This window comes from Mustela putorius, unplaced genomic scaffold (genome assembly GCF_011764305.1).
Source record: "Mustela putorius furo isolate JIRA1106 unplaced genomic scaffold, ASM1176430v1.1 tig00000281_pilon_pilon_pilon, whole genome shotgun sequence".
Lineage (NCBI taxonomy): Eukaryota > Metazoa > Chordata > Mammalia > Carnivora > Mustelidae > Mustela > Mustela putorius.
The window spans coordinates 5253989-5326077 of NW_025421343.1; the positions used below are offsets into that span (position 1 = coordinate 5253989).

The 72089-nt window shown below is 36.8% G+C and overlaps 1 protein-coding gene across 12 annotated transcripts; it reads right to left on the minus strand.

Annotated features, from left to right (window-relative positions):
• Window positions 1-1031: 1031 nt before the first annotated feature.
• On the minus strand, window positions 1032-47196 carry GCFC2 (GC-rich sequence DNA-binding factor 2). 12 transcript variants are annotated; one of them, XM_004742284.3, is made up of 17 exons: window positions 46773-47195; window positions 43006-43134; window positions 38878-39102; window positions 37825-37922; window positions 32632-32747; window positions 25813-25999; window positions 23922-24045; window positions 22903-22984; window positions 22316-22428; window positions 21168-21367; window positions 19195-19345; window positions 13930-14051; window positions 9737-9813; window positions 7079-7145; window positions 5353-5499; window positions 3310-3434; window positions 1032-2501 (listed from the first exon to the last, which is right to left on the minus strand). In XM_004742284.3, exons 1-17 carry the CDS (start codon window positions 47041-47043, stop codon window positions 2399-2401), a joined length of 2337 nt encoding a protein of 778 aa, XP_004742341.1. In that variant the 5' UTR covers window positions 47044-47195; the 3' UTR covers window positions 1032-2398. The 12 variants fall into 12 exon arrangements, 7 of the variants coding, with proteins under 7 accessions (XP_004742341.1, XP_044935013.1, XP_012906652.1 ...); XR_001177833.2 differs by lacking the exons at window positions 1032-2501; window positions 3310-3434 and adding an exon at window positions 12077-12156 and having other exon boundaries at window positions 5426-5499; window positions 46773-47196; XR_001177835.2 differs by lacking the exons at window positions 1032-2501; window positions 3310-3434; window positions 5353-5499; window positions 7079-7145 and adding an exon at window positions 12791-12896.
• Window positions 47197-72089: the final 24893 nt, after the last annotated feature.

The following is a 72089-nucleotide window of genomic DNA, read 5'->3' on the forward strand; positions in this document are numbered from 1 at the left end:
TCTTATGTCTCAATCTTTATGCTTTTTTCTTGACTGATTGTATGGCTACTGAACAATGCTGAACAGAAATGGTGAGAGCAGACATCCTTGGTTTGCTTCATATTTCACCATGACATATATGATGTTAAGCATAGATGTTCTTTTGCAGATGTTCTTTATCAGACTGAGGAACTTATACTCCCAGGGTTTGTATTGTGAGGGCATGCTGAATTTTGTCCAATGCATTTCCTGCAATTGAGATGATCATATGGTTTCCTCTGTTACTCTCTTCATAGATGAACATACTGATTGGACTTTCTAATGTTAAACCTTGCCCTCCTAAAAGAACACCTGTTTAGTCAAGATGTATTATCATCCTTTTTACATGCTGCTAGGTTCAGTTTGCTAATGTCTGAAGGACTTTCATTCATATGTTCATGAAGAATATTGGTCTGTAATAATTTTTTTCAGGTTTTTTTTTTTAAATCACATATGGTATATTTGATACAGCTACATAAACATTTTGTCACAGGCCTAGGAAATGCAAAAATCAGTTGTTTTGAGGTGTTTTTTCAAGGCATTTTTGGGTTCCTAACAACAAAGAGCTTTAAAGTCATCTTTCTGATTCTGTAAAGATTGTGAAGTTTTTATGTGAAAAAGGTAAAAAACCCAGGGAGAGAATTGAGATATGAATTTCTAACTCAAGATTTTGTTCTTGCTAGTTGTGTTCCTCCCTTTCATTCCATCCATTCTACACTCAGGGGGGACAAAGAAAAAAAACCTGGCCTGGGGATTGAATTAAAATCAAGTTTCACATGTTTTTGAATATCCTCAATTAGAGTATATGAAAGATAAAAATATTGAGGTTCAAACACGAAGTATAATGAAATCCAGTATAATGATAGGTATTTAAGCTATTGGGAGTTTAAATCAATTTGTATTTCTGAAAGCAGTTCTAACATTTTCCATTCTACAAAAAGAGAAATCTCTCTGCTCAAATTAAAAACATAGGGAACATATCTATCTTTAATTAAAAATGCAGAAGTCTTAAGAACGTTTTCAAATACATTTTATTAATAAAAATTAGAAATTTCATATGCAATAACAATGTCACTTATGTTAACACACATATGTTTGTAAGCAGAGAAAAGGTCTGAAAGGATAACATTAAAATGAAAACATTCACCTCTGGGACAGTAACTGCAGGAATGCTAAATGCCTCTGAGTAATGGTTTGAATTTCTAGAAATTCCATTCTTATATAATTTGTGTAACTAAAAGAAAATTTAAACTATTCCTACTAGTGAATCATAAGTCTTCACTGCAGTAGAAATAACACATCAATCTGTTAAAATATACACCAACTTCAAAACTAGAGGTGATAATGGCAGAAGCCACATGCTCAAATCCTCTACAATCAAAGATTTCCTGATTATCTTTGGGGCAATAATTTATGAACTACATATTCAGGGTTTCTCTTGAGTTATTTAACAAATAGATTTAAGAAAAGATTTCTCAAAATGAGAATTTACTAGTAATTTTTTAAATTTCTTTTCAATTACACCAATATTTTATTAGGAAGTTTATAACCTGTTCTGAGTATTTAAAGTAACTGTTTCTTATCTAAGCCTATCACCAATGAAAAAACAGTAACAAAAGAGTAGTCAAGTAAGTAACAACTATGATGACCTTAGCACACTACAAACATCATACACAAAATTAAAAATGGCAATGAGGAAACTATAACATAGGACAGGGACAGTATCTTTAAAATATAAAAGGTTCTGACAAATCCCTAAGATGAATGGGTTATTAAAAAAAAAAATTACAAATAGCCAAAAAGAAAAAAATACTTATTCTCTAATAGCCAAAATGAATAATTAAAATATGATTTTTTATAGCTACTAAATCTGCATGGAGTAAGAAAAAAAAGGTAATACCTATCCTGTGGCTGGGGGGGGAGGGTGGTTTCACTGGCCTCTGTTACAGTAGTTATCAATAAACCTTAAAATGCCTTTACTCAGTTAATACTTAGCAAATAATTCATTCCAATTAAGTTTTACATTTTAACTTATTTGTAAACAGAGATCGTTAAAGTGAAGAAAACTAACATGTTTTTATGGTGCAGTTCGGAAGACTCACCAAAGCCCAGACAGCAAGGTTTCTTCAATTTCTCTCTTCAACTAGAAAAGTGAGAAGAATCAAAGGGACTATGTTAAATTCTTAATGCTCCTGTGTGCTTAATTCCTGCAACCACCACAGGGGGGCCAGCCTTTCATGATACCAAAAGGTAAGGGGAGGATTGGAAGGATGGAGTCCTGCTCCACCTGGCCCCCAAGCAAAGGAGGCAAGTATGATTATATTAAAATCTCATGTTAGTACTTTCCCATAGTTTGTTCAAACTTCTTTAATTACTGATTTCAGATCGTCAGATCGTCGAGGTGATACTCTTCTATGAAGGATTCTGCTTGATTCAAAGCTTTTATTTTCACTAGAATAGGAATTATTTCTTTGACTTCATCCCTGAAAAACAAAAAAAGGTTTGAAAGCATAGTGAATCATTAGTTGTTAATCTGAAACAAAAATTTTAACCCAGTATCTAAAATAGCATAAAATATTCAGATGTTACCTTCTCCATAGAGCATTCAGCTATAGTCATTAGGGGAGGTATGCTGGCAAATTTTAATGTGAATGATTAAAAAGCAGTTAAATCTACCATCAGAAAGCTGATGGTAGACTTAAAGTTACGGTGGGTGTGGGGCTATCAGCTTGTAAGGACTATGATGGGGGGAGCCTCGGTAGGAATATTTACCTATGGATGCTACAAATCTGTGCTTTTTATTTAAAAATTTTTTAAACTTTTGGAGTAGTGGTTTACCAGAACACCACTGTACATCTAGTGGTGTTAATGAAGCCCCTAAACACTTAGTGTTGTTAATGAAACATCCAAGAGATTCTAGCTATTGCTGGGTAAAAGGCAGGCTGCAGACCTGTACTTAAACAATAGTTGAGATTTTTAAATGGCCAGGAAAATGAAAAACATGATTAGTAAGAGGCTTCTGATTTATAGTTTCTTAAATTCTCCTGTGTGATAGTTTTCTGGAACTGCTTATTTTAGAAGAGATTTACATTTAAAAATATGAACTATTAGGCATGAGGTGGGAGTATAAAATAGTGATTCCAAAGGTTGTGCATGAAAGTACTAATTCTATAGTGGTAGTCTCCATAGACTTTTAAAAATAGAGTAATAAGTACAAATTTTTCTAAAAATTACGGAGTGTAAAATAGAATCCTTGAACTATGCTTATGGAGATACAAATATGCAAATTACCTGAATTCACTTCTAGATAATTTATGTGCAAACTGCAACAAAAACTGGATGAAGTTTTCTAGCTGGGGAATAGACGTTCTCGTGGCAGAACTTTGGAACCATTTTTCTGGTAAATACGCTGCTATCTGTTAATTAAAACACATGGTCAGTTTTTAGTAAGTTATCTAAGGCTTTTTGCTAACATCAGTCCATCTCATTTAGCCCTTTATGGTTATGGTAAAATAAATTTCGAGAATTTTTCATTGTCAAAGTTTATACATCTTAAAAGGATGAGAATGTCCTGCCACTTTTCTATTTCTGGTAGTAGACTCATGGTCAAAGAGGACTAAACTGAACCTGAAATTTATAGCATGGACGATGAATTCAATTTTGGGGAGATAATGCAGTTTAAAACTGTGTGATATAAAAATAGCCAAAAAAATCATGATGGGTTAGGAACTGCTATCTAATTTCTTATGTTGTTTTTAAATTTATAAACATTTTTCTATATTCTTAAAACTAACTTATCTGATGAATAGACAATGTTTTTGGGTAGAGAGTTGGCAACTCTATTATAAATAACGCTACAATATTCTTTGTACTTAAACTCTGATAAAGAAACAAGCCCCAAATAGGGTCACTTGCTCCTTACAACAGCAAACCCAAGATCTGAACTGCAGTTTCAACTCATCTCAGGAATGTCACTTTTAAACAGTCAATCCCCAGATTTGAGGTCTGTAAAATAAAAACCATGCCATTTTCCTTTCCCCAGTAAGACCCTGTCCCAGCCTGAAATAATCCTTTTCTTTTGCTGACAGTTCCTTGTCTCACCTTCTTTCTTATGAAACCCTTTCATTGTGTACAACTCCTCAGAGGATCTCTCTACTTGCTAGATGGAATGCTGCCCGAGTCACAGAACCTTAATAAAGCCACTTAGATCTCAAATGTACTCCATTGCATTTTCTCACAAATCTACATGTGCATCTCTGATCTCTAACTCAACAATTTTACTTCAAGGAATTTTATCCTAAGACAAGGGGTATGAACTTTAAAGGTTTGTACCCATCGTGCCAACTCTATCGAGTTCAAGCCCTCATTCCACCAGTGAAGACTGTTTCTCAGAACCCCGGCATCACCCATTCTAGGTGCCCCGGAAATAATGTGCAATTGTTTCCTCATGCTTATGACAAGAACTAGGAAATAACAGCAAAAAACAAACAAACAAACAAAACCCTGGCCAGCATAACTGGTAAAAATAATATCCTTACTATGTTATTTTGCATTTCTCTTATTAGTACTTTTGATCTTTTCCATGAGTTTAGAAACTTTTACATATTCTGTTTTTGGTGAATTTCCTGTTGCATGTCTTTTGTCTATTTTTAACTGGAATATCTGAATTGTTTACTAACTTTAAAGAGCTTTTTTAAACAGGTGGATGTTAATCCTTCTATGGATTATAACTTTTATTTCTCAGTTTTCCTTTTAATTATAGAAAAGAAGGAATAACTGGTCACCCCAATGAAACTATCCTTCAGTTTTAACAATGATCAAATCTTGATACCTTTTAAATGTTTTTAAATTCACTGAAGTTTTATACTTTCATTAAATCTTTCACCATTTCTTCTCTTGCTTTTAAGTTCAAAAAGATACATTTATCCTCTTAGTATAGTATTTTAGTTTCTTTTTTATACTTTATCTGAAATTTATACTGGTATTTAGTGAAAGTTGAGGATTTATCATTCTTTTTGTAAAGAGTTAAATGGTGCTGGGCCAGTTGGTTATTAAATTTTTCTTTTCCCTGCTGGAGGTAATTCAAACTAGTATACAAATCCTTAAATACTGAGAGGTTGGTTGCTTTTGGGTTTCTAGTCTATTAAATTATTATGAGTACCACAACAATTTTAATTATTCTGTTACAAAATAGGTTTTAAACTTTTTAAGTAATCTCTAGACCCCAATATCCTGACCTTGAGATCGAGTCACATGCTCTACCCCCTAAGATAGTCAGGTGCCCCACAATACAGACTGTATTAATTGAATTTTAAAAAGTAATATTACACTGACCTGGTTGCACTTTTTAACAACATCTGGCCCAGGTATGGCATTAAGAAGAGCTATAATAAGGTAACGATTTAGGAGCTTCCCTAGTCCTAGTTCTTGCAAGGTGTCATCTGGGAGGAGTCCATTCCAAAGAAGAATATTGCGGAACAGCTAAAATAAAATAAAGATTAAGTGACTGTGCAGCTGTTTCCCCTAAAGGAAAAAGGTAGTAGTTTCCAACAAACATAAAACATTGGTCTATCAATTTTACAATCACTAGAAAACATTTCTGAACAAATACCTAATTCTTTACAACCTCCATATATTTGCTCATCATATTTCTTAGGACTATCACCCAACATCATCTCAATCTTCACTGGACCCTCTCCAGATCAGTGATCTTCCTCCTCGATTCACACTCCCAGAGTCTGGGGTCATCAGGCGCAAGACCATAGGACCCAAATATTCATAAAGGACTACTGTTAAAGTCAGTGTCACTGTTACTAATGTGTTATTCTGAGAAACTGTCATTGCTCTAATACATAAGATTAAAAAACATGATATTCCAATAAAACTAACATTAGTTGCCTTTCCTTCCTCTAAATCCATATTTTTGTGAATTTTAGGATTTCCATTTTCTTCCCAGTACTGTATTACTCTAACATGCAATCTTTCTACACTTTGTCATTACTGACGTTGTTCCCTCTTTCTGGAAAGTGTTTTCCCTGATTCAACCACCTAACAAATATGGATTCACCCTATTAAAAACTAAGTTTGCTGTGGTCACCCAAGACCCTCTTAATTGTAAAATCCAGTAAACATTTTTAGTCTTTCTCCCAAGTCTCTTGGTGGTATTTAATACTTTGTCTTCACTCTTAAAAATTCTTTGCTTAGTTTTCATGATGCCACTCTCTTTTGACTACTCTAAGTTTCACAATAAATTCTAACGCTTATTTGAAGACTTCACTTTCTCTGCCTGCCTCATGTCCCTCTTTCCCAAGGTTGTGTTGTTAGCCTTCTCATGCTTCATGCCATTCCTAATACTGCCTCCATGTGGCTGACTTCTCAATCTCCAACTAAGATCTGCCTCCTGCAGTCCAGACGTCTATCTTTTCCTATATTTTCCCCCATAGATTTCAATTCACCATCTGAAACAGACCTTTATCTTCCCTTCAAGCCTGTTCTTCCTGTATCCCCTCCAAGTTACCAAGCTGCCAAAGTCAGAAACTTGGCTAGAACCCTGGTCTTCACATGTAATTATAATTTAATCATCAAGTCTTTTCAGTGCTCCATCCTAAGTATCTTCCAAACCCAACTTTTTACCATCTCTCCCTCTTACCACTGACTTAGTAATGACTTCACCATTTTAGACTAGGAGTTGGCCAACTATTGATTGTGGATTAAATCTAGCTTGCTGCCTGGTTTTGCAGAGCTGGTAAACTAAGAATGACCTATTATTTTGAAAAACAAAAAAACAAAACACCCCAAAAAATACATTTTGTAACATGTGAAACTTAAGACACTGACATTTTAGTGTTTGTAAGTAATGTTTTACTGAAGCAACCATGCTTATTTGTTTACATATTGTTTATAACTGCTTTTATACTACAAGGCAGAGAGTTGAATAGTTCAATGGACATTCAAAGCAGAAAATATTTACTACCTGGTCCTTTACAGAAGTTTGATAATCTCTACTCTACCACATACTAGTGAATGAGAAAAATTTTATTTTTGTAGTTTTTCTGCTTACCTTTAAACCTGACCAGAACTGCCTTTCTTGGAACTTTGAATGTGGTGATGTTTTGTTTTCTACAGTGCTAATTTGAAACCAAGAAAGAACAAAATGCAAACTGTTAATCTTACAGAACCAGGGTTTAAAAAACTCTTTTTTTTTAAGCAACTAAATTAAACTTTAACACATTAACAGAATGTAAGTAGAGTGCTCTGATATCAAAATTACAATTACATGTACACTTTGATCCAACAACCCTATTTCTGAGAATGCCTTCTGGAGGTATACTTGCACATGTACTGGTTGGCGGGTCTATAAAATTATTCACAGCACTGTTGGTAATGGTTTTTCACTCCCATGCCCACCAGTTACATTACATTATATGAAGGCAAATTAGGCAGCTTAAAACAGGAGTAAAGTACTCTTGTGATGATATGATCTCAAAGATCTACTAAGTCAAAATAAGGTACAAGACTATGGTTACAAATGTACCTTCTCTGCTATAGAATGATGGGGTGGGAATAAGATTACGGCATATGTAAGTATTTAATTCTAATTACATGACGAAATTATGGAAAGGTAAAAAAATTACTAACAGTGATTATTATGTATATGGAAGAGGAGGGGCAAAAACTGGATGGAGGGCAGGAGGGGAGGGAGTAAGACTCCGTTTTAAATATAAATTAAAATATACATACTCCTACTACTCATACTTCTGAACCATATGAATAGATTTCTTATTTAAACATTCTGCTACAAACTTTAACAGGGCATAATTTTTATACACAGGTATCTCTTCACAATTAAATTAGCCAGAAAGCTCAGAAGTTCCTTTCTTTTCTCTCCACAGAAGCTCTTCCATCCTGTGAACGCTCACTGGATCACTTTAGTTCATGATCCAGTACTATAAACTGTCTTTTTAGCAAATGTATAAAAAGCTTCAGATACTACTTGCTTCATGATACTGTATATAGAACCCTGAAGATTCCACCAAAACTACTAGAACTGATAAGTGAATTCAGTAGTCTCAAGATAAAAAATTAATATACAGAAATTTGTTGCATTTCTATACACTAATAATGAAGTAGCAAAAAGAAATTAAGAAAACAATTGCATTTAGGGCGCCTGGGTGGCTCAGTGGGTTAAGCCGCTGCCTTTGGCTCAGGTCATGATCTCAGGGTCCTGGGATTGAGTCCTGCATCGGGCGCTCTGCTCAGCGGGGAGCCTGCTTCCCTCTTTCTCTGCCTGCCTCTCCATCTACTTGTAATCTCTGTCAAATGAATAAATAAAATCTTAAAAAAAAATTGCATTTATAACTGTACTGAGAAGAACATAATACCTAGAAATAAACTTAACCAATGAGGTGAAAGACCTGTACTCTGCAAACTATAAAACATGGATGAAAGAAACTAAAGACAACATAAAACACATGGAAAGTTAATATCATTCTCATGGACTGGCAGATCAAATGCCGTTAAAATGTCCACCCTACTCAAAGCAATCTAAAGATTTAAGGCAATCCCTATCAAAATACCAACTGCATTTTTCACAAAACTAGAATAATACTAAAATTTGTATGGAACAACAGAAAATTTGAAACCGTCAAACCAAGCATGAGAAAGGACAAAACTGGAGGTGTCACAATTCCAGATCTCAAGATACACTACAAAGCTGTAGTCAGAACAGTACGGTACTGGCAAAAAAATAGACCCACAGATTAATGGAACGGAATAAAGACCCAGAAATAAACCCATATTTATATGGTCAATTGATTCTACAATAAAAAAAGGCAAGAATATTCAAAGGGGAAAAGATAATCTCAACAAATGGTGCCGGAAAACTGGACCACCTTCTTCTGCCATACAAAAAAACAAACTCAGAATGGATTAAAGACCTAAATGTGAGACCTGAAAACTTCAGAATCCTAGAAGAGAGCACAGGCAATAATTTTTTTTGGCAACAGCCATAGCAATATTTTTCATCTAGGAAAAATATCTCCTCAGGCAAGGAAAACAAAAACAAAAAAACCCTACTTGTTTCCTAAAGTAAATCCATAATTCACAGAGTTTCTAGCTTTCTGTGCTGGCACCGCTCTGAGCACGTTTCATCTTCACAGTGTCTTGTGAAGTAGGCATTAATACCTTACTTTACATACAAAGACACTGATGCACACAAGCCCAAAGTCAAATATCTAGTAAATCTGGGCTCCAGAATCTGGATTTAACCACACTGTGATGCCATCTGCTACGTTCTTAACATAAAAAAAAACAAACATCTAAGTCCAAGTGTGTCAGATATCATACATGGAATGAAAAAGTGAATTATTTTGCTGAAATCCCAATTTGCACCTTATTAGGTGTATGTGTATTTGAGAGAACACCTAATTTTTTTTTTTAAAGATTTTATTTACTTATTTGACAGAGATCACAGGTAGGCAGAGAGGCAGGCAGAGAGAGAAAGGAAGGGAGGCAGACTCCCTGCTGAGTAGAGAGCTCGATGTGGGGCTCGATCCCAGGACCCTGGCATCATGACCTGAGCCAAAGGCAGGGGCTTTAACCCACTGAGCCACCCAGGTGCCCCTAGAGAACACTTAATTTAGTTTCTTTTGCACTGCATTCTTAAGTTTGCATTACATGATTAGCTATTACATATACTCTAAAAATCAAAAGCTCTTACCTCTTTGGATACAGAGGAATAAAAACATCATCTTCTATTGCTTTCTTCATTCTCACAACAACGGATTTAAGTAAGTCCTATTATAGAAAAATTTAAAAGCATCAGTGATAGCCATAGGTAGAAGTCTATTTATCAAAAGTAGTAATTTTAAAAGTATAGTACAGATTTGTACTATACTGTAACACAGAATCAGGTGTTAAAATCACTATCAATGAGGTAACAAGAGAACTTTATTCACCCATGTTGGTGCATACAGCTGTAGCTAGTGCATTTTCATTGTTGTAGGGCATATTCTGTCACATCAATACTAATAATGGGATATTCAGGTGTTTCCAGTTTGGGAGCTATATTACACACAATATTGTATAAAAGTTCTTTTCCATTTAAAATACATCATTTCAAATGCCAGCCTTGACAAATATTTCCATATTGTTTAAAATTTGTGTTTCTTAAAAACAGTTTTCTAAAAAGAAATGCTACAAAGGACATTATTGAGTTAAATGTTGGAAGTGGGATATGGATGGTAGATTAAGTATATGAAGTTTACTGAAAATGGTAAGTGTCCCATGATTATGTAACAAACTTTTTATTCTTATTTTTTCCCCCCAGACTTTTTATTCTTAACAAATAAGCAATTTACTCACAAAGTGTTCAGGAGAAACAAACTGTGTATATATACAATGGAACAGCAGATAATAAAGCATAATGGAGCAAAATATTAATGACAGGTGAATCTGGGTAAAGGGCCTATGAGCATGCTATTTTTATTCATGAGAATTTTCTGTAATTTGACATTATTTCCAAAAATTTGTTTAAAACAAACTCCTATATTTTTAAACTCTGAGCTCATTAACTTTTTCGATTATTCAAATACATTATTTCGTAGGGGGGAAAAGTTCTCCAAACAGTAAAGTTTTAACGACCACAGACACACATACAAACACACTCTGTATACATTCTTTAAACTAGCTTTGAAAAGACTCTAAAAGCTTTAGTAGTTTTTACACTGCTTCAAGGCCATTTCTTTCCTATCTTTTATTTATGCAGTTGAATGTCTGAATACAGAGGTAGGACATAATATATATTCCTTTCACACCGTATACTTTGAGAGTCCATTTTCTCAATATTTGAAATCCCTTTGAATACTATTCTACTATCTATAAGTCTATGCAGAATTCCTAGCAGGCATTTTATTAGCAGGCATTTTACATCTTCATCCAGTTCAATATTGAACAGGGCAAATATTAAGAAGATACCTAATACTAAAAGACTCCCCCCAAAGGTAGCCACATTCCTCTTGGTCCAGTATTCTATAGCCATACTCTTACCAGTTTCTTGTACCTAACTGTAAATTGCTAAGCTTATCTTTCCCCATTTAATCCTCAGGAACAATTATAAATACACTACCTACTCTACCTGCACAGTACCTTACTATTCAGTGAAAGTAACTGAGATAATATGGGACACTTTGCTTCAGTAAGCAATCACCTGCATTTAGGAACCCTATCAGTGATAGATTATAGTAATTACTACTTTTTTTTTTTTTTTTTAGGTGTTCACAATCTACCTCTGTAATAATCTATTTTAGAATCTTATCAAGAATCAAAACTATTCTCAACCAGGCATTAGCTTATAGAATCATTTGCTTCTTACTTTGAAAATAAGAACTATGCTGTTTGAGTCCATTATTCTAGAATCTTTTTCATTCTCTTCAATTTCTTACACATCACTGAAAAAACAGAGTGATGTCACTGGCAAGGCAAATTGTCTCAGTAGCCAGGAACACTATGTAGTTCAGAGATTCTTATGTACGAGTGACTATGCCACACTCAGGGAGTGTTTTACAGTGTCTGGAGAGATTTCTGGTTGTCAAGACTAGAGAGCACTACTGGCATCTAGTGGTTAGAGGCCAGGGAAGCTGCTAAGCACACTACAGAGCACAGGACAACTTTCCACAGAATTATCTTGCTCCAAATGCCAAGACTGTTGAAGATGAAAAAATCTGATACAGTCCAGTCTCCTACTAATTACACAAAGAACCCATTTTCCACATTCATTGTGGGAGGGCTTCCAGAATAAAAATTGCTTGTATAAGAACTTCATGAGTGGATCTCTAACACTTTTGAAAGATTTTAGTTATTATAAATTACAAAGTGCCAGGTCTACCACTTAAGACCCAAGTGACCTTTTACCAGGGACATGGCCCTCTGGGCCCCAGCTTCTTCATCTGTAAAATGGAGTTAAAGTCAACACATTCTACAGGGTTGTGAAGATCAAATGAGACAATGTGAAAGTGTTTAATAAATAGAAAAGCACTGATTACATTTAGGTTACACTTACATAGTCCCATACAGAGAGCAGATATAAGATTCCATATCTACTTCCTTGTGGTTCTTATCTACTGATCCTGATTCAATGCTCTGTAACAACACAGAATAAACCCACTTCTTCTTCAAATAAAGAATCTTCATGTGTATCTTAAGTTAAATAGCTCTAATTTCTGAAATGATTTTCAAGTTGTATGTCTTTATCCTATTGGAACGAGGTGAAGACGCTCTCACTCCCATCAGTTTGCTATATGTTCAAATCCTTGACTTTCCACTGGGCTCCAATGCCACCTTAAACATTTCACAGTATTTTCTCTGGGCTGCACGGGTTGGGGGAGGGGAGGGGAGGCAATGTGGTCAGTGACGCAAGCTTAGGCTTTAAAATAAGATTAAGGTTCAAATCCTAGTTCTAATTCAAGGTATTACTATGAACCAATTTCTGAGACTGTATCTTCATCTGTAAAATGAAGCTATCATCCATTTTTTAATAGAGCAACTAGAACTAAGATGACACAGGAACAAGGTCCAAGAGAGTGCGAAGTACATAGCAGGAATTAAATAATTGTTCCTTGTCTTCCCCCACTTCTCACTTCCTATTTTAAATAACATTATTTTTTCCTTTTTAACGTAGACTTCATGCCCAACGTGGGGCTTGAACTCATGACCGAGACCTGAGCTTAACGAACTGAGTCACCCAGGCACCCCTTAAATAACAACTTATGCACACCTTATTTCCTTTAAGATCACATGTTGCTTGAAGACAGAATCATGCTGGTTTCCCTCTTCTCCCTCTTACTTCTTACAGCTTCCCTCCTTCATAATAATTCCCAGTGCTAAAATTTAATGGTGTTCAGAATATGAATGTGACATGCCTCCTTGCTTCTCAACCACTTTGCTTATTCTACTCTGGACAATCTCCAGACTGTCAATTCTCTCTCAATTTCCTTAAAGCTCAACATATATTTGATTTACTGATTTAACTGTATGAATATGTGACATTCTCATCAAAAAGCAGAATGGTAAAAAGGAGTACCACAATAAAAGTAAGATTTAACACATTCTCACCAAAGCCTCTAAAAGGTCTCTCCTTAGGTCTTATGTTGAACAAAACTCAATTCTAAATAATGGTATGATGAAAATCTATCCTACTAAACTTTTTTTTTAAGGATTTTAAAAAAAATTTTAAGTATAATCTACACCCAAATGTAGGGCTTGAACTCAGGCTCCAAGATCAAGACTCACAAGCTCTACTGACTGAGCCAGCCAGGTGCTCCATATTCACTGAACTTTTGTAATCCTTAAAGAGATTACTGCTTTTAACTTTGGCCGATTACAAGAAACTAGTTAATATAATGAATGTTAACCTAATTTTAAAATTATTATTAAAGTGAAGCCATAATACCAGATTATTGCTAAAACAAAAAAGTATATAATTGTTTTTCCCTCTTAGAAGGAACAAATTTGCACTAATGCATTTATGCCTGTTCATCTCTGCAGGTCCAAAGTATATTCACAAACCTGAAAAATGGCTGGCTGGACCATGGGAACAAAAATCAGGCCACTGAACAGAGAGGAATAAACTAATATAATAATCTGGATCTTATTACATGTATGTGTATCCTATAATTAATAACGACTGTCATCCCTATTAGAGTGTTCATAAATATGAAGGTATATTCTTTCATCTTATTATCAATAAGAAGAAATGGTCAATCCTAGTTTCTATAAATCAGAAGTAAATCTATTTCTCCCCAAATTGTTATTTGGTAATTACTTCATTTGCATCTTCTGTAAACAAAGATTTAGAACAAAATTACATTAATCTATAAATAAATCAAGACATTTATTAACTCTAGAAATGATTACCTGTTTGCCTTTACTAACTTCATTTGCACAAGTGGAAAGTTCTTCAAGAATCAATCTGCAGTGTGTTATTAAACTTGTTGTCTGTGAGGTCGACAAGGGATCCCAAATGAATTCTACAAAGTCTGAAACAAAAGTTTCAGTAATGTACAATTTATTTACTAGATTGCTTTGCTTTTCACATATAAACAGCTGAGGCCTTTAGCAAAGACTCCCATCCTATGCAATTAAAAATCCATGCCAATCATTACCATTATGTATTTGCATACATTCTCAATTTCCTTGTCCTTTTTGGGCTCTGTTAAACATGTTTAACTCAACCACAGCCCTAGGTAAATTAAATCTACTTGTCACTGAGTCTGTGGCTCCAACCATGTGGCTAAATCATGGCTGGAAAAAAAAATATATACTTTAAACTTATCACTGTGAAACTCCGGTGAGCCCTTCATGCTGCCTAGCAATCATGTTTCCCTGGCCCACTCCTCCTTCCTCTGATCCAGGTGATCATTTCCTGTCCTTTTTTCCCCTCCTTGCTCTCTCAGTTAATGGACTTGACTCTTCCAGACAGCTGTTTACCTTTTCTTTTCTCTTCCCTTGCTCTTGCCCTCATGTTGAGACTTCCTCAACTGATGAAAAAACAGAAGAAAAGTTCCATAAACTACTGCAGAATCTATACACCTACCTACATCCATGCCCACATACTTTTTTTTTTTAAATTTTTTATTTTTTATAAACATGTATTTTTATCCCCAGGGGTACAGGTCTGTGAATCACCACTCACCAAAGCACATACCCTCCCCAATGTCCATAACCCCACCCCCAACATACTCTTAATTTGACTTCCATTCTTATGGTTGAAGCCCCCAAGCTCCTCATGAAGGCCAACTTTTCTTCTCAATGCCTTTGGCTTGCTGGAAGATACTGTTCCCAGAATTCTGCCCTCTTAACTTCAGTATTGCCATCACTTCTACCGGATCTTTCCCAACAGCTACAAACAATTATTCTCTTATACTAAAAATAACCCTTCCCTTGCCCCTTCTTTCCCCTCTAATATTGCCTTATTTCTTTCCTTTACTTTACAACAAAATTCAAAAAACTGTCAAAACTGTCTAATTTCTTTCCTCCTATTAACCCCTGAATTCACTTCAATTAGACCTTATCTCCAACCATTCTACCTAAACTATTGCTACCACTGGAGATGACCTTCACCTTGCAAAACCTAATGGTTGATTCTAGTCCCCAACTGATTTATCAGCAACAATTGGAACAGTTCACCACTCCCCTTACAAACATTTCTTGGCATCCAGGATAGCATTCCTGATTTCCCACCTATCTCTGCGGTCTCCTTTGCTGGCTGCCTGTCATCTCTTTGATTAAAGAATGCTGGAGTACCTCAGGACTCAGGTCACTCACCTTCTCTTTCCTATCGACATTTATAAATACCCTTAGTATTTAAAGTCAGTTTTGTGGCTCTGTCATTGATGTGCTGATAAATTACAAATTTACGTCTGCTACTTGACCCTCTCCTTTAGACTCATGTATTCAACAACCTAGTTGACATCTCTGCTTGGATGACAGGCACTGCAAACTCAGCATTTGTCAAACTAAGCTCCTGATAAGACCTCCTTGCTCTAAACATGCTCCTCTCAGTCTCTTCCACTTCAGAAAATGGCAACTCTGTCCTTCCAGATGCTTGGGCCCAAACCCATGCAGTCACTCTTAAATTCTTCTCTCTCTTGCTCCACATAACCAATCCATTAGAAAATTCTGTTAGTGCTATCTTCGAAATGTATGCAGAATTCAACCACTTTTCAGAACTCCACTTTTAACACCCTAGCCTAAGCCAGTATCATCTGTTGCTTGGATTACTGCAAAGGCTTCCTAAATGGTCTGCCTACAGTTCATTCTCAACACAATAACCACAGTGATTCTGTTAAAATGTTAGGCAGACCAATTACTTCTCACTCTTTCACTTACAATAAAAAGTGAAGTGCTTACAAATGATAAGAATCCATATAATGTAGCCCATGTCATTTTTTAAAAAAAGATCTTTATTTTGGAGAGAAAGAGATAAAATCTCAAGCAGACTCCATACCGAGTGTAGAGCCCGATATAGGCCTCGATCCCACGACCCTGAGATTATGTCCTGAGCTGAAACCAAGAATCATAGGCTTAACTGACTGAGCCACCCAAGTGCCCCAGCTCTTGTCATCTTGTTAACCTCTTTCTGTTTTCTGCCCATCCTCACACCACTATAGCCACAAAGACCTATGTGCTATTTCTCAAGGAAATCAGGCTGGCTCCTACCTCAGGTCCTTTGCATTTGCTGTTCCCACTGTTGTGGATTCTGTTTCCCCAGATATTCTTAGGGCCCACTTTTTCCTTTCAGAATCTACTCAATTATGAACTTCTTAGGAAGGCCTTCTTTGGTCAATCTTTTTTAAATTGCACTACTCTTTGATAATTTGTATCCCTTTCTCTCACTTTTTCATCTCAGCCCTCATAACTAACGTTTTCTAGATTTTTATTTGTTATCCGTCTTTTTTGCAGAATGTAAGCTCCAGGAGGAAAGGGATTATTATTTTGTTCACTAATGTATGTGCTGAATCAGTAACAGTGCCTGATATCAGGCAGACCCTATAAAATATAAGTTAAATAATAGAAAAAATGAAATAGGTAAAAAGAAAAAAAAAACAAAAATAAAAGTGACTTCTCAAGCATCTAGACTTCTTTTTTTAAAAAAAAAAATTTTTTTATTCAATTATTTGACAGAGAGTGCATGAGAACACAAGCAGAGGGAGCTACAGAAGGAGGGAGAAGCAGGCTCCCTGCTCAGCAGGGAGCTCGATGTACAGCTTGATCCCAGGAACCCAGGATCATGATGTGAGCTGAAGGCAGACGCTTAACTGACTGAGCCACCCAGGAGCCCCAGAAGTTTAGGTTTCTTATAACCTTAGAAATATTTGGTCAACTAGTACTGAGAGCCTACTATGTGCCTAGTGTTCAATACAAGAGGCACAGCAATGAATAAGATTAGGTAGGTAGCTGCCTTTGAACAACTTTGTCTAAGGCAAATACATTTATATAAACAATTATAATTCAATGTGTTGGTGTAACCATAAGTATGAGTTCAGAATGCTACAGGAACCCAGAGAGGTATGTGTAAACCAGTTCCTAAAAGTGATGTCTATACTGAAAGATGAAGAGGAATTGGCCAGGAGGAAGGGGTGGGGCTGGGAGGTTTGCCAAATGGATAGAACATAGAAGATACAAAGGCCTAGGAAGAATATAGCTAAAATGTAGTAGAGGAAAGGATGAGGAAAAGAAGGAAGAGAGCTTAGCAAGAGATGGGGCTAGAGAATTCCTAAGCAAAGATGGGATTCTGAAAGGCCATGAAAGCCATGTTAAAGAGTTGAGGCTTCATCCCAAGGGGGAGTTAAGAATGATGAAAGTGTTTTAAGCGAGTTATGACAGAACCAGACTCACATTTTAGACTCACAAATTACACTGGCTGTAGTACAGAAAATAGGTTAGAAAATGGCTGGGGGGACCCAAACCAGATGTGGCTATTGCTTATATAAGGAAGCAAGAAAAAGGAAGAGAGTGAATGACTTGAAAATTCTGGTTTGAATACATGGGTAGATGGAGATGCCATTTTCTTGACAAGGAACACGAGGAGTATATCTGTAGCAAAGATGGTAAGTATGACTTCACATGTGCACTGCGAGTGACTGCTGGACATCCAAGTAGAGGTACTTCGAAGGTACTTTGATAAGAGAGATCTGGACTTCCTCCAGTTCTTTTGGATTTAAAATTGCAAAGAGCAGCGCTATCTGAAGTAACTTTCTGAATGATGGAAAAAACATGTTATATTTGTACTATGATAGCTATGAGCTACATATATGTAATTATTAAGTATTTAAAATGTCATTAGTGTAACCGAGCAAGTAAATTTTAATTTTACCTAGTTGAAAATTTTAATAATCACATTTAGTTACTGGTTACCACACGGAACAGCACAGATACAGATGTCACTAAAGGAGTGCATAAGATTACCCATGGGGCTCATGAAGAGTACAAGAGGATCCAGGACAGAGCTCAAGAATAAATATATAATATTAATTTCTCATAATTCTACTTATTTTAAGTGATGTATTTGGAGTTTTTTTTTTTTTTTAAGATTTTATTTATTTATTTGATAGACAGAGATCACAAGCAGGCAGAGAGGCAGGCAGAGAAAGAGGAGGAGGTAGGTTCCCTGCTGAGCAGAGAGCCCGATGTGGAGCTCAATCCCAGGACCCTGGAATCATGACCTGAGCCAAAGGCAGAGGCTTTAACCCACTGAGCCACCCAGGCGCCCCTGTATTTGGAGTTTTTAAAAGAGAACTTATATGAGGCATACATAATCTGTGCTACCATTAACAGAGCTAGGTAAAAGTAGTAACTTTCTAATTAAACCATGACTGTACTGCAAGATACACGGAGGAAAATCTTTAAAGTTAGCCAAATTGGCTAAGAAGCAATACAAAAGTGGTTGTTTCACTTTTTAAGAATTCTGCAGCCTTTGCTATCCGAATCTGTTCTCCGGGACATGGTGAAACAGTTCCTTATCAAGTACAATTTCAGATGAAACAACTCTTCAGACTGAAGCAAACAAGCATCAATGCTAAGTGCAGATGTGAGGAAGATGTAGTAAGGTTTTTTAAAGAAAGAAATAAAAAGAAATGGGATGAACTTAAGGGAAAGGAAGAAATCCTACTGCAGTAGGAATGAAAGTATATCACTAATAAATGACTCAGATGTTATAAAAGTAACACTAATGGGGGCGCCTGGGTGGCTCAGTTGGTTAAGCGTCTATTTCGGCTCGGGTCATGGTTCCAGGGTCCTGGGATCGAGCCCCGCATCAGGCTCTCAGTAGAGAGCCTGCTTCTCTCTCTCCCCATCTCCCCGCCACTCTGCTTACTTGTCCTCTCTCTCTAGCTGTCAAATAAACAAATAAAATATTAAAAAAAAAAAAAAAGTAACACTAATGTCATAAATGCTAAAGGCTAAAGGCTGAAGAATACTAGCAGTCTGGTAGCCAATCACTTGTGTAAAGAAGCACTCCTTAATTACCTTCAATTATGACATCTATTGATTTTTACTGCACTTTACATTTCCCTGTGTTCAAAACTTCTAAAAAATAATCTATGAATATAACAGAAATTAATGATCTTAGACTCTGCCAGAGAATAATTTAATTTTACCAAGATTACAAAGCAGTAGTACCTGTAAGTCGAGGAATAATTGTTTTGTTGATGACAGCAGACAAGATCTTCTTATCAGAACTATCCTCCTTCTTTGAATCTTCCATACTGTTAGCCATAAATTCTTCTATAGATGTGAACCACGGCATCTGTTTTAAACCTATGGCATCACACTTATAAATAAAATTATCAAAATTATCAATACATTCTTAAACATTACTTTAGAATAGTTATATTTTTGAGTAATCACTGGAACCTTTCTGAGAATCAAAAAAGAATAATTCCACATTTTAAGCCCCTGTATTTAGCACTAGACCACCAAGACGAGGCAGGATGACATGACTAAGATTGATGTCTAAAGAGTATGACAAGAAACTATATTCTATCCATTGTTTGTATGACAAATTCTCCGAAAATGCCCACTGTGTTCAGAACCTGCCACACTTTACTTTTGGGAACAAAATATACATTTGTAAGAATAGTACTTAAAATAACCTGGAATTTGTTTATAAAAATTCATTTGCCTCATGCAAAATTCATTTCTGGCTCCCTCAATTCTCATAGGCACAAATGTGTTTTTTACAGGTGGTTTAGCTTAATAAGCAAGTGGCAGATGGCAAATTATTATTTGTTGAATGAATGAACAGATCAGCTGAGCGGTTAACAACTATGCTGCTGTCTAACCAACTACTTATTTTCTTAGGGATAAGCTTAGCTCCTGTACTATGAAGACTGCGTGGACCCGAATGTAACACAGCAACAGGCATGCATAACTAGGACAGAGAAAGATAAAAGGACATGGCTCTGTCTCCTTTAGTTTGTTCAGTCTTTATCTTTGGTTCTCTATTCCTTCATTTTCTCATTTGTCTCCTTACTAGATATATTCACATGGACGTTCCACTATTAGTAAAACTATCAGTAAAACTTCCTTCAAAATTTTTTTCCCTCTGGAAAGTCCCCATTCCTATTAATGGAACTACCACTGCTCTAATAACCCAGAATCAAAACACTGGGGCAACCTTTTGATGTGATGATGTCAGAGTTATTCTTAGTATTTTACTAATTCTTTCATTTTAATTCTAATATAGTTAACAGAGAGTTGTATTAGTTTTAGGTATACAATATAGTGATTCAACACCTCCATACATCACCCAGTGTTCATCAGGACAAGTGTACTGCTTAATCCTCATGCCTCTTTCACCCACTCCCTTGTCCCCCTCCCCTCTGGTAACCATCAGTTTCTTCTCCATGGTTATGACTCTCAGTATCTCTTTCTCTCTCTGTATAATCAACCCTTCTCTCTCCTTTGTCACTACCATTCTGTGTGAAGAATTCACTACCTTGGACTCGGTGTAGAGCAGTACCTTTCAGTATTATATCCATCTCTTATTTCCCTTCTCTCCAAGTTAGCCTGCTGCTAGGGCTTCCTAAAACAATACTCTCAAAATGCTACTCCTCCCATTATTTACCAAGGTAAGTTCCTATCTCTTAATTTAGGATCTGAATCTCTACATAGTCTCTAGCTCTTGAACTACCGATTTCTCCTTATTCACTTTTACAAAAAATTTTGTCTCGTTTAAATCTTCTTTACTCTTCCAATCCTCATTTCCACTCCCCTTCTTCCATGCAGCTTTCCAAACCAAATTATTACCAATATATCATCTCCAACTTCAGAGTTCTTGGTACGTATGTCAAATTCCTCAGGCCAAAAGCTAACACTACCTTTACATTTTTAAATCATTTAAGAAGATATTAAACTTATCATAGAAGAAGCTAAAAAACAAAAACCAAAAAAGTTTCCTTTGCAGATGTTTAGTGCTATTCGGCCTTAAAAATAAAGGGAGAACCAAAAATAAGAAAGATGAATGCAAACTATTACCCCAAAGCACTAATTATCAATTCCAACTCTATGTGTTTTAAAGCTAACCTGATAACAAGGGCATTTAAATAATTAACACAACAGAATTATTTCCTTTATATGTTAAGCTTAAATACCTTAAGAGGATTCCAATCAATCAGCTGAACTCGGATTAAGGGATTTAAAAGCTTCGGTATACACAAACTAATGAATGCTTCATAATAAGAATCAGGATACTTTTCTCGCCATTGTTGAAATTTCAACAAAATATGCTGGATATTACAAAAATCATCATGTACATCTTCAAAAATCTTCTTATGATCCTGTGAAATGTTATCTGTAAACAAAATGAGTCTCTGTATATAATACATTTTAAATTTGTGACCTTTGTTTCCTATAAACAATCATGTACAAAGATGTATATGATCAACTGAGCTGAAAACTTTCCTTTGATATTAACATAAATTAGTTTTTATTAAGAAAAATGCTTTAATAGCCATATCGACACTAAGGAACTCCACCACTTATAGAGTCCCTGTTACGTTAGCATTGTAACTATCTTCCCTACAAAGCAGGTATTACTACCCTATTTACAGACAAAAAACAAGCAAATAAGCAACATGAGATTCAGGGAGGTCAATGGATCTGCTTAAGATACAGCCCTTCTTCAAACCTATCTAACATTAAGGCCCCAATTCTTACAACACAGTATTTTACCTTCTCATTTCACTACAATTTTTAAGAAACCTCTACCCAAAATGTGGGGCTTGAACTCACAATCCCAAGAACAAGAGTTGCATGCTTTAGTGAATGAGCCAGCCAGGAGCCCCTAAATTTAACTTTTCAATTAAAAATGATGATATAGAAAGTATGTCATAAAAAAAAGAAACCAAAATGTCCATGGTTCCTTTACAAAAGATGAGGAAGACTGAGGGAAAAAAACTATAAAGATGCAAAACTATAAAGATGCAGAACACTCACAATGTTCCTCCATTTCATCCCATTTTTTCAGAGGTAGAAAAAGTCTTTTTTTTTTTTAAAACAAATCCCAAAGTGGGGGCTCAAACTCACAACCCCAAGATCAAGAGTCACATGTGCTACTGAGCCAGCCAGGTACCCCAAGAAAAAAGTCTAAAAAAAAGGAAAAAATGTATTCTTTTTTCCTGAAATTTCCCAACTATTTTATATATATATTGCCCTTATGTACTTAAGGGGAAGCACAGTAACGCACTTCCTACCATTTTAATATTTCAAATTAAGACATATTAAAAACTTGGTAACTGACCTTGGGTTTTTTGGAAGTCATTCATGTCTGCTGAAGACAGTTCATCATCACTAGATGTCCCTTCCTGATGATCGCAATTCCCAGAAAGTGCCCTTGCTTGTCTTCTTCGTGATCTATGTTTTGCAATAAACCCAAAACAAATTGAAAACGAACAGTTCCTGCTAAAAAGAAATGCTTTAAAACAAAAAGAAATGCCCAGAATATACATCACACAATTTTATGCTAATATTTTTGGCATTTCAGCTTGATTAATCTGAATTGGTGGTTCTCCCTCTTTTTCTTACAGGACATTCCCATGGGCTACCCAGACTTTAAAGAGGGAGTAACAATATAATAATGACTGGCTGTAGTTATGAGAAATTCCTGGACCAATACATGCCATCTTACCTTTTCCTTTTGACTGACCCAAAACACCAGTGTGTCTTTAAACCTTGGGGGGTGAGAACCATTTAACTCAATTTTGGTTTTATATCATTCTCACAAGCTAACGTTCAGTTATGGTTAATTATACCATATGGGTTAACTATATTTAAGTAGTGAAAAATAATTGCTCAATGATGCTTTAAGTCTTCAGATTATACAGTTACCTTCGAGATTCAATCTCTTCTAAAATCCATTGAGTTTTTTCATCTACAGCCAAGCTTTCATTTGTTGATGTTTCACTTCTGCCTGTTAAGGAATAAAATTGATTTCATACTGTAAATTCTTAAAAGAAATATAGTGAGGAACTATTAAACAAAAGTTGTATCTTGGGTGTCTATACATATAGATATATATAAATACACTTAATATGCTTAAATTGCATATTTCATCAGGCAATGAAATTTCAATGTTAACTCCCTATCACAATATTAATAGGCACTGAGCTTGCTAGCCTGATACCCTGGCTGGTGAATATAAGTCAGCACTTGAGAATACTGACGAAATTCTACCAAGTTTCTCTCTCTCACATTCTTTTTCAGTAGTTTTCACCAGTTTTTTTTTACCCCTAAATTGCTGCAATTATTTGTATTACCAATATGTTATTCATATTATTTTCTACTTTAGAATGTACCATAATTTCTAACCAACTATAGGTCATGTGTTTGAGAGTCACTTTGCTTTCATCAGCTATTTGGTTATGATCTCATCTCTTTCACTATTCCCTGGACAGCACTTTTAATCCAAAGAAGCCATCTCTGAAACCAGCATGAGAACTAAAAGGTAGCATCCAAATCTTATCTGAGATCTCACAGATAATCACCGAAACCCACCAAAACATCTTTAACCTCCACAACTAATCTGTGGAAGGACCATGAAATCTTTAATAAGTTAGATTTCTGTAAGCCTACAGGCTTATAGGTTTATGTCAACTCCTCTCAAAACACTCATCGGACCATATATCTTGTCTCAAACAGTAAAAGTGATTAGAAGATATAATTTTTGTCTTAGACTTAATTTAGGACATTTTAAAGCCCTGACTCTAAATATTTTGAGGTTTTTAGGAAAGGGTAGGTGAAAGGCATAAAAAAAGCATATTTTTGTATAGGAATAAAAATATTTTATTCTTTAGCTGATAATTCAGCTTAATGAGTAATAAATTATATTGAACATGAAAAACACTAACGTGATAACTGTTGTAAATACGTTGATTCATGTTTTAATTCATCTTGCCTGCGTTTCATAAAGGTCATGGCTTGTTTTAAAAGGAGTGCATGCATGGATGATTCTATTTCTTGGATGCTGACAATCTGAAATACATATATAAGTAACATTTTGTAGGTCATCAATAATGAATTATAAAAAGCAATACATAAGCATGTGTTTATGCTCAATTCTTATATAAAGGAATATTTTCAATACTACCACATTTATACCACAGTATTTATTGTGAGATACAGATGTGGCTGCCAATGCTTTTAATATTGGTAAAACCAGAAAATCAACTTACAGTACTAAAACAGCTATAAATATCATAAATAATGAAAGGAAATGGGCTAGAGTTAGGAACATGGTTAAGAATGGATAGATAAGAAACAGGATTCTTTATTTGAAATATGAGGAGCAGGAGAAAATGAGGAATACAGCTATTTTTCATCAGCTGAGGAGGCACACTGATGAAACTGATTAATTTGAAAAAATGGAGAATGGAGGAGACCTAACAAGACAGGTAAAGAAACTATTAAGCAGAAATAAGTGATTATTTAAAATCAGTGTTTCTTATATTTCTTGGGCAACAACTCCCCCCCCCAATCCAATGATGTTCTATGTTAACTCATAGCCATGGGTACATTAATGTGTAGGCCAAGAGATTTTAACAGCGTCATTCTTCAAGGATCAATGAATTAAGTGGTATTGCAATAAATACGTCAAAAAGTAACTACCAAGGGACAGTAAAAAGTAAATTTGAAACAACAGGAGAAAAAGAAATCCAATTTTTCGGTAACATTTTAAATGTAAATAAAAAGCAATGAAGAAAGTAGAAAGTATTTTTTTAAAGTGATTCATCAACTTAAAAAGAAAAAAAGTCAACCCAAGACCCTAATGTAAGAACTTAGTATGTACAGAACAAAAACAGAAATTATAAAGGGAAAGAATGATTCAAGATCTGATTAATGCAAAAATTTCAAAACATCAGGATGTCAAAAAAAAAAAAACTGCAAATGAAATCAAAAGACAAACTGCTTTCTACATCAAGTAGGATAAAACATTTAAAAATTCTAAGCAGTAAGAAATTTTCACCATATAAGGAAAAATGAAAAAGAAAAAGAAAAATCCCCACTACGAACTAAAAAGACAACAGGGCACAGACAACAAATAATTCGCAAGAAAAAAAGACTACAAGTGTTAATAAAACAAAGAGTTGTTTCAGATCAAAATAAACAAGTAAGATGAAATTAGAGAGGGAGACAAACCACGAGAGACTCTTGACCATAGGAAACAAACTGAGGGCTGCTGCCCCTGGGGGTTGGGGTTGGAGATGGTGTAACTGGGTGAGGGACATGAAGGAAGACACGCAATGTAACGAGCACTGGGTATAAGACTGATGAGTCACTGAACTCTTCCTCTGAAACTAATAACACACTATATGTTAATCAATTATACTTAAAATTTTTAAAAAAGGACAAAAATGAGAAAAAAATATATAAAAACCACTATTTTTTAAATGAAATAAGCTAGAAATAAAACTGATAAAATCCTTTTGGTGAATAACTAAACAATGTTTTATAAGCCTTAAGGATATTTAGACACTGACTTAGTAATTCCTCTTCTAGAAATTTTCCTTAAACAGATGAAATTTTAACACAAAAATTTATATACAAAACTTCATAATACCAAAATAACTGCAAAAAACCTAACTGTCCAACATTAAGGGGATAATTAATGTTGTAGTATGTAAAAAATGTATAGGAAAACCCTAGAGGAAAGAATTTAATTGTAGGATTTACTTTTAAAAAATACTGTGGCGAGGGGATTTTCTATATAAAAAGGAAATACTGTATTTATAACCACATTACCTTTTCATTAAGACAGTCAATTAAATTTTCTACATAAATTTTCATGCTTTTATAGAATTTAAAATTTAGAGCTTGATTTGATGAATTCTCTAGGTTCTGGATGGTACTCTTTGAGCTTTCAACATCTTGTATATATTTTTCATATTCCCTCAGGTGTGAGCGGTGAGTATCCTGTAGCAATGTTAATCTAAGTAAACAAAATAAAGAAAAATGAATACTAAAAACTGTTTTTCCAACTTTTATTTCTACTACAGTAAACAGCAGTCTAATGAAATTTTTTCAAAGCTATCTTACAGGGACCACCAAGGAAACTGACAAACTTATAAACCTGGGTCTACGAGATTTTCTGTATAAAGGAGAAGGGCACAATGAAAGAGGTCTTGAAGGACACTTAAAGGTTTTTAGGTGCTCAAGCTAATCAGAGGGTAATTTTAGGGTGAAAGCTGTTCAGTGTTGACTGATTAGAACTGGTGACTTTCTAGAACAATCCAAAGTCTTTTATGTGAAACTCAGGAGGAGTCCATCAGGAGTTACTGTAAGAACAATTTGTGGTCTTTCTTAGAACATTTGAATAAGCTGGTATTAAAACCATTTGAGCATGTTATGATTTGGTATAACGTGTTTTGTGATTCAGTGGTTTTATCTGCTTTTAGAATTTCATGTTCTTTGAGGCATATTTCTTTCTTTTTTTTTTTTAAGATCTTACTTATTTATTTGACAAAGAGATCACAAGTAGGCAGAGAGACAGGCAGAGAGAAGGGGAAGCAGGTTCCCTGCCGAGCAGAGAGCCTGATGTGGGGCTTGATCCCAGGACCCTGAGATCATGATGTGAGCTGAAGGCAGAGGCTTAACCCACTGAGCCACCCAGGCGCCCCTCTGAGGCATATTTCATTTCCTGTTTTTGATATAGCCCCCCCATACACTTTTTTATTGATAAGACAGCCTTTTTTCAACCTTGTGAATATCACATGTATCAACTGATGTAATGTGAAAAAAAAAGTGTCAAATACAATTCAATGTTTGCTTATTTTTTAAAATGCAGTTATCTCCCCATACACCTGACAGTAGAGGAGTAAGAAACACTTTCTTTAAAAGTATCTGGAATGTGGGCACCTGGGTGGGTCAGTTGGTTAAAAATACCTGGAATGTGTTTTCCACTAATATTCGACACTGTGAGTACATTATAATTAGAGAATTAACTACAAATGAAATAACAAATTTGTAGTATGTGGTCTTCAACTGAACTTTTTTTTCCCAAGAATTCAACTCCTCCAGCTAACCTGCTGTATAATGAAAAATCAGTAAGTACTTGCTTAGACCAAATGTCATCTATCCATTTCCCTGGAACAATGACTAATGCGTTTGTCTTTCAAAGTTTTTCTTTGCTTTATGTAAAGAATGGAGACAGCTAAGAAATAAGACAATAATGGAGAGAAAACATTACGAATAAAATGTTTTGAGTGGAATATTATTGGCTATAATAACAAGCTCATAAATACATATTACATGAAAAAAGCAAGGTATACAGGGTATACAGTGTGCTTCATTTTTGTATTAAAAAAATGGGCAATATCTAAGTACATATGTGCTTGTATAGATATACAGACTACTTCTGGAATGAAACCAAGGAAACTGGGAGGATGGTTTCCTCTGCGGAAGGTGACTTCCTTTTCTCTGTTTATCTTTTTGTACTGTTTGATTTTGTCTTTAGTCTTTGGACCACAAAAACACATTTTCTTTTTAAAATAAAAAACCCAGTTAATAACAAAATAAAATAAGGCAGTTCAGTTGGATTGGCATCTGACTCTTAATTTTGGGTCGCATCATGATCTCAGGGTCATGGAATCAAACCCTGCATCAGGTTCCACGCTCGGCAGACTCTGCTTGGGATTCTTTCTTCCTCTCCCTCTGACCCTCCCCTTGCTCTTGTATATTCTAATTAATAAAATCTTAAAAAAAAATACACTAAAGTTAAAAATAAAACCTATCCAGATAAAGTGAAATGCTAATTTCTATCAGTGGTCTGCTACCTTTTTACTATTATATAATTCATGCAAGACAACGGTCTCCAACACAATTTCAAAAAAGCCAAAACAAAAACCTCCATGTAATTTTTCATGCAATGAGTATAATTCTAGTTCTGTTCTTCCAATTAAGGAGGGACTATCGGAAGGACAGCAAATAATAGTAAGGTTATTACTAAAAGTCTTGAATCAAGGCAATCTTCATTTAATATCACTGAAAAACAGTGATCTAGGATACAGCTTGGCAAACTTTTCCTCTAAAGGTCAAGACAGTCAATATTTTAGGGTTTGGAGTTAGATGGTTGCTATTGCTACTACTCAACAGCAGCCAAAGACAATGCATAAACATGTAAGTATGGCTGTGTACCAATAAAACTCTATTTACAAAAACAGGCAGTGGGCTGGCAGTTTGCTAACTCCCTATAATATAGATAGCCCAGTATCTAAAACTGGTACATCTATATATGTTTATATTTATTTCATAATACAATGCTATAAAATGTCCTTTTTTACATCAAACCATTTAAATGAGCAACTATGACCAATATTTCTTAGGTGTAATATAATTACGGAATGAAACGACTTTAAAGCTGATTTACACAAAAGATACAGGGGAAGAAAATTTGGAATGTACTACTCTGTATTAGAAAAAAATTCCCAAGTATTTAAAAAAAAAAAAGAAGCAATGAAAATGTTCTTTATAAACATCATCCTTCCATTGTGTTTGGAAAAGATACTTGGTGTGACTTCAATCTAACATTTGTTAAGACTTTTCTGTTACCTCACATTTGATCTTTCTTGAAGAGTATTCCATGTGTACTTGAAAACAATGTACATTCTGCTGCAGTTGGGTGGAATGTTCCATCTGTATGGTTAGGTCCATCTTGTTCAGGATCACTCTTTCCTCCTTGATTTTGTTTGGATATTCTATCCATTATAGAAAAGTGGGATACTGAAGTATTGTTCTATTACTGTATTGCTATATTTCTCTCTTCAGCTGTTGATATTTGCTTTATATAGGTGCTGTAATGTTAAGATGCGTATTTATTTATAATTGTTTATTATTATAATTCCTGACAAACTGATCTCTTTATATACCACCATGTCATTCTCTGTCTCTTGTAATAGTTCTTTTTTTTTTTTTTTAAAGATTTTATTTATTTATTTTACAGAGAGAGATCACAGTAGGAGAGAGGAAGGGAAGAGATCACAGAGAGAGGAAGGGAAGCAGGCCCCCTGCTGAGCAGAGAGCCCGATGTGGGACTCGATCCCAGGACCCTGAGATCATGACCTGAGCCGAAGGCAGCGGCTTAACCCACTGAGCCACCCAGGCGCCCCTCTTGTAATAGTTCTTAACCATGACACTACTGCTCTTTAGTTTACTATTTGCATGGAATATATTTTTCAGTCCTTTCACTTTTAGTCTATATGTATCCTTAAATCTAAATGAGTCTCTTGCAGACAGTATATAGCTGGATCTTAATTTTTTTTAATCCATTTAGCTGCTCCATGTCTTTTGATTATACAGTTTAATCTTTTTATATTTAAAGTAATACTAATACAGAAGGACTTACTTATTGCCATTTTGTAAATTGTTTTCTGTCTTTGTAGTTATTTTCTGCCTTTTCTTCTCTTGCTACCTTAGTGTTTTGTTGATTCTTTATAGGGACATGTCCTCAGTCTTTTCTCATTTTCTTTTGTGCATCTTCTATAGGTTCTCTCCGTGTGTGTATGTGTGTGTGTACACACCACAGGGATTACAAAAAATATCTTATAGTTCTAACCTATTTTAAGCTGATAATAACTTCACTCACATATAAAAAACTGTACCTATTCCTTATTTCCTCCATTTCTTTTTATTGATGTCAAAAATTACATGTTAAAATTTTGTATTAACAGCATTAGTTTTTTGTAGGTATTTATCTTTTAGATTCTATACCTGAACTAAAACTGATCTTCACATCACCCTTACAGTAGAATCTGAATATCTATTTGTCTATATATTATGTTTACCAGACAGCTTTTTTTCTTTTTAAGATTTTATTTATTTATTTGAGAGACAGATCACAAGCAAGCAGAGAGGCAGGCAGAGAGAGAGAAAGGGAAGCAGGCTCTCGGCTGAGCAGAGAGCTGGATGTGAGGCTTGATCCCAGGACCCTGGGATCACAACCTGAGCCGAAGGCAGAGGCTTTAACCCACTGAGCCACCCAGGCATCCCTACTAGACAGCTTTATATTTTGTTCTGACATGGTTCCTATTACCAGCTGGCTTCCTCTCAATCGAACTTTTGATAGTAATTTTTGTAAGGCGGGTTAAAGGTAATGAACACCCTCAGCTTTTATCTGAAGTTTTTATTTCTCCTTCATTTTTGAAGGATAATTTTTATTGGTGGGAGTTTCTTTCAGCACTTTGTATATATCATTCTACTCCTCTGGCCTATGTTTCTGTTGAGAAATCTACTGATAATCTTACGGGGCTCCTTAGTATCTGATGAGGGGCTTCTGCCTTGTGGCTTTTAAATTTTCTCTTTCTGCCTTTTAAAAGTTTGATTATGTGTCTCAGTGTGAGCTTCTCTGGGTTCAACCTTCTTGTAATCTTTTAAGCTTGAAACTGGATATCCACTTCCTTCCTCAGATTGTTATTACCAGACATTTCTCCAAAAACGATATACAAATGGCCAATTAAGCACATGAAAAGATGCTCATCATTAATCAGGAAATGTAAATCAAAACCACAATGGTATGCTTCCTATCCATCAGGATGGCTTAATCTAAAAAATGGAAAATAACAGTACTGACAAGGATGTGAAGAAACCGGAACTCTCAAACATTGCTGGTGGGATGTAAAATGGTGCAACCACTTTGGAAAGAAGTTTGGTAATGCCTCAAAAAGCTAAACAGAATTACCAGCAACTCCTCTTCTAGGTATATTCCCCCTCCGTCCCTGCTTTTTTTTTTATTGGATGACTCATGGCTTAAAGTTTCCCCTTCTCCTTTTAAATACTTTAGAAAATGACTGCTATTTTGTAAAAACAAAAACCACAACAAAATGATAGAGATATTAAAAGAAAATAATTTAACACTGTATTTAGGATTCCAATTTAAAATGTATAATGAACTTGTGATTTTTTAAAGTATTAAGAGATTATGCGACTGAATTTATAAATATTGAAAAAATTAAAAGAGCTTAACATATTCTTAGCCACAATATCTTCAGATAAGCTCCCTGCCCCACTCTCTTCTCCTACTTGGACTTCCATAATGTATACGTTGCTCTGTTTGACAGATACTCTAAGTCCCTTAGGCTTTCTTCACTTTACATCTTTTTTTTTTTTGGTTCCTTTGACTTGATAATTTCAAATGACCAGTCTTTGAGGTTACTTTGAGGTCACTGCTTGATCAAATAGGTTGCTGATCCCCTCTAGTGAAGTTTTCAGCTCACTTATTATATTGCTTAGCTCCAGAATTTCTCGTTCATTTTTTATAGTTTCTCTTTGTTGATATTTTCACTTTGTTTATATACTGTTTCTGTAATTTTCTTCAGTTGTGTGTGCTCTCTTATAGCACTTTCAGCTTCTATCAGATTTTTCTGAACTATTTGCCAAGTAATTGATAGATGTGTTTCTTTAAGGTTGATTCTGGGGAATTATTTTGCTCCTTTGGTTTGGCCAGGTTTTCCTTGTTTCTGCCTCCTGTTATTTTTTGTTGTTGTCTTACGCATTTGGAAATGCACTTAAGGAAAAAAGTTTCAGATGGGGAAGGGACATCACCAATCAGCCTGGCTAGAGACCTGGGGGGCAGGGTGAGGTATCCTCAAATCTTTTGTGGGGGATGTATCTTCTTTGGGCTTCTATATGAAATTTCCCTATTAGAAGGCTTGTGGGTGCCTTTTTTAAGGCATCGTAGTCACTTGGTCCCTCTGGTGTTCATCTGTAGTATGGCAGGCTTTCTGGCTCTGCAACAACAGAGCTGTCTTTTGTTCTTTGTGGCCCCCAGTCATCCAAGGTGTGACAGTTCCCCATTACAGCTGAGACAGAGGAGACAGAAACAGTCCCTCACGCAGTCCCTCCAAAAGCCAAAATGTTGGAGGTTTGTTCCACTCCTCTTTTTTCCTCTCAATGGAGAAGCTGTGAATTGGGCTTTTTCTCTCTCATAAGCAGTACAGGCTTGTAAGAGTGGTTGATGCGGCTAAAATGAAATAGCTTTGGTGATGGACATTAAGGAGGGCAGGTGATGTAATGAGCACTGGGTATTATATAAAACTGATGAATCACTGACTTGTACCTCTGAAGCTAGTAGAACACTATATGTTAATTAATTGAATTTAAGTTAAAAAAAAAAAAAAAAAAAAGAAATGGATTCTCCCCCATTTCAATGTGGCTATTCTTGGTTTTGTGCTAAATGGTTTCTGAATTCTCAAAAAGGCTTTTTAGACTGTATAGTAAGTTGGTATCTTTAAGGGGAAATGAGGTCTGGCATCTTCCTGATATCACTCCCAACTTACTACTTTTAAGAATTAAAGGCCATTTAACAATGCTGATAAAGGGTTATAAAATAGTAAGAAAAAAAGCAGAATTTGATATTTATTGATTTTAACTATGTAGCATGTATCTATTATAAAGACTAAAAAGACACATATAAAAAATCAGTGGTGCTAATGTGATAACACAGGTGATGCTATTTTTTTCCTACAAATCTGTTTAATATTAATATTTGTACTTAGTTAGGAAGAACATAGTGTTTTTTTCCCACTATTAAATGTCTAGGACAAATGGATTTTAAAATCAATTACTTACCTAGTATTTAATTGCTTTTTTATAATTCCTAAATTTACTGGTGGTAATGAAATCGAAGTATCAAACTTCTTTACTGTTTGAGGTTCACTGCTGTAGGAAAGATCTAGGTCTCGTCCCTAAAAATATGAAAATTTGTATTGTTTTAAAAAACAATTAAAAGATTAATTGTCATTAATCTTATAAACATTAATAGCATGAAAACAGACTGGGTATTCCAGTGTCTTACCAGATCAAAACTCCATGCCTTTGACGGTTTTTATAGTTATAATGAAATGTTTTTACAGTTCTCAGTTTTAAGATACAGAATTTTAGGGGCGCCTGGGTGGCTTAGTCGGTTAAGCATTCAACTCTTGATTTTGGCACAGGTCACAAGATTGAGCCCTCTGTTGGGCTCAGGGCAGTGTTTGCTTAAGATTCTCTCCCTCTGGGGTGCCTGGGTGGCTCAGTGGGTTAAAGATTCTCTCCCTCTGCGCCACCTTATCTCCCCCCACCCCCGCCCCAGTCCCCCACTTCCCGCTCATATTTTTCAAAAATAAAAAAAAAGTTAAAAAAATAATTAAATAAAATGTCACTTTTCCATGCAAGAGGCAAATTACAAAATCTTATTTTTCACAAAAGCTAGCTTCTCATTTTTTTTAAAAAAAGATTTTATTTATTTATTTGACAGAGATCACAAGCAAGCAGAGAAGCAGGTGGGGGTTGGAGGGAAAGGGGAGAAGCAGGCTCCCCGATGAACAGAGAGCCTGATACGGGTTGATCCCAGGACCCTGAGATCATGACCTGAGCCAAAGGCAGAGGCTTTAACCCACTGAGCCACCCAGGTGCCCTGCTTCTCAGTGTTTTTAAAGGTAGTTTTGTTTATGATCTAATGTACTCCCAGAAAATTATGTTTTCCATGATAGAAGTATCCACTTAACTGCTCTAGTCAAAGAAAAGTAAATGGAAGTCTTCTGGAGGATTTCCAGGTAAAGCTTTTAGTTCTGTTTAAGCTATTACTATTATTTGGGTTTTCTATTACTAGTTGAGGACCATGTTCTAGTTAGTACATCTCATAACATTTCATATTACTGTCCTCTGGTTAATCATTACTTATCACCACCATACACAGAATGTTGAAAAAAGAGTTCTGAAGAATGTGTTTTAGACAAGGATATGCAAAGAAGTAGACCAGATAATTAGCCAAACCACTGACTTAATTATCCTTCTGTTTTCCACAGGCATCATCATTTTTCATGTTAATTTTTAACCAAACCTCCCATCAGGCTCCTATCACTCCTGCAAATCCTCAAACTAGTCAGACTATTTCACATCTTATGTCTTCACATCCTGATACATTGTCTCAAATCCCTTACATTCTAAGCATCTTTCAAAGACCCATCTAAATATGATCGACTTCTGCAGCAGCTCTTCCAAATCTCCCTATTCACTCATGAAAGTGACCACTCACTTGCTCCTATGTGCCATCTCAGGACCCTGTACAGGTTCTGTCAGACAACCTATAAGATTTTACTACAATTATTTTGTTTAGCTGTTTCTCCCCTATAAAGACTGTATATTCTAGTGTCTATCATTATTAAGTGGTGCATCAGCTGAACGGCAACCCCAAAAAGAGAAGTCCATATCCTAATCTCCCAAAGTTGTGAATTTTACCTTACATGGCAAAAGGTGTGATTAAGGATTTAGAGAGAAGGAGCTTATCCAAGATTACCCAGATGAGTCCTAAATGCAATACACATATCCTATAAGAGAGGGAGAGGGAGTTCTGGGGCGCAGAGGAGGTGATGTGAAGATGGAGCAGACAGAGAGGGGTAGCTACATGTCAACAGCTGCCACAAGCTAGAACAGTCAAGGAACAGATTATCCTCTAGACTTTTCGAAAGAATATAGCCCTACTAATACCTGGATTTTGGACTTCTGATCTCCTGAAATAGGAGAAAATAAATTTCTGTTGTTTTAAGCCACAATACTTGTGGTTATCTGTTACAGCAATCACAGGAAACTAAGACAGTAGCATGTGGTAGATAGTCAATAAAGGAACCAGTGAATATACCCACAGTTAATAATAAAAAATGCAAATCAAATAGCTTGAGATTCCATTTTTTAGGTCCAACTAATCTTGCACCTAAGTTGGCAAGACTGTTATGAAACATTCTCATAATATCAGTGGCGTTACAAACTCATCTAAATTCTCTTTAGAAAGCAATAGGGAAAAATGTAGTAAATGCCATAAAAATGTTCATGTCTTTTATTTGTAATACTACTCTTGGCCATTATCCTAAGATAATATTATTACCCTATTATCCTAAGATAACATACATCTGAACAAAAGAAAGAAAAGGAAGGGAAAAAAGGAAAGCAAATATTTACCAATTCTTATTGTTTCTTTTAAAGTTTTATTTAAGTAATCTCTACACCAAACGTGTGGCTCAAACTCACAACCCTGAGATCAAGAGTTGGATGCTCCATTCACTGAGCCACCAGGTGACCCTTCTATTTCTTATTAATAATAGAAAAAAAGATTCAGACAGTTAATCTAAAATGTTTGCCAAAAGGAAGAATGGCTAAAAAAATTATGATTCACTGACTCTAGTAAATATGCAATTTAAAAAAATTAGTTACTATGATAACTATGTATAGAAATAGGGGAGGGGCACCTGGGTGGCTCAGTGGGTTAAGCCTCTGCCTTCAGCTCAGGTCATGATCTCAGGGTCCTGGGATTGAGCCCCGCATTGGGCTCTCTGCTTGGCGGGGAGCCTGCTTCCTCCCCTCTCTGCCTGCTGCTCTGCCTACTTGTAATCTCTCTCTCTCTCTCTGTTAAATAAATAAATTAAATCTTAAAAAAAAAAAAAAAAAAAAGAAATAGGGGAAAATATTTATAACATGTCAAGCAAAAAACCCCAAACTTGAAATTGTATGCATACCATAGTTCCCAAACTACATGCCAAGGTATCCCTGTGAACTCAGAGGGGTGCTGTGAAATATTTTAAATATAAATATTTTAAATATAAATATATTTTAAATATTTAAATATTTTAGGGGAATACATATTCATCATTTGTCGGACTACTAGTTTTTCCTAGTTCACAGGTAGTGCTACAGTTCTCTGACAGTCTTATTAATGAAGGCAGGTTCTTGGTGGCTATAATAAAAAGGAAATAGTGATTGAAAATCAATTTGGAAAGGAAGTGAGAATGACAATGCAAGTCTGATTCCAAGGCTTGAGATGGCATGCAGTGCCTAAGAGGTGCTGCCCATTAGTAAGTAATTGTGATTATTTAAAAATAAAATTAACAGATTTTTTTCTTCACTTTATCTATGTTTTTTCTGAAAGCCTACTAAGTTATTAGGACACAAATGTTATTAAATTATTTGACTGTAACTACTTCATAAATGGAATTGTTTGCTACTTCTTTGGGCCAGGGGGAACCAGGATAAAGTTACTGACAATGAGGGTTCTGTGAATGGGAAGTCTGGGACCTTCTAATATATACTATGACTGCAATTAAACAAATACTTAAAAAAAGGAATTAGGCAAACTTGAGCAGTCAGAGTAAGGACTATGACAAGTTTTTTTCTCAAAGCATTTTTTTCATGCTATACTGATTTTACTAAAAAGAGGAGGGAAGACCTACAACCCTTGTTTTTACATCATAAAAACAGCCCTCTAACCATTTCTCTGGTTAGAGATTTCTAAATGTTGTTACAACCAAAAGTTTACCTTTACTTAGCTTTTTGGTTTTAATAACATGGAGATTTTAACAATACTTCCTTACCTAAAAGAGCAAACAATCTTTCAAAACATTCTCATTAAACAGATTAAAAAATAAAACCTTATATTTGAATATTAAATAATCTGTAAGTGCTGATTTAAATTGTAATTTTGAGGGACACCTGGGTGGCTCAGTGGGTTAAAGCCTCTACCTTCAGCTCAGGTCACGATCCCTGGGTCCTGGGATCGAGCCCCACATCGGGCTCTGCTCCGCGGGAAGCCTGCTTCTCCCTTCCTCTCTGCCTGCCTCTCTGCCTACTTGTGATTTCTGTTTGTCAAATAAATAAATAAAATCTTAAAAAAAAAAATGGTGATTTTGAGCCTATAGCCACCTACTCATGCAGGTAACATTATCCTCCCATTTTACTGATAAGAGAACAGATTTAGAAAATGAGATAATTTGGGGTGCCCAGGTGCACAGTCATATAAATGACTGACTATTGGTTTCATCTCTGGTAGTGATCTCAGGGTTGGCAGATCAAGCCCCATGCCAGGCTCCATGATCAGCATGGAGTCTGCTTGAGATTCTCTCCTCTCCATTTCCAACTACCTGAGTCCCTGCTCAGGCATGTGTATGCTCTAAAATAAATAAATCTTAAAAAAAAAAAAAAAAAAAAAAAAAAAAGATTAACTAATTTGCTCAAAGTTGCAAATATTTATTGAGCACTCATAATACTAGGTACAGAGGAATAAAACACCGAATAGTTAATAATTCTTGACCTCATGGAGCATATATTTTTAGTGGTACAGTAAGAAATCAATTCTAGGACTTTTGACCTCAAGAACAGTATTTTTTAATTAGTTTTGTTTTAAATTTATTTATTTGTTTAAACTTTACATTTACGTACCTACCATGTCACAGTTACTATAAAATTAAAAATAAAATATGGTCCCCTCAAATGGCCTATAAAATGTGGAAGGTGTTTATGATCTAGTAGGAAAAGAACATAATATAAAAGGTATAGTAAGTTGAAGAGCGGTCTCACAGAAGATATGTCTACGTCCCACCCCTAGAACCTGTGAATATGGCCTTATTTGGAAAAAGGGTCTTTGTGGTTTTAATTAAGTGAAATATTGCAAGATGAGAAATCTTATATATCCAGCTGGGTCCTAAGTGCAATGAGAACTTTTCTTACAAAATGAGAGTAGAGGCACAGAGAAGACCATATAAAGAAGGAGACAGAGAGAGGGGTTATGCAGTTGCAAAGCAAGGAACATCTGGGGTGACCAGATTTGGAAGGCAAGAAAAGATTCTCCCCTAGGCTTTCAAAGGGAACACAGCCCTACTAATACCTTACTTTTGGACTTCTAGCTTCCACAACTAGGAGAGAATATATGTTTCTTGTTTTTAAGCCATCAGGTTTGTGATTAATTTGTTATAGCAGCCACAGAAAATGAACACAATTGGTATAAAAAATTATTACCTCTGTGATTTTAACGGCTTTCCTCATTTGCTGCTGTTCCCAAATATCTTGATTTTCATCTTCCTGACTTTCTTCACTTGTTTCTTCATTTCTGGGTGCTAGGAAAAAAATTCAAAAATAAGTCCATATTTTTCCATTCTAATAGCATCAGGTAACCTTTTTGGGAGGCTTATAACGTGCTGGCTTAGTACCTTTACATGTGTTGACTTATTCTTCACAATAATTCTAGGTAGAAAGCACTATTATCACTCTTTTTTTTTAAATACTGAGGGAACTCCTATCAGGCAGTTAAATTACTTGTCTGAGGAATGTGCTGCAGCTGAGTCTTGAATCCTGGAATCAGTACCCATCACCAAACCATCCCACTGAAAGCACTACAGTTTCACATATGGGAAAAAAAAAACCTTGTAAAAAAGAAACATTTACTATTCCTTATCAGAGATTATAAATTCTACTTCAGAATCTGAATACTGAAAAATAATTTCTGGGTTATAAGGAAACCAAAAGTCTCATTCTGAAAAATTCCTATTTGAAGTAACAAAAGTTTTGGTAAAACATATTGTTTATAAATGTGAAATGTGAAAAAAGTCCTTTGAGACCTAAGGATTATCGGTAGAGGAAATATTTTATTAGAGCAGGGGAGATTTTAATAAATGACAGTAAAATCCCTGTAGATGCTTCCATGTTAAAAAAAATCTTTAAAAAAAAAATGCCTACTGAGATCTTAAAAAAAAAAATCTTTATAAAGGGGACAATGAAAGTTTTCAATATCAAAAATAAGACATTGTACAATTTTTCTTAATCTGCCAAAAAAGATCAAGTGGAGGTCAGATAATGGTAAACGTTATTACACATTATTTGATAATAATATTTTAACAGACATGTCTTTCACAGACTATTATGTCACTGACCAAACTAGTATTAAATAAAAACCAACTTCTACACTTTTAAAATAAATACTACATTATGTTTTTATGGAGATTTTAACATAATATTATATTCAAGTTAAAAATCCCTTAATGTTAATACATTGTAAATAAATTAAGTATATACTTGTTTCTTCAGCCATTCTTTGTTTAAGGGTTTGAGACTTTGGAGTAAATGCTATTCTCTTCTCATGGTCATCAGGCTCACTCTCAGGATCTTCACCACTGTTTTTCTTCATCCCAGGGATGGCAGAGGTATGTTTTACATCCAAAGAAATATAGTCATTTTGGGCCCTGGCCAATTCACGTTTTCTGCGGGCTGCCTGAATAAAAGCTGCATCAGGGATATTTACTGAAAGGAACAAAGAGGGAGACAATGAAAAACAAACAGTAACAGAAATACATATTTCTCATATTTAAATAGTGTCTAATTTTCTTCATATTCTGACATGAATGTAACTGCACAGCTCAAAACCTACATCAATAATGAAAGAAAATTACTTTTACAGAGATTAAAATAGAAAATCAGAAAATGAATCTAATCTAGAATTATCAGAAAATGTACTCATATCACTTCAGTTTATCTCTCAGCTCCCTTATGCATCAGATGTTGCTGGCTTTTTGTTGAGGACTATTTCTCATTTCTAGAAGCTCTGAGATTATTTGGGTTGGGATGTGGAGACAGTTGCGGATGGCTTAGTCAGTGAGAACTGTAGAGGTTAGGATGAAGGTGGACAGGCCAGTCTGATTCAAGAAGAGGGAGAGGATGCCCCTCCCCTTAGGGCATCCAGGCATAGAGTGAGTGAGAAAGTGACTAAAACCAGCATACAGCTCAATCAGTCTCCAAGGTCCTCTGGTGATTTCCACATGAATAAATGTAAGAAGTTAAAAAGTGTAACAAAAATAATCAGGTTCATTTACCAGGTGAAAACTATTTTAGTGACATCTTTTAATACATCCTTGTTTTAGTTTTTCTTTATAGTGTATAAACCATATTAATGTGTACTCTTCTAATTCAAAACAATTTTCTTATACATGATCTAAGCTGAAATTTATCTTTACTTTCTGGAAAAAAAAAAGTTTCTTAAGCAAAATACTTGGTAAACAAATGGTAAAGGAAATTTTCACTATTTCAAGCACTTCAAAATGATAATTAGGGATGTTAAGCTACCGAGGCCCAAGTAAAATGTTCTAAACTTTACCATAAACTGTTCCAAATTCTTTGAGAAATAAAAAGATGTCTTATGCCTGGAGATGTTGACATTGGTGCTAAGGCAAACAAGCTCTTGAATTATCAACAGTAACAGGTGATCACTAAAAACCAACGTATGTTCATTAAGAACAAGGAATATCAGGCATGTCTAGGTGGCTCAATAGGCCAAACATCCAACTCTTGGTTTTGGCTCAGGTCGTAATCTCAAGGTTATGAGATCAAGCCTGCATTGGGCTCTGTTCTCAGTGCAGAGTCCGCTTGACATTCTCTCATTTTCCCTCTCCCTGTCCCCACTCATGACTCGAATAAATAAAACCTTATTGTCTCTCCAATAAATAAAACCTTAAAAAAAAAAAAAAAGGAATAGCTAATCAAGTGACTTAGTTTTTAAGGACCTAGTACAAATTTATAGATTAGTACAGAGAAATGATGCAGGTGAGATGTTTCTTCATCCTTCCAAAGAATTTAACAGTTGCATTTTTTCCTTGTGGATAACGTTAAAATGTGTGGGGAAAATCACGTAGCGCACTGAATTCCTAACTAGTTGAATTATTTCTCCAAAAAAATATGCTGATTATGAAGCACTGTAGGGATCTGTTAAGGGCTCTGTGGTTGTCCTGCCTGGTTTAATGATCTTAATGTGAGGTGAACAAAGCTAAAAAGACATGTCTTTAAAGCTGGGAGGGACAACTAAATATAACCAGGTTCCACTACCATTTCTTACGCTTCTTGCACATTAGAGTCACCTGGAAAGCTTGGTAATCTACTAGTACCTAAGCTCCCCATCCCAGAGATTTGGACTGTTGATCTGAGGTGGAGCTGAGCAGCACTATGTTTTTATGCCTTCTAGGAAATTTTAATGTAAAATCAGGAGGAAGATGATACACGGAGGTTCAAATACTCAACTGTATGAATACAATAGCAGAAATTCTGGAAGTGTAAGGGATTCATCTGCAAATGACTTGATGGGGTTTAATAAATCACAGGCAATGGACTCACTAGTAAAATACCAGTGCTACAAAAAGCTAATTCTCTCTCAAGCTACAATAAAGGGAAAAAAATTCAAGAGAAGAGTTATTATCCTGTCCTATCTATATCCAACATTACCTTGTAGCAGATGCTGGCCAAACATGGAATGAATGAATTAAGTTAGCATACTGCTTTATAATAAAAACATGCAGATTTGTAAGTTAAATAATTTTCGTATACATCATCTCATCTAAGCAGTACCGGTTACTATCATGCCCATGTGTAACATGCACTATCTACAGCATCTCAAGGCAGATATTCCACTACTGGATCATTCTAATAGTTGCACTGTTTGAACAAAAAATAAATGCACTCCTTGATCCATAAGCCAATCCCCAAACCTCTCACATTCCTTCATCTTTTCTTCTCCAGAAGAAAGAAAAACAGGACAAATTTTCAACTTTCTGTACTTCTGAAATGAGCTCTGGGGAGGGACAATTCTTCACTCTGGTGAACTGTCCTGTACTCTGAGAAATTTATCATCTCTTATCTCCAGGGCACAACATGCCAGCAACACCTCAGTCACAACAATAATTAAAAATAATTAAAATAATTAAAAACTATCCCACACATTGCCAAACACTGTCTTCTCTCCTTAGGTATGTAAAGCTGCCAACACTTTATAACTACTGGCTTATACTAATTCATTTTCTAAAGCAGCACTGTACAATACAGTTACCACTAGCCATATGTGACCATTTAAATTTAGCCAATTTCAAAATCCAGTTCCTTAGCTGCACTAGCCACATTTCAAGAGCTCTTCTTTATATGAAGATATAAAATTTTTATATCACTGCAGAAAGTTCTATTGGACAGCACCATATCTAGAGTCTAGACAAAGCATCACGTCTCTACCAGGCTTCGATTCTTAATTTTGTTTTCATCACTAAGGACTTCTGTACCTTGTGAACTTGTATAAGAAAAAAATTGTAAGAGTTACTAGTTTTTGTTTTTTTGTTTTTTTTTTTTTGAAGATCTTATTTGAGAGAGATATTATGGGAAGTGGGGAAGGTTGGAGGGAGTAGCAGACTCCCTGCTGAGCAGGGAGCCTGATGTGGGACTTGATCCCAGAACCCCTGGATCATGACCTGAGCTGCAGCAGACTACTGAGCCACCCAGGTGGCCTATTACAAGTCTTTAAAAATGTATTTAGACAATTACATTTCAAGTTAATTTGTTTCTTTTAGAACACTACATATTCTTCTCAAGAAGCGTCTCAGACTTCAAGAGACTGACAAAAGTCCAAAGCACAAAACAAGTTACAAAACCTTGAGCTTAAATAATAGCCCAGAGAAAAACTTTCAGCTTTGTGGGCCATGAAGTATCTGTCACAACTTCTAAACTCTGTCAATGTAATGCAAAAGCAGCCGTAGACAATACATAATTGAATGAGAGTGGCTGTGTTTTAATAAGGATTTACTTGCAAAAGCATGTGATGGTTCACATTTGGCTCACAAGTGGTAATCTGCCAACCCCTAAACTGGACTGATCTTTCTAAAAATGGTCATGTCATTTGTATGCAAAAAATTTTCAGTAGTTCTCCCAAACTCTATATTATCTGACTCCAATTTGTCTGTTTTTATTGTTCCTCCTTCTTAAACTCCAACTAAATATTTCATTCTAACAACTATTTTTAGTTCTCTGCATATGCTAATTTCCCTAGAGTTCAACATTTGCTATATCCTATACCCAAAACATCCTCAGTAACAAATTCTTACCATTCTTCAGATACTGGCATGAATCACCCAGTACAGTACAGCACAGTGGTTAAGAACAGGTTCTGGAGCAGACTACCTGCGTCTGAATCCTAGCTCTGGGTCTTAAAAAGTGTCTGACATTGCACATGTCATGTAATGGGAAAAAAGCAGTCAATTTTGACACTTTGACAATCATTGGTAATGATTTGCTTGCTCCATACTTCACTATAGCTGTGTTACCAATAATTAAGAATCACTGGCATAGAGGATACCGATATTAGAAATAAAGCTAATCACAATTATAAAATTTACCAACCTACTGATGAAAATTCTTCTTCCAGAGAGCTAGAGCTGGTAGATGATGAACTCTGATCATCCTTATTTTCTAAGGAATGAATTGTTTCATCCTCTTCTTCATCTGTTGAAAGATCAACTTTTCTGGATTCTAACAGGACATTTTTTGAAAAAAACAAGAAAGAGCCAAGACAGTGGAGTTACTAACTGAAATTCTACATAACACATAGCATTATACATGTATAGTGTTTTAATTTCTCTCCATGTATTTTAAGTATCTTTCTCCATTTCCCTTCTTTCTGAAACCTGTGGATGATCTAATAAAAGCACAGATTGACCCTATTTATACGATCTACTTACCTAATATTCTCTTAAAAGATGCAATGAGAAAAAGGCATCAAGAAGTGAAGGAAAATTTAAAATAAAGAAGAAAATAGTAGTGAATAAGTTCAAAAAGAAAAAAAACTGATGTACACTTAATAACTCTAGGCACGCTTTAATCTGTTTTACAAGGTCTATTTCACACAATTACAGAATTTCACAATTCTATAAAGTAAATGCTATTGTTGATGAAGACACTAGGCACTGGAGAGGCTAAATAACATGCCCAGTGTCACAAAGTTATTAAGTGGAGAAGCAGGGATTTCAATTTAATTTTATTCAACTCTGAAATTTATGTTATATTTCAATGGCTAGTGGCAAATAGTACTGTAATTAGCACTGTGGTCTCCATTAAATCACAGATCTCTTTGTTTCCACTACTTGATTTGGGAAGGATGGTCTGTCCATACTCTATTAAGCAAAGATAACATTCGGTTATAACACCCATAAGGGTATTGTGAGAACTGAACAAACAAAATGTGAAAGAATTCATGGTATTACTGACAAGAAAGGACTGGTTAGTTTATAATTATTTTGTATTTTTTAAGAACTTTAAAACTTAAGTTTACATAAATAGTACTTTTTATCTTAAAAATGTACCTTAATTAACATACCTATATAGAATTAAAAAAACCTGGAGTAAGATCAAAACTTAGAATACAAAGTAATATAACTACAGATTACATCTTTCTTTGCTACTATTTATGACAACTCCTACCTGTTCTCAAAGTGGATTAACATCAGAGCAGTGGTTCTCAAAATCATGGCCCACTAAGCCCTGGAAATCCCTAGGACCCTTTCAGAGGGTGTGTGAATTCAAAACTACTTTCATCACATATTATCATGTTATTTGCCCTTTTTAGTTTGTTGCTATTTACATAATGCAGCAAAAGCAATGGTGGGTAAAACTGGTTTATTAGTATGAATCAAGACAGTGACAGCTATCTGTACTGGCAGCCATTGTATTCATCACCATGCATTGCCAGGAAAAACAAAACAAAACAAAAACAAAAAACAGTTGTATTTACCATCCTCAATGAAGCAATACAAAATTATTAACTTTATTAAATTTTGACCTTGGAGTACACATCTTTTAAATATTCTGTGGGACAAAATGGAAGTGTGTATACAGCACTTCTGGGGCATACTGAAACAACGGTTACCTCACTGAAAAGCATTTGTATGATCAGCTGCAAGGTCAACTAGCCACTGCTTTCAAGGAGCAACACTGTTTTACTTAAGAGAACGACTGACAAACTCCAGTTATTCCTACATGGATAAGTAAGAAATTTCCTCAAAAATGAGCAAAGGCATGCCTATCACTTCAAGAATTAGAGATTTCAAGTGAAAACTAGAGTTTTGGAAAAGTTACATTGTGTACTGTGAACTTAGTTTCTTTCCATCACTAAACCACTGATCATTATCAGAAGTAACACCATAACATTAACAAGTTTTTGGGGGGATATTATGTAATAAAATGTACCAACATTTGCAAACTCAGTGAACCAATACTTTCCAATGGTCAATGCATGATGTTACCAATCATGCATGAATAAAAGATCCCATTGAAAGTGCAAAACAGACCAGTGGATTTTAATGTATTGGAGTATAAAAAAACTGACAGGTACGGTTTCAGATGCCATTACAAACTACCTTTAAGAAGCAAGCTACTATTTGTTGATCCTTTTTTGTCATATCAAAGCAGAACACCCTCAATGATCTAAAAAGGCTATTAGGTATTCCCATTACACCACATACCTGGTTTTTTTTTTTTTTTTTCATATTTCAAATGAAACAATGCATCACAACAGACTGAATGTGGAAGGAGCTTTGAAAAGTCGGCTGTCTTCTATGAAATCAGACATTAAAGATTTGCAAATTGAAAACAATGTCACTCTATTTTCTGGAAAAGTTGTTTTGTTTTGTTTTCTTCCTACAAAATGTTATTTATCCTTACATGTAATGGTTTAATTTAGGGAAAAAAATGAATAAAAATTTATCTTAATTTCTAACATGGTTAATATCAATAAATATAATACACAGAAAAAAAAGATGTTTGGGATACCTTTATAAAGGGGATACTAAGACCAAAAAGTTTTGAGAACCACTGTTTTAGAATGTAAGCAAAAAGGAACTCCTAGGGGCACCTGGGTGGCTCAGTCAGTTAAGCAGCTGCCTTAGGCTCAGGTCATGATCTTGGGTCCTGGGAGAGTCCCCATGGGGCTCCCTCCTGGTGTGGGGGCTCCTCCTCCCTCTGCCTTCCCCCTCCCCAACTTGTGCTAATAAAATCTTAAAAAAAAAAAAAAAAAGCGGGGGGTGGGGTGAGCAACTCCTGGACTCTGTTCTCCCTATTAAAGTTTGAACAGGTGACTTTCAGAGTGGGAAAATACAAAAAGCTTTAGACAAACAGAAGGTGATAATTAAGAAATCACCAAAATCACTTGTACTAAAAACAGTGGAAGATAACTTTTTAACCTCAATACTACACCGAAAACAGCATTTTTCTTAAGCTCCAATTCAAACTAAAACATATTTAATGTAAACAACTTTATGCTGCTTAAATTCTGTATTTAAGGGGTACTGTATTAAATTCTGTATTTAGGGGTACTTCAATACTATTACATTGTACTTAGTTTAACACCATTATTGGTACAGTCTACAGGGTCGTCAACCCATTATGCTACTTTGGGACATACAGCGTTATTCTAATCTCCGTTCTTACAAATAACTGATGAAAAACAAAACAAATGAAAACGTCCTAAGTGTCTGTCACCTAGATTCGTCTAATGTACTGTTCTGATTGTTTGGGGATGTTTCCAAAAGTACATAAAACTTTCCCCTACCTGAAAGTATTAGGGATTGGTTTTTTTTTTTTTAAAGATTTTATTTATTTATTTGACAGAGAGAAATCACAAGTAGATGGAGAGGCAGGCAGAGAGAGAGAGAGGGAAGCAGGCTCCCTGCTGAGCAGAGAGCCCGATGCGGGACTCGATCCCAGGACCCTGAGATCATGACCTGAGCCGAAGGCAGCGGCTTAACCCACTGAGCCATCCAGGCGCCCCGATAGGGATTGTTTTTAAACCTCTGGGACAACTTAGGTTCTTCACAACAGCAAGTACTGCATTAAAGCGACAACGGGTCCGAGTTCTCCCGATGATGCAAACACAGACGAGCCACACACCGTACAGGATTCTTTCTGGTCTCCCATTCGACCCCCTTCCCCACCCCCACCCCCGGACAAGGGCTTGCGAGCAGCGGGCGAGCGCTCGAAGGCGGGTTGTCTTGCTCTCGGCCGCCGCGACTGCTCTCGGTCCGCAGCGGGACACAAGAACCCCCGGAGAACCCCGGGGGCCTCTCCCCGCCTCCCCTACCTCGCGTCACCTCCGGCTCCCCCCCGCCCTGCCTCACCTGGGACGCTCAAGCCGCCTTCGGTGCGCGTAGCCGCTCCCGCCGCGCGTCGGGAACTTGCCCACACCCGGCCCCGACCCCGACCCCGACTCCGACCACGCCGGGCCGTCGCCTCTAGGCGTCCCCCTCCCGAGGGCGGCCCTTCCTCCGTAAGGCCCGGGGCCGTCTGCTCCTCCGGGGCCCCGGGTTCAGAAGACTGCTCTTCCGCGCCGTCGCTGTCACTAGAGTGGGCCCGGCGCTGCCGGAAGGTCCTCTTCGGCCTATGAGCCATGGCCGAGATCCGGATGCTCCGCGTACACTCTCTCCCTGCGCACGCCTGCCCGGTCTACGGCGTCCACGCCGGCGCGCGCTCCCGCTGGGACCGTCGGGCGACGCTGTGCTTTCCGCGCGCCGTCCGCGCCCGCTTCGCCCTGCGCATGCGTGCTCTGGTCTGTGGAGCTGGGTTTAAGGGGCGGGGCCTGGAGATGCAAAGCGTTCTCTTTCCGAGGCCAGGTTGTGCTGGCGGCGATTCGTAGTGGAGAGAGTCCGGCAGAGTCCGGCAGGCTCCTGGAGCTGAGTGCCGCGGAGAGAGCAAAATTCTCTCCAGCCAAGAATTAAAACAAACAAAAAAAATCAGAAGAGGGTGTGTGTTTGGAGAGATTGCTTCTGAAAGCTAAACAGTAAGATCTACACATAAATGACAGATGCACAAGTAAGCAAAAATCAAATGATTGCTCTCAGGCAAGTTTTCAACAGAGCCTGGTTAAATGCCTTGGCCCAGGGGCACTTGGGTGGCTCACCCGTTAAGCAGCCGTCTTTGGCTCAGGTCATAATCCCAGTATCCTGGGATCAAGCCCCACATCGGGCTCCCTGTAGGCGGGAAGCCTACTTCTTCTCCTACTCCCCCTGCTTGTGTTCCCTCTAAGCCTACTTCTTCTCCTACTCCCCCTGCTTGTGTTCCCTCTAAGCCTACTTCTTCTCCTACTCCCCCTGCTTGTGTTCCCTCTCGGTTGTGTCTCTCTCTGTCAAGTAAGTAAAATTTTAAAAAAGAAAAAAAAAACATTTTTAAAAATTGCTTTGGCCCAGCAGGAAAAAATGTATATCTGAGAAAAGGGGGTGTCTTGTTTAGAAAGTCGAGCAGTGGTAAAGGACTGCAAAAATCTTGGGAAACTTGGACTGGATCCGTTAAGCACTGTTCAGAGAGAGGAAGCCTTCACCATGGACTGAGTTCTTGGTCTTCTTGGTAAAGCCCATTCTTACTTGGATGCCTCTGACCATATCCATCTGAAGCAAATAACCATTCAGTTCATTTAAATTCTCTTGCTGAGTTTGGCCCCATGCTCCACAAAGTTTCAGTTCGTGCTTTAAAGTTCAGAGAGACTTTCCAAGAGGTTCATAGAAAGGGTTATTTTAAGAGATCAGTTTGTAGATGCTCACCTCCCTCTGTATGTAGCTGCCTGAGAACCCCTTCATTCATGCAGCGCTCTGCCATTGTAGTTTTCTCTCCCCTTCTTACAAAGAAGAGACACAATTCTCTGTTCTTCCTGAATGTACTACAGCACATACACCCATGTGTAATAACTCCTGCACCATCTAAAATTTTATTGTCAGGATGAGAATAAATACCTATAAACTCAACAGTTCTGCTGGAAATCACCGTTTTCAATGTCTTGCTTTCCGTGAAAATGGAGGACCAACTCCAGTTGGCCACTCAAAATAATTTTTGAGTATGAATCACTCACTTCGGAGTTTTGAGAATTGAACTAAGAATAGGGGTAAATATATCACTTAATATGTGGAAAGTTTCCTCAGTGCCTATATAATACAAAAGTATAGTAATGCAATTAACAACGACACTATACTATTTTAGTAATAAGTAATAGCGGTCTGTGGGTGCATGAACTAATGTGTGTGGGAAGACTGTCTTTGTCATAATGAGATGCATTCCCAAAAAAATGTTTTTTTGTCAGAAAAGTTGAGATTTATTTTGATGTATTTAAGTTGTGTTGATCAAGTGTGTTGAAGTTCACCCCCCAAATGCTACTAGGAGGACACGAAGTCAAAGTTCATTTAGTTTGTCTCAACAAAGTAACACACAGACCAAAGAAACTATGGTGTTTCTTGTAAGAGAGAGTTGAGTGGAGATTATTACAGGATTTGGGTTTGTGCTAGATTTTTTTTTTCTTTTCAAGTTAACATATAGTATGTTACATATAGTATGATTACTATATCATAGTTAACATATAGTATGTTATTATAGTTAACATGTAGTTAACTATATATTAACATATAGTATGATAGTTAACATATAGTATGTTAACATATAGTTAGCATATGGTTAACAAACAGTATGACATTAGTTTCAGGTGTAGAATTTAGTGATTCAATAATTTTATAAGACAGTGGCTCTCACCACAAGTGCCCTCCTTAATCCCCATCACCTATTTCACCCATCTGCCTATACACTTCCCCTCTGGTAACCATCAATTTGTTCTCTATAGTTAAGAGTCTGTTTCTTGGGTGCCGGGTGGCTCAGTTGGTTAAGAGTCTGACTTTGGCTCAGGTCATGATCCCAGGTCCTGGGATCTAGCCCAGCATAGGACCCCAGCCCCACACAGAGCTCCCTGCTCCCTTTCCCACTTCCCTGGCCTATGTGTGTGCACTCTCTCTCTATCTGTCAAATAAATAAATAAAATCTTAAAAAAAAAGGGGAGTCTGTTTCTTGTTTTGTCTCCCCTTTTGTACCCCTTATGTTTGTTTATTTTGTTTCTTAAATTCCACTTATGACTGAAATCACATCTTATTTGTCTTTCTCTGACTGACTTACTTTGCTTTGTGCTAGAAGATTTTTGAGGAGAGCGAAGGGAAGCAGGGTCAGATTTGGATTGCATAATGTCAAGTTGGGACCGTTTGGCAGTTGGGTACTTTTGTAAATTTGTTCAAGAAGTGGAAGGAACAGAAGGAGACTCTGGGGTTGGAGTGTCACTAATAAGAAAGGGGCAGTCACTCAGAAGTAAAGTGTGTCTTGACTTCCAGCTGAGTTGGTTTTCACTTTCTCATTATTAAAATTATGAAGACAACTCAATCCAAGATAAATAAAATTAGAGCTTTGTAATCACAAGAATATATATATCCATATGTAATATATATCCATATAGAATATATATCTACATAGAATATAAAGAATATATATATATAAAATAAACACACACATATATAATATATACACACCATACCTACTTTTATAGGGAAGTATACATTGACCAATAAAAGAATTTCAAACATAAATTTCATTTCATTAGATGAAATGTTGTAGGTGATAAAAATATGACTTGGAAGAGAAAAAGCAATGATGTAAAAGGTTTGTGCATTTTTCAAATGGTTGATAAGTATTAAATAAGTTTGGTATTTAGATTACATTAGATACATTTAAATGAATGACACAACACATCTATTTTTTTAAATTTCAATTCAATTAGACAACATATAGTACATCATTAGTCTCAGAAATGGTGTTCAACAATTTCTCAGCTGCATGTAACACCCAGTACTCATCACATCATGTGCTCTCCTTAATGCCCATCACCCAGGCATTCCACCCCCCCCACCTCCGCTCCAGAAACCCTCAGTTTTTTTTTCCTATACTTAAGAGTTAAAGAGTTAAAGAGGGAGTTTTTCTCCCTCTTTAATGACTTCCCATTCAATTTTTCCTCCCTTCTCCTATGGATCCTCTGTGCTGTTTCCTGTATTCCACATATGAGTGAAACCCTATGATAATGGTTTTTCTCTTATTTCTCTTATTTCACTCAGCAAATACCCTACAGTTCCATCCACATCCATGCAAATGGTAAATATTCATCCTTTCTGATGGGTGAATAATATTCCATTGTGTGTGTATATATATACATATATACATATACATATCATACAAAATGATGTATATATACCACACACCACATCTTCTTTATCCATTCATCATTTTGGCTCTTTCCACAGTTGGCTATTATGGACACTGCTGCTATGAACATTGGGGTGCAGGTACCCCTTTGGACCACTGCCTCTGTATCTTTGGGGTAAATACCCAGTAGTGCAATTGCTAGGTCATAGGATAGCTCTATTTTCAACTTTCTGGGGATCCTCCATACTGTTTTCCAGAGAGGCCATACCAGCTTGCATTCCCACCAGCAAGAACACATCTATTTTATTTATTTATTCATTTTTTAAAAAAAGATTTTATTTATTTACTTGACAGACAGAGATCACAAGTAGGCAGAGAGGCTGGCAGAGAGAGAGGAAGAAGCAGGCTCCCCACTGAGCAGAGAGCCCGATGCAGGACTCAATCCCAGGACCCTGGGATCATGACCAGAGCTGAAGGCAGAGGCTTAACCCACTCGGCCACCCAGGCACCCCAAGAACAAATCTATTTTAAAAGTGCTGGGGCACCTGGGTGGTTCAGCTGGTTGAGCATCCAACTCCTGATTTTGGCTCAGGTCATGATCTCAGGGTTGTGAGATTGAGTCTGTGTTGGACTCTGTGCCTAGTGGGGAGCGTTCTTCAGATTCTTTCTCTCTCACTCCTTGCACCAAACCTCCCCCAGGGCTCTCACTCTCTCAAATAAATAGATAAATAAATATTTCAGAAGGGCCAATATGTATAATACACCAGAAATTACATCCTTGGCAACTGCCAAAATTTATGATGAGAACTCATAAATGTATACCTGAAAGTATTCTGAGATAATGATTTTTAAAACTTCTGAAGGCATATACAAGAAAAAAGTGTGAAACTCACCATCACAGATGACTTCTTTCTACTGACTGTGGAAACCCCAGTTGCTAAAAAACAAAACAAAACAAAACACAGAACAAAACAGAAAAAGAAAAACACTTCTTGCTTGGGAAGCCTCATAAGGATTATATTTTTAAAAAATTGATTGAGGGACGCCTGGATGGCTCAGTGGGTTAAAGCGTTTGCCTTCGGCTCAGGTCATGATCCCAGGGTCCTGGGATCGAGCCCCGCTTTGGGCTCTCTGCTCAGTGGGGAGCCTGCTTCCTCTTCTCTCTCTGCCTGCCTCTCTGCCTACTTGTGGTCTGTCAAATAAATAAAATCTTAAAAAATAATAATTGATCGAAGGGTAGAGCCATAGCTAAAATAGACATTGCTGTGCATTTTAAGGGATGCACCTTACCAATAAGCCAACTCTCCTCTAGAAATCTACCCTCCATCCCAAATCTACCTCCTGGGACACCTATGTCCACCTCCTGGGACAAGGCTAGCAGGATCAGAATAGACACCCAATCATGGTAGACCAAGTAGACTCTTTCTCTACGATATTAGCTTTGGGAATGAGCCCCATTTCCTTCTCTGTGTGTGGCATGAACCACAGCCTGGGAATGTCTGAGCTGTGAGACAGCTCTTCCAGTGGTGAGCTGAGGTCAGCTCCTGTGTGTGCTGGACAGGTAGCTGCAAAATGTCAGGTAGTGTGCAAGCCAATTGTTAGACATAGTCATCATTAAAAATGGAATTAAAGAAATGCAATCAAATGAAGTACATAAAAATAAGAGTAGTGGGGCACCTGGGTGGCTCAGTAGGTTAAAGCCTCTGCCTTCAGCTCAGATCATTGATCCCGGGGTCCTGGGATCAAGTCCCGCATCGGGCTCTCTGCTCACCAGGGAGCCTGCTTCCCTTCCTCTCTCTCTCTGCCTGCCTCTCTGACTACTTGTGATCTCTGTCTGTCAAATAAATAAATAAATAAAAATCTAAGAAAAAAAAAGATTTAAAAAATAAGAGTAGTAAGTACTCAAAACTTACCACCTCCCAATTCCTACAACCTTTCTCTGCTATCTCTGCTATTGAGGTTATTTATGTCCGTGGTATCTGTTGAGTGGAAATACTGTGTACTCTCGTGCTCCTACATATCCATTACCAGCTCTGTCAGGGACGCCATGTTGGTAGCCTGAAATCAGCCATGGTGGGAGTATTCATAACACAGAAACATACAGATCTCAGAGATCAGGACTTTCCTTCCAGAAAGCCAATTTTCAATCACTTACCACTGTACTGCTGACTATATTCTACCCAAGGGACAAAGAATAGGGAGAATTTCCCTGACTGATGTGGTTCCTTTCCATGGCTCATCTCGATGAATGTGTACTTTCCAGAACACACTTAGGAAATGCTATAATGAAGTATTATCAGTTATTCATAATTTATTAATGACTTCTAAAGAGAGCTTTTTAAAAAATCTAGATAAAATTAGGGCACTGTCTGAAACACTTTTTATTAAGGTAGTGGCAAATAATTAGAAATGGAGGTATTTGTATCATCTAAAAGAAGAGCTTCCCAGCACAAGAGCCAAGCATTCCTTATAGCTAGAAAGAACTCCAGAGCTTGATGTTGGGGCATGGGGTGTCAGTGACTATCTCCTTTGGCCCAGTGCTTTTTGGCATACCAGCTATCCATGTCGAATTCCCAAGTCCTGCGTGAGTGCTGCTCTATTCTCCTTAAGCAGAGGAAGATCACACTGCGCTACAAAGCAGTTAATGGAAAACCAGTAAGTAGACTCTAACTTTATTTATTTATTTTTAAAGATTTTATTTATTTATTTGAGAAAGAGAGAAAGAGTGAGAGAAAGTTAGAGAGCACAAGAGGCGGGGGTGGGGGGGTGAGGGAGGAGAAGAGGGAGAGGGAGCACTCCCCTGCTGAGCAGGGAGCCTGACACTCAGGGCTCTCTATTCCAGGACCCTGGGGTCATGACTTGAGTTGAAGGCAGATGCTTAAGGGACTGAGACACCCAGGTGCCGCTTGACCATGACTTTAAAATGATGAAGAGAATGAGGTAAGATGATCATGATTGTGATTAGAAGAAAAGTCAGTATTCTTTTATGCACTAAATAAAGAAAGATCATCATGCATTATACAGTTCAGCTAGTATTTATTATGCAATGACTAGTCCAAGCACCATGCTAGGCCCTAGGCTAGTGCTCTTCAAATCCAGTTTTCTTCAAATAATCTAGGAATGGTGTGGAAATATAGACATTGATTAATCAGGTCCGTAGTGAAACCCGAGTCCTCATTTTTAGCAAGCTCCTAGGAGAAGCCAAAGCTGATTGTCTGAGGACCACGCTTTAAGTAGCAAGGTCCTAGGACAGATACGAAGAAAAATTAATTACCCTTAAGATATTAAAAAATATTTTAATAATAATTGATGAATTTCGTATCAAATTGTGACAGATGTACCTGTTTGTACATCTGTACCTGTAACAGGTACAAATGGCAAATGCCATTATGTACCTAAAAATTTGGAAACTAAATAATCCTCAAAGAGGAAAACTACTAAGAATCTCTTCACACTGAATGAGTCAATCTAACGGTAGTAGTCCTCCATAAGGATGGGTGTCTACACTTTCTCAAGAAGGATTCTCCAGCTGTCTCCAAAATTGCTCGAAGCATTTGTCTTAGTTTGAAAGGGGGTCAGCAGGACAGAATTCACTCCCAGGGTTGCTTACAAAGGAAGCAATTTATTTAAGAATGACCTAAGTATAATGCTGGTGTTCCAGAAGGCTGCCCTTTCCCTTCAAAAACTATCAACTCAAAAACAAAACAAAACAAAACCTAAAAACAAAAAACAAAAAAACAAAAAACAAAAGAAACCACCAACTCAAAGACCATGTCTAGTCAAAATATTCAAACAGTAGGCAGATTTCACTTTTTCAGCTGGGTGTCTGAGCCATCAGCTGATATGAAGTAGTTGTTTACTTCCTCATTTTAAAGTCCACTCCCTTGCCAGACAGGACCCTTCTCTTTCTCCTGATATCTCTGTACCTAGCTAGTATAGTGTCTAATGCACGGTATACATTGAATTAACAGTGAATTCCATGAACTAAATGTGTGGATGAGGCAATTCTGAAACACTTCTCTTCAATCATGATAATGAAGCCTGAAAACAAATTCCTTTAACTTGTTGGGCACAAGTTATCAGATGGAAAGAAAAACTCAGCTATTTAAAACATAAACCAAATTCATGTCCCAAGGGAGAGAAGTGATGTAGGTTATTTTTTTTCTGGCTATTGTGTGAATGGGAGAAGATAAAATAGGACTCATTTAACAAAGAGGGAGGAATCCTGAATTTCCTTCTTTGACCTTAGGGGAAGCAGAGTATAGGCTCTTAGGGTAATGTTGCTAGATTTAGAAAAATTATAGGATGCCTAGTAAAATTTGAATTTCAGATACACAAGGAACTGTTTTTTTGGTTTTTTTTTTTGGTTTTTTTTTTTTAGTATAAGTATGTTACATCCAATATTTGGGATGCACTTGAATAGGACATATTGGAACTCTAGTCTAGGGTAAAGAAAGGTGTGAAAATTTTCAAAAAGTGGAGTAAGGTTTTGCAACCTGTGAGTGGCAGTGGTTTTGAAATCTGAGGAGAAATGACATTCAGTGTGAGGTCCCCAGTGGTGGAGATGAGAGGACTGTGAAACAAGGGACTTGGAAGATGCTGTTTCTCCCTAAGCCTTCAGTGAAACTTCTCTCCACCAAGTCTTGAGCTAACACTGCTGTTGGGAATGAAGGACTTGACAGTTGAGGTCAGTGGGTCAGCCCCTTTGAGATGAGGAAGGGATGGTGGCTCTTTAATTTCTCAGGTGAGAGTGTCAGAGGAGATGTAGGGGGTGACAGGGGAAGAAGCAGACCGCTGAGCATATGGCTTTGGTGTGGCTGTGAGAAAGACCCCTTCCCCAAAGGTACCCAAGAAGGCACAACTTTAAAGGGAAAGATGGTCTACAGGTTTACCCATGTCGATAGGAAAAGAGAAGTGAGACAGCAAGAATTCTATTTCTCCAAACACCCTTCCTGGGTACCTATAGTCATTACTGCCTTATATTATTTTCTTTTTTCATGAATACTAGGTATTTTTCCCCTAAGAAGGCAAGAATAATGTCATATCTCTTTCTGCCCCACACCCTACTTACAATAATAGCTTATTAAATTCATTGAATGATTATTAGGAGGCTTTGTATTATTTACCTATTACATAATTAAAAAGTGAAGTTAATAACTGGCAAAATTACCAGCTTCTGGAAATCAATGTCATGTTTACTCAGACTCTTTCCCCAGAAGTGAAATGACATTTTATTCAGCTTCTCTTGCCCTTGATCAGTGGGTTCTGAGCTCCCTCTAGTGAGACATGAGTTACTGACAGAAGAATTGTGTCAAATATCTTTTGGAAATTGCCTCCTTCTTATTATAGAGCTATTTTTTCGTTCACTCTTGTTACAAGTGATGGATATATTCATTTTTAAGCCAACCTATGTCAAAATTTCTCAGCTGACAAAATTTTGTAAAGTCACGTTTATAAGTAAAGTATCACTCTTTCCATTGAGTGAGTTCCCTTTTCCTTAAAAAAAAAAGTTATTCTGGAAATGCGTCCATAAAATATGTACCTAATTGTACTTTCATTTTTGGTGTCTATTTTTTTTTTTTAGTACTTATTTTGATGGGAACCTTGTTCTGGGACCTGAGGGTTGCAACATACATGGGGTCCTGCTCCCAAAATGTCAGGTGTTATTAGTCAAATTAGCTCTACAGGTTAACTTACTGGAAATGCCTTTTTTTTTTTTTTTAAAGGGCAAAGGAGTCAAGAATATGCAATGGGGAAAGGACACGCTTTTCAATAAATCATGTTGGGAAAACTGGACAGCTACTTGGGAAAAAAAGACTACTTTCTTATACCATACATAAAAATAAACCCAGGATGAATTAAAGACCTACATGTGAGACCTAAAACCATAAAACTCCTAAAAGAAAACATAGGCAGTAATCTCTTAGCGGCCTTAGCAACACATTTATGGATGTGTTTCCTCAGGCAAGGGAAACAAAAGCAAAAATAAACTGTTGGGATTACATTGAAATAAAAAGCTTTTACACGGTGAAGGAAACCATCAACAAAACAAAAAGGCAACCTAGAGAATGGGAGAAGATTTCTGCCAATGGTATGTTTGATAAGGTGTTAATACCCAAAATATGTAAAGAACTTATACAACGTAACACTAAAAAACTTGAAAGAATCCAATTAAAAAATAGGCAGATGACCTGAATAGACATTTTCCCAAAGAAGACATACAGATGGTCAAAAAACACATGAAAAGATACTCAACATCACTCATTATCTTGCAAGTGTAAATCAAAGTCACAATGAGATATTACCTCACACCAGTCAGAACGACTAGTATCAAAATGACAAGAAAGAAGGTGCTGGCAAAGTTGTGGAGAAAAAGGAACCTTTATGCACTGTTGGTGGGAGTATAAATTGGTGTAACCACTGTGGACAATGGTATGGAGTTTCTTAAAAAATTAAAACTGGTTATGCCATATTATCCAGTAAGTTCGCTGGTGGATATTTAGGTGGTTTCCAAATCTTAGCTATTATGAACATGGAGCACGTGCATTTCTTTGAGATCCTGATTTCAGTTCTTTTGGATGAATAACCAGAAGTGGGATTGCCGGATCACATGGTAATTTTATTATTAATTTTTTGAGGAACCGTCATACTATTTTCCATACTGACTCTCCCATTCCACATTCCTACCAGCAGTACGTAAGAGTTCCAATTTCTCCACAATTTTGCCAACGCTTTTTTTTTTTAAGACTTTACTTATTTATTTGAGAGAGAGTGTGTGTGTGTGTGTGTGTGAGAGAGAGAGAGAGAGAGCACAAGCCAGGGGGAGAGGGAGAAGCAGTCTCCAAGCTGAGCAGGGAGCCTGATATGATAGGGCCCAATCCCAGGACCGTGGGATCATGACCTGAGCTGAAGGCAAATGCTTAACCAAACGAGCCACTCAGGCTTCCTTGTTTTTTGTTTTTAAATACTAGTTGTACTAACTACACTAGTTGTGTAGTGATATCTCAGTGTAGTTTTGATTTGGATTTCCCTGATGATTAGTGACATTGAACATCTTTCACACACCTGTTGACACCTTTGGAGAAGTATATTCAAAACCTTTGCCCATTAAATTAAATTAATTAACTTATTTTTAGAAAAGATTTATTTATTTATTTATTTATTTGAGAAAAAGAGAGAGAGAAAGAGACAGAAGAGGAGTGGAGGGAAAGAGAGAGAATCTCAAGCAGACTCCCTGCTGAGCATGGGGTCACACAGGGCTCGATCTCACAACCCTGAGTTCATGACCTGAGCCAAAATCGAGAGTTTTGGATGCTTACCTGACTGAGCCACCCAGCTGCCCCAAGACCGTTGCCCATTTAAAAACTGGATTATTTGTTTGCAATTGAGTTGTAGGAGTATGTTGTGTGTTTTTCGTATTGATCGTTTATCAGATATGCAGTTTGCAAATATTTTTCTCCTTTTCCATAAGAGATCTTTTCTTTTTGTGAGTGTTTCCTTTGCTGTGCAGAAACTTTTTAGTTTGGTATAGTTCCACTTGTCTATTTTTTATTTTGTTGTCTGTACTTTTGGTATCATATAAAAAAAATATATCATTGCCAAGACCAATGTCATGAAGATCCCTAATATTTTCTTTTATGAGTTGTAGAACTCATTGCATTAATACATTCTGAGCTGTATGCTGACCTGATTTGTGTGTGTGTGGTGTAGGATAAAGTTCCAGTTTCATTCTTTTACATGTGGATACCCAGTTTTCCCAACACCGTCTATTACAGAGGCTATCCTATTCCCATTGTGTATTCTTGGCCCCTTTGTCAAAGACCAATTGACTGACTGCATGTGTGTGTTTATTTCTGAGCTCTCTATTCTGTATCATTGTTCTACATGTCTGTTCTTATGGCAGTGCCGTACTGCCTTTAATTATGGTGGCTCTGTGATAAGTCTTAAAATCAGAAAATATGAGACCTCCAACTTTGTTCTTCTTCTTAAGGTTGCTTGGCCATTTGGCATGATTTGTGGTTCCATATGAATTTTAGGATCTTTTTTTCTATTTCTGTAAAAAATGCCATTGGGGTTTTAATAGGGATTGTATTGAATTTGTAGATCATTCTGAGTAATACAATTATTGTAATAATACCAAGTCTTCCAGTCTGTGAATACCAGATATCTTTCCATTTTGTTTTCTTTAATTTCATTAGTGTTTTGCAATTTTCAATGTATTAGTCCTTAAACTCCTCGATTAGATTTATTCCTATTTTTTTCCTTTTTGATGCTATTATAAATGGGATTATTCTCTTAATTTCCTTTTTTGATTTTTCACAATTAGGACACAGAACTGCAATTAATTTTTGTGTCTTGATTTTGTTTTATTCCTTTATTGGTTCTTATAGTTTGTGTGTGTGTTTATAGTCTTTAGGATTTCCTACATATAAGATCGTACCATGGGCAGACAACAACAACTTACTTCCTCCTTTCAATTTCTTTATTTTCTTTTTATTTCTTTGTCTTGCCTGATTGCTCTAGCTCATATTTTCAGTAAGATGTCAGGTAAGAATGGTGAGATTAGGCATCCTTGTCTTGTTCCTGATCTTAGAGGAAAAGCTTTCAGCCTTTCACCGTTGAGTACAATGTTGGCTGCAAGTCTGTCATATATAGCTTTTATGTTGAGGCTTCTATACACAATTCTTTTTATTATGAGAAGATACTATATTTTGTTAAGTGTTTTCTCAGCATCTATTAAGAAGATTATATGATTTATCTCTTTCAGTCTGTGGTGTATCATAGTAATTGATTTTTGTAGGTTCAATTTTCCTTGCACCACAGGAATAGACCCCATTGATTATGGTGTGTAGTCTTCGTAATTTGTTGTTGAATTTGGATTGCAAACATTTTGTTGAAATTTTTTGCATCTATATTCTTCAGAGATACTGGTTTTCTTTTCTTGTAGTGTACTTTATCTGACCTTAATATCAGATAAGGGCACTATAAGAAAACTCTTCAATTGAATTTGGGAGTGTTCCCTCCTCTTCCATTTTTTAGAAGAGTTCAAGAAGAAGTGGTGTTAATTCCTCTTTAAAAGTTTAAATGTTTTAGGGGCGCCTGGGTGGCTCAGTGGGTTAAGCCTCTGCCTTTGGCTCAGGTCATGTCTCGTCTCAGGATCCTGGGATCGAGCCCCGCATCAGGCTCTCTGCTCAGTGGGGAGCCTGCTTCCCCCCCTCTCTCTGCCTACTTGTGATCTCTCTCTGTCAAGTAAATAAATAAAATCTTTAAAAAAATAAAAGTTTAAGTGTTTTAAAAAATGTTTTTATATGAGGAGTGCCTTGGTGGCTCAGTTAGTTAAACATCTGACTCTTGATTTTGACTCAGGTTATGATCTTGGGGGCCCTGAGATGGAACCCTGTGCTGGGCTCTACACTCAGTATGGAATGTGCTTGAGATTCTCTCTCTCTCCCTCGCCCTCCGCTTCTCCCCCACAACTCTCTCTCTCTCTCAAATAAATAAAAAAAATCTTAAAAGAATGTTTTTACATGAATATCCAATTGATCCAGTATAATTAAAAATTACGGAAAACTTTGAAACACATATGATAAGTACACAGAACTGTTTAATGAACTCTCATCTCTCAGCTTTGATCATTTTCAACCCATAGACAATTTGTTTCATCTCTACCATTTACTTCTTTCCTCATACATTATTTTTGAAATAAATCACAGGCATGGTGTTTCATCCATAAGTCGCTCAAGCATCTTTAAAATATAAGGACTATATTATTAAAAAAGTAATCACAATATAATTATCACCCTTAAAAATAATTAAACATTTTTAAAGATTTTACTTATTTGAGAGAGAGAGAAAAAGAGAGAGTGAGTGGGGGAAGGAGTCTGAGGGTGGGAGGAGGGGGGGAAGTCGAGTCCCTGCTGTGTGTGGAAGCCCAATGCGGGGCTTGATTTCAGGACCCCGAAATTATAACTTGAGCTAAAACCAAGGGCCAGTTGCCTGACTGAGCCATTCAGGCACCCCAATAATAATTTTTAAGATCATAAAGTATCAGCAACTATTCAAATGTTCAATCATAACTTTATTTTTTATAATTTGTGTCAAGATCTAAATGAGGGTCAAAATGGGGATTAGTTGGTATCTTTTAAGCTTCTTTTAATCTGTGATAATCACTCTCTCTCTCACTGTTGCTTTTTCATTCTTGCAATTCATTTATTGAAAAAACTGTAGATTTGTTTTTCAGAGTTTGGTTGGTGTTTGCTGATTGCAGTGTACATGTTGTCATGTTTAACATGCTTCTTTGTCCCCTGTGGTTTCTGTATATAGGGGTTTTATCAGATTCAGGTTCAACTTTTATAACAAGGATACCTCATTGGTAGGGTGATTTTCTGCCATTGAGTTGCATATAATGTCTATTTGTCTCTTTGGGTGTGTGTGTGTGTGTGTGTATGATGTTAAGTGCCATTAAAGCTTAGTATCTAGGTCTGGTAATTCATTAGAGCTTGAAAATGGTGATATTGTATCACTCATTTAAAAATTTATTAGGTGAAATGCTTTTTACTTTTATCATTACTATTATTTTTTAAAGATTTTATTTATTTGACAAAGAGAGAGATCACAAGTAGGCAGAGAGGCAGGCAGAGAGAGAGCGGGAAGCAGGCTCCCCACTGAGCAGAGAGCCCCATGCGGGCCTCGATCCCAGGACCCTGAGATCATTACCCCCAGGACCCTGAGATCATTACCTGAGCCGAAGGCAGAGGCTTTACCCACTGAGCCACCCAGGTGCCCCAGGTGGAATGCTTTTTAAAAGAGAAATTTCTTATCTAATATTGGGCATTGAGTAATATCATTCAAATAGGAAGAAGGAGTCTAAATGCTTATTCTTTTGTCTTTATTTAAACATTTTCAAACAAGTTAGTTGCTTTATAACATCCTCCTATAATGACCAATTAGTATTTTTCAAGTTTTATATATGCTCAGAATTTAAACATACACTATGTGTTTTGGATCATTGCAGTTATTATTCTAATTGACAGTCAAATTATCCCAACTTTAGTCAAGAGGAGCAAGTAACGTATACCAATGCTACTTAGGCAAAGAAGAAGAAAGTAGAAGAGAAGGAAAGGGAGGAGGAAGAATTATTATGAAAATACAGGTTGTTTTGTGAGTAGTAATATAGATGGGTCTTAGACAGACCTGAAAGTAAAAAACTGGACTCTTCCCAAATCTTTTGTCAGCATGTGGCTTCCTTATCTCTCTTGGTCAGCTCTCTTTCTTAGCCTCTTAGTTTTCACAGTGGGTAGAAATCCTCCTGAGTTTCACTCTATTCTAGCCTTATCTTTTACTCAGAATCTCCACTATCCTTATCATTGACAAACCTCAGGAAAAATGACGAGAACATAAGGAATTCTAAAACTATAACTATCAAAGTTTGAAGAAACCTTACATTTTTAAGGCCGATTTATTGCCATGAGCGGTGATAGCAGCAATGATTTTCCTTTTTGGAACCGTAAGTTATCTCCCTGTGAGTTAAAAACCAGTTTGCATCAAGCCGTTGGGCATTGTTTCCCATCCCAAATTCTAACCCAGTATAAGCTGATAAGATGGAACACTACTGGAGGCTTGTTTGATGCTTCCAGGTTAATTATCAACAAGCTACATTTCTAAAACATCTACCTAGGTAGACTCTACATGATCTGAATCTTGGATATTTGGTCTTGTAAAGGAGCCATTAGAGAAAAAACTACCCTCAAGCCCCAGTGGAATAGACCTTACCTGGTAATATTAACTACTGACATCCTGGTAAAACTCCAAGGTTTTGATCTCAACTTACAAGACATGTATTACTTTCCTCTGACAACTTGATGTCCTTTCCATTCAGAGACCTTAAATTTATATTTTTTAGGAATTTTCCAGAAGCCTCTTCTGACTACAGAAATTTTTTACCCAAGATGACAGACCATATTGTTAATTACAGAAAAAGCAGCTTCCACCCAAGAAAAGATTTCTTTTCTTTTTTTTTTAAGTTTTCATTTATTTTTTTTTGACAAAAAGAGAGAGAGAGAGAGAGAGAGAGAGAAAGAAACAGCGAGAAGGGAATATAAGGTGGGGAAGTGGGAGAGGGAGAAGCAGGTTTCCTGCCAAGCCGGAAGCCTGATGTAGAGCTCCATCCCAGGATCCTGGGATCATGACCTGAGCTGAAGGCAGATGCTTAGTGACTGAGCGACCCAGGTGCTCCCAAAAGATTTATCTTCTAATCTTTTATCACCCATCTGCTTTTCCTTTACTCTACCATTAATCTTACTTACTATTGTATTTTGTTTGATATCCTCTATGAATTAACTAAAAGACTTCTCACTCAATACAATCGCCCTTATCTTTACTCTGTCATTTTAGATTTGTATGGTTTTTGCCACTTAAGAAAAAGAAAACCAAACTTCCTGATGTGTTTTTCTCAGATCATAGCTAGGCTGTGAATTTAACTGTCTGCCAACAAATTTATTAACTATTCTTTCAAACGCTTCAACAGGTAGATTATTTTTCATAGGATCTTCCATAACTTAAATTTTCCTTACATCATTAATCTCAACCTTTATTTAGTCTTGTAAAAATTAAACCTTGACCTCACTATTGCAAAATGCTTTTGCTAAAATCATTATAATGGTATCAGCAAAACCCAGCCTTTCAAAAATAAGAACTAATATTAGGGCCATTCTTTTTTTTTTTTTTAATTTTATTTATTTATTTGACAGACAGAGATCACAAGTAGACAAAGAGGCAGGCAGAGAGAGGGGGGGAAGCAGTCTCCCTGCTGAGCAGAGAGCCCAATGCAAGACTCGATCCCAGGATCCTGAGATCATGACCTAGGCTTTTAACCCACTGAGCCACCTAGGTGCCCCTATTAGGGCCATTCTTCCTACAATAGTTACTTTCTTCTCTTCAGATGCACCTACTTTGCAGGAACTGTTTAACTCCACTCAAGGAATCTGCCCAACTTGAGAGACAAAAATTTTGCCTGGTCCTGTTGTATTAATTTATACTTATGCTCTCAGAATAATCTGTCTCTGTTAGAGTACTAATTATGTGAAATATTCCTGCTTGCCACATGCTAACGTAACCTGTGTATTGAGGATAATTGTTAGAGATTTTCAGAAAATTAAAAGTACTAGGAAATCATGCTTCCTTGAAAATAATGCCCAAAAATCTATAAAGAGAAGCAAGCACAGGTTATTTGGAAAATTTTCCTATAAGGAAAACTACCTCCTCTTTATGCATACTACATAGGTCACAATTCCCACAGTTCAAAGGAAAAAAAAGCGCAACTGAAAAAGAATGTCAAAATTTAGTAAAACATGAATTATACACCTTTGTCTCAGACGCATAATAAACCAGTTTAAATTTAAGTTCACTAGCTAGAGTTATTGTGGGTAGTCACATAGCCTTAGAATTATTCTTAACTAGTGAAGGAAAAATATATGCTATAGCAATTACTTCTTGTTGTATTAATATACTAGGATGCAAGTAAAACAGCCCATGACTAATCTAAGGAGAAAGCTACCTGGCTCGCTAAAACAGACCTGGGTAGATGCTGGGACATGTTTTCATTGATGAGGATTTATATTACAGACCCCTGGCTCTGAGATTCATTAAACAAGGGAATGAATAATCATTTTGTTTCAGAGAATTGCTTTTTTTGCAGTTGGTCAATATATGTCAACCAGAATCTCTTTTGTAAATTTTTTTTTTAAGATTTTATTTGACAGAGAGAGAGCACAAGTAGGCAGAGAGGCAGGCAGAGAGAGAGAGGGAAGCAGGTTCCCTCCTGAGCAGAGAGCCCAATGTGGGGCTCCATCCCAGGACCCTGGGATCATGACCTGAGCTGAAGGCAGAGGCTTTAACCCACCGAATTACCCAGGTGCCCCTCGTCAACCAGAATCTTAGAAGTCACTACATAACCACCGTCATGTCAGATGATTCAGTACCTCATCCTATGACAGAATGGGAAGGAGGGGCCAACTGCGACATATATTAGGTGTACACAGCTAAGCTGGTCAAGTACAAGTAGATTCCAAGAAGCACCGAGGAGACTGTGAAGCTGTATACCACACATTTCAACGACACCAACATTCAGGCTATGACATTTTCTCCAGCAATGCTTGGATGCCATTGGACGCCATGAAGTAGGAAAAAAAAAAAAAAAAGGCATAGATTCGATGGATTCATAGGTGGGAAATTGTAGACAGGGTAGGACTGTGTAGTTAACCGTGCAAGCAACAGAGAGTGCTCACTGGCTTTGGAAGGAGGTTAGGCCCGGGAAGGTGACTGCACAAGGCAAACAGGACAGAGGAAAGGAATAAAAGTGTAGAGCTGATGAATACCAAAGGTAGTAGGACTCAAAGTGTAAGAGAGCTTAAGACTAATTAATAGGAGCAATGGTGTTTTGGTAAACAGCCAGCTCTCCAGGAGAAAACCCCTCCTTTGTAGGGTTTGCTGCTTTCCATGGAGGTACTATATTCTTCCTATCATCTATCTATATATCTATCTATCAATCAATCATCTATCTAATCTATCTATCCCTCTCTATATCTATCTTTCCTATCACACTTATGGAGCTGGCAGGTCACTCTGGTACTCCTGAAGACCAGCACAAGACTTCAGTTCCCTGCAAGTTCAAACCCTCCTCTCTCTTCCTCTCAACATGGCCTCCTCTTTCAGAGAGCACCGCCACCCCTCTTGCAGGTGCTCTGGGTTGACGGCACTGAGCAAAGATCTGGCTCCATGTCCAGTGCTCTCAAGCACCACTGTTCCTGCCTCTCCCAGAAAAAAAAAAAAAAAAAAAATCAGGAGTGAGCTTGTGAAACCCTGCTGCTCTTCCCTTCCTGGGGCTATGCCTTAGGGTCCAGTACCAGCAAGTGTTTCCTCAGGGAAGATGAATAACTGGACACTTATTTAAACTGTCCTTAAAAACAAAACAAAACAAAACAATCTTCACCCTTATTTAGTGGGACAGGAAAAATGAGTTTTCTATTAGCTTTAGAGTAAAAATAAGCTGTCTGGTTTTGTTGAAGTCCATACAACTTCTTGGGCTTAAATTTTATATGCTAAAGTTAATCATTTGTTCTTTGCGTGTAGTATTTCGTCATGTAGTGTTTGGCTTCAGAATTTCAGCCATCTTGATCCATGGAGGACTGGCGGTGGGCTGCCCTTGGTTGGTGGAGTGTATCAGCCTCCTGCGTATTTCTGAAAAATACTCAATAGCAACAGATCACCCATAGGAGAATTTTTTCCTTAAAAATTTTTTTTCTTCCACACGAGGGCACTATCTACTTTGGCTTTGGCGGTTCTCAATGGACATATTTCCCATTTTGCCCACTGATGTCTTACCACCCTTTCTAGATCTGTTTAGCCCTACTGCATGTATGAAGGTCAAGCAGCAGTTTATGTGGGAGTTGAGCATGGCAGGTCCTCGCCCTGTAGGAAAGCAGGAGTGGGTAGGACCTCCCCACCGGATCTTGTCTGTTACTTGAAAACAACTGGACCTCCAGCCTGAGCCAAGCAATCTGTTGGTGGCTGGCCTGATGCAGATGTTTAACAATGCCATCCACAGACCTTGGCAGGGCTTGGCTGACTGGCATTATCTATGGGCCAGCTTCAAGTCTCACTGGGTTCATTAGATCAGGTTTCTGAGGCCCTGAGGTTTTCTGAATAGATATATTCACTGCAAATAGCGAAGCACATTGGTATCATGTCCACAATTCCCTGGCCACAGTCTTGGGACCCCTGGCCCATCCACTTTCCTACTTACTACAAATCCCAGTGGCAAGCACATACTCCCGTGGGCAGACTAATTCCTCCAAGAGTGCTGGGTCTATGGGTGGCCGTTCATTCTGATGCAGGACTTGACTTCCCAAACTTTGTACCACATCCTAGGTCCTGGTTACAGGAACCAATACATCATGGAATTCTGGGTAATTGGTTCTTGCCTTTAATTAATGATGGACCCAGTTTTTTGACCCAAGGCCCGGGAAGCTGGGCACATGTAAGGCCAGTTATCTCATGAGGAGACAGCTGCTACTACTGCCTCTAGGCGGTGTGAAGTCTGCCCCAAGAGAGCACAGCATGCCAGGACAAGACATGCAGACCACCTAAGCTTGGCAGCTGAGAGAAACTGGGGCATTCACAGCGCTCGGGAGATATAGTATTTGAACGCCTTATCATCCTTTCCCTGTCAGCCTAAACTCCTGGCCAGACATGTTCTATACTGGGATCAAGAGCGCTATGGGTTCAAGCAGACACTTGCACCCTCAGCAGCCCTGTCATCTGAGATTTTGCAGCTTGGCAAGAGCCACAGGCAGATAACTCCACACAAGAGTGCTGCTTGGAGGACCAGGGCCTCACAGCGGCCAGCTGGCCAGGGCCAAATAGGGAGGTGAGCTAGTCTCAAATGTGGGAGACTGTGTGTCTCTTCTGGATACTGTACCCAGGCACATTGACTATGCCATGATGCCATCTGGCTAGCTGAATCACAAATGATCCAAATGGGGCTTTGTTGGTTTTACACTTTACAGATGAAGGCACAAAAACACCACTTCTGATATTTTTGGCAGGACCATGAAGAGACTCTTGTGTCCCCTTGAGATGGTCTTGCTTTACAGGACATTTCTTTTCATATTTCCATTCATGTCAGGCTTTGGGAGTGATGGACATTTTTTCCAAGATGGCATTCCATATTGATCCTTAATGCAGCTGGTTCCCACAGATACTTTGATATAATCCTGCTATCTGCCTCCCCAGGCTTCTAATCCCCCTGGGACTGGGCATAGCTCCTAGTTTGTGGCCTCATTTTGAAGGGCATTTTTATCAGGTTCAATTCCTAAAGATCAATAGTCAAGCAGGACAAATCACTTGAGTGTTTAGCCACTCTATATCAGATAAAAAATATTTATTGAGTGTTTACTGTTTTGCCAAGAATTACTACTTGTAAACTGAGTATTAGTTAGCAAGACAAAGGAGGTAGAGAAGGCAGCTTTCAGGAAGAAGGAACAAGAGCCATTTGATGCGAAAGGCCTGGTGAATTCGAGGAGTAAGGTGATGCTCATTACTTTGGAAGTGGGAAGAACTGGGTAGTGAGGCAACATGATGCTGAAGGACCATGGGCCAGTGAGAAAATGTGCAAAAGCTTACTGGCCTGCTAAGGATTTTGGACTTTATTCTAAATGCAACTGGACTCAAAGATAACTTGCATTTTTATTTCTCCTCCTGTCAATGCTTTCCTACTACTGTGGAATTTATATCTGTGATGGGAAGGAAAACTAATATATATTTTTTTAAAGATTTTATTTATTTATTTGACAGAGAGAGACAGTGAGAGAAGGGACACAAGCAGGGGGAGTGGGAGAGGGAGAAGCAGGCTTCCCGCCAAGCAGAGAGCCCGATGAGGGGCTCAATCCCAGGACCCTGGGATCATAACCTAAGCCAAAGGCAGATGCTTAACAACTGAGGCACCTAGGCACCCCAGAAAACTAATATTTTAAACAAAATTGACCATAGCAACTTTGTATTATTGGCCAGTGGCATAATCTCAGGGAAGCTGGTTTTTTGTATTTGTTGTAAGAAAACACCATAATAAACACACGTCAACATAAAAAGGCTTTATATAAAAAACAAACAAACAAACAAAAAACCCACAGCTAATGTCATCCTCAATGGTAAAAAACTGAGAGTTTTTCCTTCAAGATCAGGAACAAGACAAAAATGTCCATCTTTACACTTTTATTCAAAATAGTACTGGAAGTCTATAAGACAACAGATAAGAAAAGGAAACAAGAGGCACCCATTTCAGTAAAGAAGTTAAACTGTTACTATTTGCAGATGACATGGAACTATTTAGAAAAGCCTGAAATCTCTACCAAACAGCTAGTAGAAGTGGTAAATGAATTCAGTAAAGTTGCAGGATACAAAATTAATACCGAGAAATTGACTATTTCTATATGCTAATAACAATGTAGCAGAAAGAGAAACAAAGAAAATGATTCCATTTATAATTGTACCCAAAAGAATAAAATACCTAGGAATAAACTTAATCAAGGAGGTGAAAGACCTATACTCTGCCAACACAAAATACTGATAAAAGAAATTAAAGATAACACAAACAAATGGAAAAAAACAGAACAAATAATACTAAAAGTTGCATGGAACCATAAAAGACCCTGAATTGCCAAAGCAATCTTGAGAAAGAGAGACAAAGCTGGAGTTATCACAATCCCAGATATCAAGATATACTACAAAGTTGTAATAATCAAAAGAGTGTGGTACTGGCACAAAAATGGACACATAGATCAATAGAACAGAATAGAGAGCCCAGAAGTAAACCCACACTTATATGGTTATTTAAGATATGAAAAAGGAGACAAGATTATACAGTAGGGATACAAATAGTGTCTTTAATAAATGGTGTTGGGAAAACTGGACAGCTATATGCAAAAGAATGAAACTGTATCACTTTCTTACACAATCCATAAAAATAAACTCAAAGTAGATTAAAGACCTAAATGTGAGAACCCAAATCATAAAAAATCCTAGAGCATGGGCAGTAATTTCTCTGACATTGGCTAGAGCAACATTTCTTCTAGATATGTCTCCTAAGGCAAGGAAAACAAAAGTAAAAATAAACTGTTGGGACATAAACATAAAACATGAAAAGCTTTTGCATAGTGAAAGAAACCATCAACAAAACAAAAAACACAATCTAGTGAGTGGGAGAAGATTTTTGCTAATGATATATTTGATCAACGGTTAATATCTAAAATATACAAAGAACTTATACAACAACAAAAAATTTGATTAAAAATGACAGAAGACCTAAATAGATGTTTATTTTTCCAGAGAAGACATGCAGATAGTGAACAGACACATGAAAAGATGCTCAATGTCACTAATTATTAGAAAAATAGAAATACTAAGATATCACCTGAGATACCAACTTGCACCTGTCAGAATGCCTAAAATCAAAAAGGCAAGAAATAAAAATACTGGTAAAGAAAAGAAGCCCTCTTGCAGTGTTAGTGGGAATGTAAATTAGTATAATCACTGTGGAAATAGTATGGTGATTCCTCAAAAAGTTAAAAATAGAAATACTATATGATTCAATAATTCCACTACTGGGTATCTACTCAATGAAAATGAAAACACTAATTAGAAAAGATATATGCACTTCTATGTTTATTGCAGCATTATTTAAATAGCCAAGATATGGAAGAAACCCAAATATCTATCAATAGATGAATTTATGAAGAAGTTGTGATACACACAAACACACACACACTGGATTATTTTGCAGCCACAAAAAGGATGAGATTATGCCATTTGGGACAATATGGATGGATCTACAGGGTATGATGCTAGATGAAATAATTCAGACTAAGAATATGATTTCACGCATATGTGGAATAAAAAAAAAAGAAATCAAAACAAATGAATAAACCAACAAATAGCAGAATCAGACATATAAAGAACAAACTGATGGTGGCCAGAGGGGAGGAAGTGTTGGAGGGTTGGGCAAAATGGGTGAAAGGGAGTGGAAGATGCAGCCTTCCAGTTAAGGAATGAATGAGTCCTAGGATTGAAACGCATAGCATAAGGAATATAGTCAACAATATTGTAATAATGGTGCATGGTGATAGATGGTAGCCATACTTGTGGTGCTTGTGTTGAGCACAGCTAACATAAAGAGAAGTTGAGTCACTATGTCTTACCCTTGAAACTAATTTAACACTGTATGTCAAGTATACTAAAAAAAAAAAAAAATTAAGAAAAGAACATCACAAGATAGCTTGATGTGCTTTGGGGTTGAGGACGTGGAGTCTCCTTTGGACCTAGTCTGGAGGGGATAAAGGTAGGACAAAAAGAAAAAAAATAAATTGTTTTATCCAACAAATTAGAATTTCTCAAGGGTATTTACTTAGAAGTGTAATTGCTGATGGAGCCTATGCCTTCTCTGCTTTACTAGATATCATTAAATTGCCTTCCACATTGTTTGTTCACATCTGCAGTATATGAGTTCCTGTTGCTCTGTGTTCTCACTAATCTCTGCAGAGAACATGCAAGTAGCAGCTGGGGGGGAGGGAGGGACAGAGGAAGAGTGAGAATCTTGGCATGGAGCCCAATGTGGGGCTTGAGCTCACAACCCTGAGATGATGACCTGAGCTGAAACCAAGAATCAGACACTTAACCAACTGAGCCACCCAGGCACCCCTCTTCATATGTTTAATGGACATTTGTGTGTTTTTTTTGGTCTGAACATTTTTCTTTTCATTTTCTTTGTCCTTTTTTCTGTTGGATTTTTCATCTTTTGCTTATTGATTTTTAAGTATGCCTTATTTATTCCAGATCTATTTCCTTTGTTAGTTTTACCATTATAAATACCTTCTCACAGCCTGGACATGATTTTTAAACGTTATTTCTGTGATGTTCTCTGTTTTACAGAAGTTTTAAAATTTAGGATAGTAAAATTTATCAATATTTGCCCAAATAAGTTGTGTTTTGGGGGGTCTTGTTTAAGAAATCTTGTTTAAAGGGGCACCTGGGTGGCTCAGTCAGTTAAGTGTCTTCCTTTGGCTCAGGTCATGATACGGGAATCCAGGAATCAAGCCCCGCATTGGGCTCCCCACTCAGCAGGGAGTCTGCTTCTCCTTCTGCCTCTCAGCCTGCTCATAATTTCTCTCTCTCACTCTGTCTCTGTCAAATAAATAAATAAATAAAATATTAAAAAAAAAGAATATGTAGTGGAGTTTCTTAAATAAGTTTCTTAAACAAGAAACTCCACTACATATTTTCTTTTGAAATATTAAAATTTCATTTCTTATAGTTAGGTCTTTAAATCATTTAGCACATATTTTCGTAGATGGAAAATAGGGACCTCATTCAATTTGTTTTTCTTTTTCTCTTTGTTTTCTTTTTTTAAATTGTGGGTAATTTGTTGTAGTACCATAGACCGAACAGGACATTCCCTTTGCAGTGTTACTTATGGTCGTAAATTATGTTCTGTATATTGTTATTTTGGCCTATTTGTCTGATCCTGCAACAGTATCACATAATCCTATTACCTTGCTTTTAAAATAAGTTTTAATATCTGGTGGGGCAACTTGGTACTCTGTTGTTTATTTCCAAATCACCTTGGCCTTAATTTTTCATATGAATCTTATGTAATTTTTTAAAAAGAATTTATTTATTATACTCTAAGTGAGATGGGTCTCTACGTTTTTTCTTACACTGTTCTTGTCTGGTTTTGGTATTAGGGTCTTCTATGCCTCATTAAATAAATTGGACAGGTCTTCCTCTTCTATTATATGAAACAGTTTGTCTAAAATAGAGATTATAGCTATGCTGTATAACATGGTAATCTGTGGCTATATGTGGCTAGTGAGCATTTGAAATGTGGCTAC

Coding starts and splice junctions, on each gene's coding strand:
- GCFC2 (XM_004742284.3), bottom strand. CDS start 47,043: ATGGCTCATAGGCCGAAGAGGACCTTCCGGCAGCGCCGGGCCCACTCT. Junction 9,814..13,929: donor AAGTTAGTAAAGGCAAACAG/GTAATCATTTCT, acceptor TTTCTATAATAG/GACTTACTTAAATCCGTTGT. Junction 7,146..9,736: donor ATTCCTCTGTATCCAAAGAG/GTAAGAGCTTTT, acceptor GTTTCAAATTAG/CACTGTAGAAAACAAAACAT.